We start from the raw sequence: 72,089 nt of genomic DNA on the forward strand, positions 1-72,089 counted from the left end.
ATTTGATGTGAAGGTTTTATACCGTCTTTACCAGCCCAATCCTTAGCTACTTTAGCCCCTATATATGCTATTTATGATTATTTTACTCACTTTTACATTTTGATAGTAATTGTGTTGTTTGGATGTGTTTCTACGCAATTTTGGTTTAATGTGTAGGTGTCGTGATCGATAATCGCATTCCGAGTTTAGGAAGTGACTTTGGACATCGTTACACTCAAGTCTTGGACCAAACACATGCCAATTAATGGACTGAGAAGAGTTAAATGCTTGTGGATTAAAGACAAGTCAAGGCTCAAAACATCAAAGTCAAAGCGCGGAGGCAAGTGAAGAAGAGGATGCGTCACGCGAGAAAGCCGCTAGGGGCGGCAAAGTGGCTGATCTCCTAGCCGCTAGGGCAAGCAAAAAGCGACTAGTGGCGGCTCAGCATTGGATTCCGACAACTCCTTAATTCTTCTTTATTTTGGCAATTATGCTCATACTTTATGAGACTTTATGGAGGTGCTCTTTGAGGACGTATATTAGGAGGTGTTGTTGATCAATTTGAGATGCTTTTACATACATCTCTACATCCAACAACTTTAAATTTATATATTACTTTAGTAATTAGATTTTGTATAGAAGGCTAACTTCCTCATCTTGGGTCAAGCAATTGAAGCAATGAATTAGTATTTTGTAAGACTCTTTACTCTATGTTTTTATCTCTTGAATATTGGTTTTATATTCTCGATTCATTATTATGATTATCGATAGTTGTTACTAGTTTGATCACCTAGTTTGTCTTATCTCTAATATATTGCTAGTTTAGGAATTTGAATCTTTTGTTCACTTGCTTAGACATTAGTAGCAACTATTGTTCATCAATTGTATGCTTTTCATCATTGTTGAATTGTAGGAGAATATTAATCATATGAATTAAAGTGTAGAACCGCTTGTGTATGCATTTGTTCATCTTTGTTGGCTTCTTTAGTTATAATCTACACAAAATCTCATTTGTGACGGCACGTATCTGTCACTTTGGAGTGACGGATACAATTTTTTTCTCACAAATGACCCAAATAGAGGAGAGAGGGAAGCACATGGAGGTGCCCCCACCTTGTCCCCCCTATTCGTTTTGTGAGTGGCATTACCCGTCACAACAAGGTATTCAAGAGTAACTAGAGTCTAAAAGAGTCAATGATTATATCTAACTCATTTGTGGAAATTGTAAGACCCGAGTCCTTTTTATTATTTGATTTACTCTAATATTTTATTATTGCACTTAATTATATTTAGACTCAAAACAAACACCCCCAAATTGGTTGTCCTAGAAATATTTACATAAGCACACGCTAAACATAGACATTTCTTGTGGGATCGATCCCTACTTACCCTTGCTATTGTTAGAATTAGTAGTGGATAAAAAATACTAATTTGGAGACTCACGACAAGTCTAGCCAATTGATGTACAATAGAGCAAAGGTTTCTTTCCTCTCCTATCCATATTAAGAGGGTCAAATTGATAAGATTCCTATTTTCCATTGGAATTAAGAACTAAACGATCCATTACACAATGGAGCTATCGAGTAACATCCTTGTTATTTGGGTCAAATCTGAAAGCACACTCGAAATCATCAAGACTTCTTGGAAGGTAAGTCATATGCATGAGCGCTAAACACCTTTTATAGAGAGCTTTTGTAACACTTTTATCTATCAAAGTACCTTACCAATGCCTGCTACCTTAGTAAACGAAAGTGCTACCATCTCGGTTACCTGAGGAAATGTATATCAAATTGACCGTAAAAGAACGTATATTTAAAGTAAAGTACTAAAGTAGTTTAATCAAAAATACATACCAAAATACTAAGTGTGCGTTTGGCCTGATTTTTAAAAGTGTTTTGGACTTAAAAATACTTTTTGGCCAAATACATCATTATTTAAAAGCTAAAAAAAATCTCAAAAGTTAAAAAACCATCTTTTTGCCCATAAAAATAGAAGCAGCAATTTGGTATTTCTGCTTTTGAACACTTTTAGAAAATTAAGCTTGAAAAACAAAAACTCATTTTTAACAAGTTAGGCCAAACATGCTCTAAATCCAAAAGGAAATACAACCATAAACCAAAAGACTGAAATGTGTAAGACTCAGCGAAAACTAAAGACTTGGCGGAAGCTAATAGATTATCGTCTCGCAAGCGTCCCATCCAAACCTTCATGTAAGCTCAACAACAAAACCTACTAGACTTCTGCTCGCCATCCTTCAATGGATCACCGTAGGTTTTGAAAACATAAAAGGGTCAGTCAACTGTATAACAAATCATGAGCTACAATACAACAATCAATACAAAAAAATCCTGCAATAAACAATCTCAACCTCCGATACAAATGTCTGAACCGCAGCCTAGACCTGGCAGGTTACCCATCGCAACAGGTACCCACGCCGCCAGTGGTAGACCGCAGCCTTGCCACCTAAGCCCCGCTCATCGCAACAAGCGAACCCAGATCATTAATGTGCACATCTCCCTTGTGACGGGAGCCACAAGGGGCGAACATAGGGCTGAAGACCATCTCCGACAATAGCTCCACAATCAATACCAACAATGTCACCAATATCCAAATATCATAATAATCCACATTAAAGATAATCGTACATTTCCAACCAACTTATAATCAATTATACAGATAACTGAGTAGGGGAACCTTACCTGATTAGCAAATCCGATCGACAAATCAACAAAGCGGGCTAGAACCGATCCTCTACGAAATCGTCGCCGAACAATGATAATCAAACAATACTAATCACAAAAATCCCCAAATCAACCCAAATTAGGTTTTGCTTAACTTATAATAACAAATCGATAAAGTATAAAGAATAATTACTACTACAATAGACACGAAATACGAGATGTTAGGACTCACAATCGATCACCATTTGGCTTGGAAATGATGTAGATGATTAGAGAAGCAGTAACGTAGTTTAGGTTTTAGTAAAAATGTTTAGAAAATGATTAGAAACTGATGAGCATGTTATACATACTCCTCTAACCATTTTATTCAAAACCGCGGAAAAACGACTCGTCAGACCGGGCACTCGTCGAGTACCAGACATACTCGATCATGTACTTCCTACTCGACCAAGTCTCTCACATATTTGGCCGAGTGCACCTAAGGCCGTAGCCTGCCTCAAAATACTCGATGACCCACTCGGTTGAGTACAACCTACTCGACCGAGTTCACTATGCTCAAAAATCTGTGGTATTATAGCTTTCATATACAAGGATCAAAAGATAAAACCAGAGTGGAGCAGCACTAAACTTGGTTATAATGAGAATTTCAATTCACAAGCTCCATAATTTAGTAGAAGAGGGTAAGAGAAGTGGTCACATGCTGCTCAAGAGTAGGTGGGGATGTCAATAAAGCATAAACATTTAAGTGTCAATTAGTACGGTCCGGATTCTCTTCATTACCTAAAAAGAAATGGACATCCATTACTTTTAAACGGTCCGGATTAAATCTTGGAACGATCTAATGGTTGTAATTATTTCATAAAAGTAATGTTTAAATGAGTGGAAAGAGAAAATATATTAGAATAAGAGTGTATTAAAGAGGTAATGGAGAGAAAGTAATGGAGAGGATCCAAATTTCAATTAGTAGATGGGATGTCAATCACATTACGTTCTTTAAAGAACGTATTTCCCTTCTCCTTAATGTGGTTGACACAAGAATAGATAGCTCCCATAATTCCGAAAAGATTTGAACAAGGAGTTTGTCATCCTGGGTATTATTATCCATAATAAATAGATCCCCAAGATTGACCAAAAGCAAATGGTAATCCATTTTATAAAAACAAGACTAAGAGAAGAAACTATGATTTAACGAAAATAACAAGGTAAATAACTACTATTAAACAAGCGATAGTGAATGAAGCTAACAAGAAAGAAGAAGAAAAACTATAACCACACATCAACCCGACCGCCTCAACTACCAACCCAAACGAACCCCGTCAGAAAACAACAGTGACCGTCAACGGTCAACCTCTGACCAAAACAACAGAAAATGATCTTGTGTACTAGATTTGAGTCTCAGTCGCAGAAGCGTAAGTTTACACCGGTCAAGGTGTTGCCTTGTGACTAAGAGGTCACGAGGTTCAAGTCCTTACAGCAGCCTCTTACCAAAATGACAATGGAAGGCTTACCTCTATTACACCTTTGTGGTGAGACCCTTCTCCGGACCCTCGCCTTGTGGGGACGCCATCGTGTACCCGACTCCACTTTAGTTGAAAGTGGTGCTAAAGGCCAAAGCAATTATGGTGACAAATTGACGAGGCGCCAATACTCATACATATAATTGGAGACTTAGAGCTGAAATAGGTTTGTTTCCATGAGGTAAATGGAATCATAAAAGCCTCAACGAAAACGAACTTCGACTACAAAGCAAACAAAAGACTATATCAACTTGAGCTTAATGGAAAAAGGACATTTTAGTGTCTACTTCAATTACTGAAACTCCCTATAATTGGCTAAACATGACCAGAAGTTTGTCGAAGACAACCAGTTAGAGTATGAATGAGCAGACGAGCTCGGCTGAATATGGAGCATCCTAAAAGAAATCTAAAGGATGAAACGTGACAGCAAACAATCCTCAATTGAAGCAAAGAGATGAGTATGACGGATCTAATTAGGATGAAAATTGCTTGCAACAAACTATGAAATTCTGATATTAACACCCAACAAAAATTGTCACCACAACCTTTGACCAACTTAAAACTTGCTACGACTCTGATAATAGAAACTAAAATAAAAACGTATCTCCCAGAAGTCCAAAACTTTGGCATTTTCAAGATATGGAAGACATCTTCGACAAACAAGAAAAATAGAACAAACAAAAGACAATTTAATTACATTGTATTATATCAGATGAACCAAAAAACGCAGCACTATCTAGGCTTCAAACTTTGTGAGAGATTTTGATGTAATTCAAAAACCTGTTAAGAGCCTGACCACTGTCAATGGCCTCTCTGGCTCTATCTAGGGCTGAAGATATATCTTCTGCACCATCACAACCTAATAAGTGATCTACCATACCCGCATTCAACACAATTCTATCATATGCGGGTCCTTTCTCTCCTTGAAGAGCTGATATCCCAAGCTTTATATTCTTCGCTACCTGCAATTGCCAGCAGTTCAATGTATCTAAAGATTAAGAGTAAAGAGACTAAACAAAAAGGATATTTTTCTGCACTTGGGCCAAAAGCTTCACCCACTAGCCCACTAAAAACTTCTCGTAAAGTCATAACTACCCATTATATGGGTCGGACTCCTGATCAACTCATGATAGGACCGTCTCATACGAGAATTAGCGGTTCTAGGGTTTGACATATAAGTATACTAGTTTGAATACCCGTGCGTTGCAACGGGGTAATTAACTTATTTATAATGCAAAAAAAAAAACGTTATAAGGGTTTAATATTTACATTCTATGTCTAATGATTTGTTTACATATTATTAAAATATCTCTTTCAAAAAAAAAAAGATTAATATATACGTGGGTTAACTCTTATTTATAATCATATAATCACCTCACCTTATACTAATCTTTCGATGTAGGACAATTCTAATATTTATAAGTAATATATTCACCAAACTTGGATTATTTTTCTGATGTGGGACAATTCTACTATTTATACGTAGTATATATTCATCAAACCTGCATTGTTTTTCAATGTGGGACAAATAACATACTCAGAATTACACCATCTTTTTTTGCACTTAGTTCGACATCCAACCAGACCCCGAATACCGAATATGGACAATTGTTACTCATTATATCTAATAGTTGTATTTAAATTTAATAATATGATCAAGTACTCTCCATTAATATTTGTACGTTGTTTTTCTTCAATTTTTTTTTTTTATCATAATTGAGATACGGAAATTTCCCATGATATCCCTTAATTTTGTCAGATTTTCCATGTTACCCCTACTTTTAAAAATTTGCCTATGGTACCCTTGAGGTTCCATTTTTTTGCCCATAGTACCCCCTAATGTAAAGGCTGTTAAATGGACGTTTTGTTTGATGGCGTGGCAATAAAATAATAATTAAAAAATAATACTCCATTTATTGTTTTATTGGTACGGATATCTCTTCTAAATGAAATTTTAATTAACTATATCATTATAATATTGGAAATTTCTCATGGTGACCTTGAACTTTGATAGATTACACACGGTACCCCTAATTTTAAGTTTTTACAAACAGTACCCCTGTGTTGACCTTTTTCTTTCGCAGAATATCATTTGACAACTTCCGTCATAACGCCATTACTCCCATGACTTGTGACTCCTTTTTCTTTTGTTATCTATTTTACAAACACTTCATCATCTAATTCCTAAATCCATATTTTATTTAATAAACTAACATTTAATACCTAAATAAGAAACCACAAATAGCATGGCATGCTCAATTACGCATCTAGTTACTCATAGGAGTAACGGCGTTATGAAAAAAGTAAACACAAGGGTATTATATGTAGAAACTTAAAATTAGGGGTATTAAGTGTAATCTACCAAAATTCAAGGGTACCATGAAAAATTTCCGTTATAACATTGACTATTTTATCGCTCTTTCTCCCACCTAAAAAAATGTTACAACTTTAAAAATTTAACATTTAATTCAAAATTATGTTTAAAGTCTCTTATATAATAAGTATACTTTGAGAGATTTAATATATTTTGGGTGATGCCTAAGTTTCAAGGATAAATCCTATTTAATTATGGGATCACCCCACCTTATGATAATCTTCTGATGTGGGACAATTCAACTATTTATACGTAGTATATATTTATCACACCTACATTATTTTTCAATGTGAGACGAATAACATATTTAAAGTACACCATATTTTTTGAACCTAATTCGACATCCAACCTGATTTAATAATAAGCAAATACTATGTTATCTATTAATATTCATACGTTTGTTTTCTATTTTTTTTATCATAATTAAAATATGTGCAAATAATATGAACCTATACTCTAATGATAGAATTTTTTTTTAACACAATTTTAATTATATTATGTAAACGTAGTATATTTATCATGCCTACATTATTTTTCAATGTAAAAAATATAACATACCAAGAAGTACACGTCTCTTCTTAAAAAACTACTATTGTATACATATTATTTTTCTTTGAAGGTAAAACCACTTAGTCTCGATCATTAGATAGGGATCTCTACATCGTACATATAACGACTCATAACGCTCTATTACTGCATTCAAAAGACAACCATTAGTAAATCTTTAGTTTTGTACTGTGTCAGGAGACTACCATTAGTAAAACCTTTAGTTTTGTATTTTTTGATTTTCTTGTTCATGTTCTTAACTCTTTCCCTGGTAGTTCCCAACGATTTCCACTTTATTTTTTATATCATATCGTAGATAATGATAGAAAATCTTAAGAGCTCTTTAAAACAATATTGATGAGACTCAAAAAATTTTGGGTGAATACATAAGTTCCAAGTATGCCTCCTATTTATAATCATAGGATCACATCACCTTATACTAATCTTTCGATGTTGGACAATTCTACTATTTATATGTAGCATATTCATCACCCCTACGTTATTTTCCAATGTGGGATAAAACATACTAAAAATTACACAATTTTGCATACTAAGAAGTTTTAATATGTGCAAATAATATGAAATTTATACTCTAATGATAGCATTTTTTACCACGAAGCTAATTATATTATTTTAATAATTTTTTTAACGATACTTTTTTGCCAAGTGAAATGTAAAAGTTTGATATAAAAATTGGAAATATCACTTGCATATAATTTAGGAAACATATATATTATAATAATTAAAAGATATTCCACTTTTTTTTCACATCAAAAATTATTATTTATGATACTTTCCTAAATTAATTTTTGATGATGTGGACGCTCGAAAAAACTCTCTTATATATATATATATATATATATATATATATATATATATATATATATATATATATATATATAGTAATAAGATCATCTAAGTCCACCTCTTACATTTGAGTCCATAAGTCCTCCTTATAGCCATTGGATGAGGAAGATGGAGGGTTGAGATTGGAAGCAAAAAAGGATGATTAATGCCTAATAAAACACTCCCCTCTCTACTTTACTAATCCATACTAATCAAATATTAATCCACTATATAACCTTTATTTTTCCACCAACTTCTCTCTCATTCACACAATTCACTTCTCTACTCTCTCTCTAAAACCCAAATTAATTCCAAACCCAAATAATTCTCTCATCCTAACAAACCCAAATAATTCAAAATCTAAAAAAAAAAAAATTCCCTCCATAACCCCACAACGCCTCCTACCCCGCCACCAGCCCACACCCCACCTTCCCATACCCACACGACCACCACCCACCCCCCCCCCCACACCATCACCACAACCCCACCACGCACGACACCCTCACACCGAAACCACCACACACCTCCCCCTGCCGACAACCACTACAACTCCCTCCATCGCAAAAACCGCCGACCACTACAACTCCCTTCATCGGCCGCTCTACCGCCGACCACAATGCCACCAGACCTCCCACAACCCGACACCACCACCATATCTCCCGCACGCCACCCCTACGATGCCGCCTCCACCAGCCCAGTAAATCTGCCCACACCACAACACCCTTCCCGCAACCACCCACACAACAACCACGCTCTTGGTTGGTCTGTAGTCTCGGATCTTTAAGATCCACTTTTTTCTTCTTTTTTTCAAATTTTGTTATATTATTTTCTTTTTCTTTATCTGACAAATTTTGTTATGAGTGCATCCCAGATTTGCGGGATTTTCGTTTATTATTGCTTTTTTTTTTTTTTTTTTTTTTTTTTTTTTTTTTTAGATTTCGAGTTCTAGATCTCCTTTTTCCAGATTTTGTTTTTATTTCTTTTTCATTTTTTTTAATAAGATCTTATTTGTATTTTCTTTGTCTTGTTACTTGAATTTTTTTTTAGTGTGTTACTATGACATTGAATTTTTTTTTTAAATTTTAGATCTATGTTTTGAAAACAAATTGTAATTTTTGTTTATTTTTTTGTCTTTTTACATGGATTTTTTTTATTTTGGGTGTTAGTATGACATTAGTTTTGATTTTGGGTGTCTTGTTACATATCATTTTAGCATTACACTTTTTTCTGTTAAAATTATACCTTTTTTTGCTAGAATAACACTTTTTTTCTGTTAAATTTACACTTTCTTCATTAAAATTACACTTTTTTCTGTTAAAATTATACTTTTTTTTGCTAGAATAACACTTTTTTCGGCTAAAATTACACTTTTTGTTGTTAGAATTACACTTTTTTCTGTTAAAATTACACTTTTCTTCATTAAAATTACACCTTTTTCTATTAAAATTATACTTTTTTTTGCTAGAATAACACTTTTTTCGGCTAAAATTAAACTTTTTGTTGTTAGAATTACACTTTTTGTTGTTAGAATTACACTTTTTTCTGTTAGAATTACACTTACCTCTATTGGACTAATGTTACACTCTCAATGGACTTGGTCATATTCTCATATTCTCATTGGACTAATGTTACACTCTCAATGGACTAAAATTACATTCTCTCGATGGATTTGAAATTATACTTTTTCGGATTAAAATTACACTTTTCGGACTAAAATTACATTCTCCTTGACTAAAAATAACAATCTCATTGATTTGAAATTACACTTACGGACTAAAATAACACTTTTTATCATTAAAATAACACTCGTAAAATGCTAAATTTCAATAACTTGTGATAAAATGACAAAAATTCAAAATATTATTCGTTAAAATCACTCGAAAAAAATTGAAGTTAAACTTGTAAAACGCTAAATTCTCGAAAATATTTCTTAAAATTACACTTTTTCTTTGTTGGAATTACACTTGTAAAATCCTAAAATGTCGAAAACTTGTCTCGAAAAAAAAAAAAAACGAAAAAAAAAAAAAACAATTCGAAAACTTGTCTCAAAAAAAAAAAAAACGAAAAAAAAAAAACCGAAACGGGAAAAATGTTGACAAAATTTTCATAAACTTTGAAGTATAAGACAAAATATGGTGTTAATTGTGTATGATAATGAATTAGTGAATGTATTATTAAAACTAGAGAGAGAAGTGAATTAATTAGTGTTAAGTGTGTTTTTTGCTTTCAATCTCAACCTTCCACCATGCATGATCCAAGGGTTGTGGGAGGGACTTATGGACTCAAAAAAAAAGGGACTTAGAAGAACTTATCACTATATATATATATATATATATATATATATATATATATATATATATATATATATATAGAGAGAGAGAGAGAGAGAGAGAGAGAGAGAGAGAGAGAGCAAAGTTCTCCTAAGTCCTTTATATCTTTTGAGTCCCTAAGTCTTCATATGGGCCTTAGGATGAAGGGAATGGAGGGAGGAGATTGCATCTCAATGAAGGGCTACAAATGCATCTAGCTAATCTTCCTCCCTAATCATTCATAATCTCCTCCTCATTCTAATCTTATTCTTATCATCCACTCACTCATCTCTCTTTCATTCATTCCAAAATCAAAACCACATCTCTCATCCTCTCTTCCTCTCATCAACAATCCTAAAAAAAAACCAAAAAAAACCAAAAAAAAAATCAAAACAAATCTGAGAAATAAAAAAAAAATTATAAAAAACCCTCATAATCCTCACGACAACCGCCCTCGACCGCCCCCGACAACCGCCCATACGCCACCGCCACAGCCAGCCCCACTCGACACCAATACCACCCCACGATCCACCAACACCCGCCCAACCGGCCCCGACAACCCGCCCTTCATCCCTGCATCCTCTTTCACCACCGCCCATTACCACCCACGCCCACATCACTTCCTCACCACCCAACAACCACCGAAACAACACCACTTCCTCACCACCGAAACAACACCAAGCCGCCACCACGTCCGGCCAGAAACTCAGGACCACGAGTAACCACCGCCGCACCACCTTTTCTTCTTCCTCCTCTCTCACTATTACTAGATCTTGGTTTTTTCATTTCATAATATTTCGTTTTTTTTTTCCAGAGGGTTTCGGTTTTTATTTTTTATTTTGTTTTCATTTTTTATTTTTTAGTTTGGTGAGATCTTGTTTTCATTTTTTTAGTTCAACAAATCTTGTTTTTTTAGTTCAACAAATCAAGTCGTTGGGTGGTAGTTTTATTTTTTAGTTTGGTGAGATCTTGTTTTCATTTTTTATTTCAACAAATCTTGTTTATTTCATTGTTATTATTAACATCTCATTGCATATTATTTCGGTTTTTTTCATTGTTATTATTAAAACCTCATCCACCATTGAAATCTTGTTTATTTCGGTTTTTTTCTTTTTGATTTTTTAATTTCGGTTTTTTTATTATTTTAGATCTAGTATGGTTGGTATTTATTTTGGTTTTTTATTTTTGTAATTACATATTATTTTGTGCTAAAATTATAGATCTTGTTAAAAAAAAATGCACAACCTTCAAACATTAAAGGTACACTTTTTTTTGTTAAAATAGCACTTATTTTTAAAAAAAATTACACTTTTTATGTTAAAATTACACTTTCTTCTGTTAAAATTACACTTTTTGTTGTTAAAATTACACTTTTTTTGGTTAAAATTACACTTTTTTTTTATTAAAATTACACTTTTTCCTGTTAAAATTACATTTTATCTGTTAAAATTACACTTATTTCTGTTAAAGTTACACTTTTTTTTGTTAAAATTACACTTGTCATTAAAGTTACATTTTTTTCTGTTACAATTACACTTTTTCCTATTAAAGTTAAAATTACACTTTTTTTGGTTAAAAATATACTTTTTCCTGTTAAAATTACACTTTTTTCTATTACAATTACACTTATTTCTGTTACAATTACACTTTTTTTTGTTACAATTACACTTTTTTTTGTTACAATTACACTTTTTTCTGTTAAAATTACACTTTTTCCTGTTAAAATTATACTTTTGTTGTTGTTCAAATTACACTTTTTTCTGTTAAAATTACACTTTTTTCTGTTAAAATTACACTTTTTCCTGTTAAAATTACACTTATCTCTATTAGTGACTAAAGTTACACTCTTGGACTAAAGTTAGACAGACTAATTTGGACTATTTGGACAATTTGGACTAACTAATTTGGAGAATATGGACCAAGTAATTTGGACTATTTGGACTATTTGGACTAACTAATGGACTTATTTACGACTAAATTGAATACAATATTTACAACTAAATTTGGACTAAAATTATACAATTTTGGACTGAAAATACAAAATTTGGACTAAAAATACACTTTTTACACTAAATTTGGACTAAAAATACAATTTTGGATTGAAAATACACTATTTACGAATAATTTTGAACTAATAATACACTATTTACGACTAAATTTAGAGTAAAATTACACAATTTGAACTAAAGTTACACAATTCATTTATTTTGAGTCGTTGAGATTATGTAATTTCAATCATTGTCCACTAAAGTGTAACTTAGTAAATTGATAGTGTGTGTATCTTTTATCATTTTATGAGTGTAATTTTAGTACACAAAAGTGTAATTTTAGTCCAAAAAAGTGTAATTTTAGTCTACAAATGTGTAACTTTAATCCACAAATGTATAACTTTAGTCTACAAAAGTGTAATTTTAGTCCACGGAAGTGTAATTTTAGTCCACAAAAGTATAATTTTAATCCAAATTGTATAAGTATAGTCCAAATTTGTGTATCTTTAGTCCAAATTGTGTAAGTTACAATTTACAAATAACTCCATTAGTTAGTCCAAATTGTGTAATTTTAATCCAAATTTGTGTAACTTCAGTACAAATTGTTCTAGCTTTAGTCCAAAAGCGTACTTTAGTCATTGAGAGGTTAACCTTAGTAGAGATAAGTGTAACTTTAATAATAGAGATAAATGTAACTTTAATGAAGACAAGTGTAATTTTAACAGAAAAAATTGTAATTTTAACGGGAAAAAGTGTAATTTTAACCGGAAAAAAGTGTAATTTTAACGAAAAAAAGTATAATTTTAACGGGAAAAAGTGTAATTTTAACCGGAAAAAAAGTGTAATTTTAAAGAAAAAAAGTGTAATTTTAACAGAAATAAGTGTAATTTTAACGTTAAAAAATGTAATTTTAACAGGAAAACAACTGTGATTTAAACCGAAAAAAGTGTAATTTTAACGGAAAAAAGTGTAATTTTAATGGACAAAAGTGTAATTTTAACCGAAAAAGTGTAATTTTAACCAAACAAGTAAGTTTAATAGATCCTAAATCACACAATACCAAGACAAAATTTTAAATACGAAATTTGGCAAATATATATAACAAGACGGATATTAATGATATCAACAAGAAAAAAGTAAAGAATGAGATTTCATAACTAATAGATTTAGTACTAAAATCAAACTATAATTTGTAAGAATGTCAATAACCGGAAAAAAAAAAAAAAAAAAAAAGACCAAAACATCAAAATTGAAAAAAAAAAAAAAAACAAAACCGAAATGAAAAAAAAAATGGGTCAATGAAAATTGATCTATTTTAGTAGATCTAAGATTAAAATAAAAAAAAAACTCAGAAATTTGAAACAATATTATATAGCAAGACGATATAAGGAGAAAAAAACAACAAAAAAAAAATAAAAAGAACACCCAAACATCAAGTTTAAAAAAAAAAAAAAAAAAAAAAAAAAAATTAAAATATGACGTCGGCGGTGTAGTGATTTGGCATGTGGTGGTGTTGGTTGGTGGTGGTAGTTGGATGGTGAATGAGGAAAAGATGAGTAAATGATTTATTTGGATTTTTCGGGTTTTTTATTTGTTTGGGTTTTTGGGTTTTTTTTTCTTGGTTTTTTTGGAGAGAATATGGAGAATTGAGATATAGAGAGAGAATAAGGAAATGTGATAATGAGTTGGTGAATGAAAGATGGGGAGGATTAATGTAGTTAATGAGAAAATTAGGGGGAGATGGCAAAATTAGAGCATTAACCTTAATTTTTTTTGTTCTCATCTTAGCCCTCCATTTCCAAGATCCAATGGCCCATAATGGGACTTATGGACTCAAATGTAAGACATGGACTTACTTGATCTTATTACTATATATATATATATATATATATATATATATATATATAGGATCCGGTGAGAACGAACTAATCAACCTTTATTTAATTAAAAACACAGTACAATTGTCTTAAGAAATTAAAAAAAACACGGCACAACCTCCCACCATCCCAAGTCCCAACATGTCATGTTGCCACCGCCAACAGACGGCGACCACCACGACAGCCACCACCACGACCAGCAACAGACGACGCCGAAGGCACAACCACCATCATCATACGCCGCCGAGCCTGTTACTGTCTCGTTCTCAATCAGTCATTGTCGCGACCAGATTTGCGGCGCCGGCGTGTTGCTTCCAATGGCGATAAAATTGATTCGTGTCAGACAAGTCGTCGGCGACAACTACTTCCACCATTCTGAAATTCGACAACAGCTGATTTCCATTTGTATGCATTCTCACTCTCTCACTAGTCAACATCTAATGACGACACAGTCCACCACCCATGACCCACCTTCGTTATTTTCCCATCTATATCAATGTATCTACACCAATCTTCGATGTGTCTACCTAGTATTTCGATGTATCTAACATATATACACAATATTATTTACTAGGCACATCAAAATTCCTATGAGATACATCAAAACTACTTTAAGTTACATCAATATCAAAATTGGTCCGACCTTTAATTTGATGATGAATCTGATGATGGTGAGGGACAAAACAAAGGTGATGGTGATGAAGAGATCTCTAGTGGCGCGACTTGGCCTGACGCTGCTGAGGTTGAAGACGGTGATGGTATTGTTGAAATGTAACTTCGTCCGACGAGGATATCGTCGGAGCTCCGGCCGCAGACAAGTATAGTAATTGATGGGATTAATGGATTTAATTGATGAAATTATTGTTGGAGCTCTGATTACATGGGCTCTTGTTAACTATAATGGTTAACAATGGTAAATTGAAAGGAAATTAGCAAAGGAAATGGGTGATCAGAGTTTAAGGAAATTAACAATGGTGAATTGAAAGGAAAGTTGAGGTAGTATTTTTTTTTTTTTTTTGGAAAAGAAAATTGGGTTAGTATAATAAGATGGGATGGCAGTAGGTAGTTTACAGATAGTGGACTTAGAGAGGGGAGTTGACTTGTACTAATAAGTTTGATGGGTTTGTTTTTATCAGCCGTAGGATTATATTTAATCTAATGGTTATAAGTCGTTCTCACCGTTCTCATCGAATGTTCGTTCTCAGGATCTTGACTATATATATATATATATATATATATATATATATATATATATATATATATATATATATATATATATATATATATATATATATAGATTTAGGATCCGGTGAGAACGATCATTCGGTGAGAACGGTCATTCGGTGAGAACGACCCTCCTCCCTTAGATAAAATAAGATGAACGGCTGATATAATATAAAATTCTCTATTAAACTCATTAATTAAATCCTATCAACCCCTTCTCTTCCTTCGTTCTCCAGCAATTACAAAACTCAACTTTTACAATTTTAATTCAATTGACAATTTCATTTTAATTCACCATTGTTAACCACTAATGCCAACTATACATTACAACCATCACCATCTCCTTCTTCACTTATCTTCAAGCAGCAGCCCACCGACCAATACGCCGTCGACATCGCCCCTTTCCTTGACACCTCTTGTCCTCTTCTTCAACCCCGCCGCCTGCATGCCGATGTATCACCGGGAATTGATTTGGATAGTCGACATCACCACGTCTTCTAAGGTTGTTAGAAAACTAGTCGGAATCGTCTGTTAAAGTGGTAGTGTCCTGCAAACGATGTGGCTCATTCTCGCCTGTGATGTCTAAGTGATTCAGGGAAGTAGTCGGCGTCGTCTGGTGACATCGAGAGTACATTCTGGCGGAGGTTGGTAGGATTTAATTAGTGGGTTTAATTGAGGTTGGACATCGTCTGAGTAATCTGCTACTTGTATTAGTCACCGGAAATCATCAGATTCATCACGTCGGAGCTAATCGAAATTAGTGTATCTGGTTTATATATTGATGTATGTCAAACAAATTTTGATGTACCTATCAATTAATTTTGTGTATCTATGTTGAGATGCATTAAAATAGTCGTTAGATACATGAAAAATTTGTGTAGATACATCAAAAATTAGTGATGGGTAAAGTTGTAGACATGGTGTAACAAGCTGGTGACAAACCTCAGTAATGGAAGTCAAAGGAAGGAGAGGAGAGAGAACACTAAAGGGGAAGCTATGACGAGGTATTTTCGACGAATCTCCGGTAGTTACATGTGAGGACAGTGAGGGACGACTGACGAGGGTTAATGGAACAGGTTTATGGGAAAGGGGATTTTGGTCGGAATTTACGGCACCCATGGCATCGTCGCCGCTGGTCAGCTCGACAGCTCTACGGTGGTTGGCTTCAGTAGAGCATAAAGAAAATATAAACATAAGAGGTACTGATTCCGGCTAATCGACGATATAATAGAGTTCAGTCCGGCGACTTTATGGCGGGGATGGCAAGATTCTCCGACGAGATTCTTCTCGGAGCTCCGGCAACTGGGCTCTAGGTGGAATGTGTCAGGTTGTAAAATATTAAATGACGAAGGAAGGGAGGTGTGCGTGTATCAAGTGTATGTGGGGTTTGTTTTAAATTTAAACCCAGACTTTTATATATTATTCTAATCTAATAGTATATACGTTCTCACCGTTCTCACCGAGTGTTCGTTCTCACCAGATCTTGCCTATATATATATATATATATATAGGATCCTATAAGTCCACCTTATTTAGGTGAGTCCTTGAGTCCTCATCTACGCCCTTAGATCTAAATAATGGATGGCTAGGATTAGAGCAAAATAAAGGACTGTGATATAAATACCCAAAACCCTAAACACTCATTTCATTCCCTCACAACACAAATATCTCATTCTCTCTCTTCTTCCCATCTCTCTCTAAATTCTCTAAATTCCACTGCCGCCACCACCCACCTCACCGCACACACCTTTCCCACTGCCGCCACCACCCGCCTTTTCCACCTCACCGCACACCTCTCATTCCACTGCCGCCACCACCATGCACGCGACGCTGCCCCTTTAATCCACCGCCGACAACAGCAACAACAACAACACACCGCCTGTGTTACTCAGACACGCCGACACGTGTCGGTGTCCGACACGTGTCGGACACGGCTATTTGGGGTGAATTTTCCTGTTTTGTGGTCTAAATTGAAGTGTCGAAGTGTCGTGTCGTGTCGGACACCGACACGTGTCTGACACGCGACACGGCACTTAAGTGAAGTGTCGGAGTAATAGAGTACACCGCCACAACCACGATGACGCCGCCATAAAAACCGCCGCACTTCCTTTTTTTTTCTTTTTTTTTTCTTTTTTTTTTTTCAGATCTCGTTTTGTTAGATCTTGTTTTTAGCGTTTTTAGAACTTCTTTTGGTCGGTGGTGCTAGGTTAGTCTTGTGGTAGTGTGTTGTTGTTTTTCGATTTTTTTCAGATCTATACTTTTTTTGTTCTTTTTTTTTTTCTTTTTTGTTCTGATTTTAATGGGTTGGTTCCCTTGGTGGTGTTTGCCACGGAAAGGAAAGAGAGGGGAGAAAGGATGAAGATGTGGCGGCAATATGGAGGATTTAATTTTTTTTTTTTTTTTTTTTGAGGTCTTTTGGATCTCGGTTTTTATGTTTGTTCGTTTTTTTTCAAATCTTTTTTTTTTTTGGTTGGCTGATGGTGGCGGCAAGGGTGGTGGCGGTGGTGGTCATGTTTTTTTTTTTCTAATTCGTTTTTTTTATTCTCTGTTTTTTTTATTTTTATTTTTATTTGTTGTGGTCGGTGGTCAGAAGGCGGCGAGGGTAATGGCGGTGGTGGTCGTGGTTGTGCACAAGGTGGTTAGACTAAAGTTACACTCTTTACGGACAAAAGTTAGACTCTTACCAGACTGAAGTTACACTCTTATCAGTTGTAATACTCCGTATTTATAAGTCTTGGGGTACTCTATCGAGTAGGCCTTACTCTGTCGAGTAAGGATAAGTTGCGTTTTAGAAAAGTTTCTGACCTGTTGGGTACTCGATCGAGTAGTTGGGGCACTCGATCGAGTAAGGTGGTACTCGATCGAGTAGCCGGTTTTACGGGGAGTTTTCTCGGGTTTTGTTAATTATGCGATTAAGGTATATAAGCTTTGTCGTCATTATTCTAAATCACTTTTGCAAAACCTAAATTACTGTTTAAGAGAGAAAGCAAGCAAGTTCTTCATCCTAATCGCATTATTAGCAATACCCGGAGTTTGGAAGGTCAGTTCTTAGCGTTGATTATACCGTTGAGTTCCTTGCGTCGAGGGTAAGATCTATGTACCCTTTTTATTGTCTTTCCTTTGATTTGGTTAAACCCTAATTTAGAGATTTGGGGGTTTTATGTGTAGTATGTGATTTGGTAGCCTTTATGTGTTGTATGATAGGAGGAGGGTTCATAGAGGAAGCTTTTTGATTCAAAGAGAGAGAGACCGTCGATTGTGTGCTTACCGGGTAGGATTTCTACTCGGTATTAGTCCCATAATGGGATATTGGTTGATGTATTGTGTTTGGTTGTTTGATATAGTGATTGTATTGTGATTGTGGTTGTGATCGTTGTTGATGGTTCGCGAAGCGTGGCCTCGGGCGAGTGGGGTCACTTGCGGGAGTGGCTTCACGCCCTAGTTTCGCCTTATGTGGAACCCGCCACGGAAGGGATGTGCACATTAATGGACGGGGTTATCGCTCACTATGTGGAGCGGGGATTTGGTGGGTACATTGCGGTCCCCCAGCTGGCGGTAAGTCAGTGGACGATCGGTGATTGAGATGATTGGATTTGGCGTGATTGTGTGTGTGTGTGGTTAAGGCATCATACACATTTTATCGTATTGTTAGTATATATTGAATTGTGTGATTAGTCTCGACCCGGTGTTGTTTTGTAAACTGCGGTGATCCATTCGGGGATGGTGAGCGGTATTGAGATGAAATCTTGCAGGATATTTGGGATGGCCACGACGTGATGATAGGAGTCTTTATTTGTAGCTTATTAGTTATTTACATTTGATTAGAAAGTCGGTTTGAGAACATGTATTGCATTTTGGTTTGGTTTTGAGAATTGTACTCTTCACTAAGTATTTATATTTAAACGTTGTTTCTTCATTGTTTATTTGATTATCATTGCCTCGGGTAACCGAGATGGTAATATCTTCATACCTGAGTGGTCCTGGTAAGGCACTTGGAGTATGGGGGTGTTACATCAGTCTCTTTTTTACACTCATATCGGACTAAAGTTACACTCTTAACAGATTGAAGTGACACTCATATCGGACTAAAGGTACACTCATATCGGACTAAAGTTAAAGTTACACTCATATCGGACTAAAGTTACACTTATTATGACTATAGTTACAATCGTAAATGAGTAAAGTTACATAAAATTGTGTTAAAATTATAAAATTTCAACATAAATTAAAAATTACATAAATTTTACATAAAAAATGACTTAAAAAATTAAAGTTACATCCTTAAAATACTAAAATTACACTTGTAAAACAGTAGAGTTACACTCATAACGGATTGGAGTTACATAAATCGTTAAAATTACATAAATGTAAATTTATATATTTAAAATAATATTATATAACATAAATTCAAATTTTTGTACAAAAAAATGACTTAAAATGAACAAATTCAAATTTTTTATATTATAAAATGATTTAAATGATTAAAGTTACATTCGTAAAGAATTAAAGTTACACTTATGGACTAAAGTTACACTCATAAAGTACTAAAGTTACACTCAAAAAATGAGTGGCTAAGATTAGGACTTATGGACTAAAGTTACACTTATAAAGTACTAAAGTTACACTCAAAAAATGAGTGGCTAAGATTAGGACTTATGGACTCAACCAAATTTGTGGACTTATAAGTCTCTCTCTCTCTCTCTCTCTCTCTCTCTCTCTCTCTCTCTCTCTCTCTATAGAGAGAGAGAGAGAGAGAGGTGGGATCAAGTGAGAACGATCACTCGGTGAGAACGACTCTCCTCCATTGGATTAAACAAATCAACGACACACATTAATTGGTGATAATATCCAATCCCATGGTCCCACACTCCCACCCTCTACCACAAATTAACATCCCACAAATCCAATTACCAAAACTCTCAATCATACAACGAGCCAACAACCCACTATCACAACATCTCAACTGCCATTGTCGAAGGTACGATATCACATCACCGGCACCGTCGTGCGACAAAATATCGACCAATACCCCATCTCCCTCAAACCCATTTCATCAACCCTCGTCCCACACTCTTTAATCTGCTCAGGTGTTGTTATCGTCGGCGAGTAACGATTTATAGTAACCTACCGCCGCCACTAGCGACAGTCAATAACGTCGGCGAATATCCCTTGGTACAAACCTGCATACGAGGAACAAGCTAGCACACCACCACCTTAGCAACCGCAAGCGACCTATTTTTCGACTACAGATAATCAACAGCGGCCGAACACTCTTCTCAGTTTAAGCAAAACGCAAATAGTGAATTTTGTTTCTATGTTGATGTATCTCAAACAATTTTTAATGTACATAATAACTAATTTTGTGTATCAATGGTAAGATACATACAAATAGTTATGCTGTCATCATCTTTGTTGTTTGCGTTGTCACCATCACCAGATTCATCATTGTCGAAGGTAACGAAATTAGTGTATCTGGGTTAAATATTGATGTATCTCAAATTAATTTCGATGTACCTAGTGACTAATTTTATGTATCTATTTTAAGATACATTAAAACAGGGGTTAGATACATCAGTAATTAATGTAGATACATCGAAGCATAGCCAACTCTGTCGCCGTTGAAAGCATCACGTCGGCGAGAGAATTTATAGCTCCGGCAAGATGATTAGTGCTGTTTGTAGCTAAATGTGGAATGTGTATGGTTGTGGTGGCTCTCGAAGATCCGGGGGTGGTGCTCTGCCGTCAATTGAGCGTGCTGCTAGTGTTTGCTTACCGGAGCTCCAACTCCGGTGATAGTATGTGAAAGAGAGGTTGTCATCATAGCTCATGGGATTAAATTTGGTTGTTACTGTCTTTTTAATTAATTTGACTGCCGATTGCAGTATGTTGAAGGTGGATGGTTGAGGTGGATGTCGGAGATTCGGCGGCGACGAGGTGGATTCGGTCCTCCGGTGGCCGTCTGACGACGTGTGAGAGTGGTGGCCTAGTGTCTGATATTAATAAATGGGAATTATATTATGGCAGGGAGTTTGGGAAAATTGATTCATCGGGAAAGAAATTGTGTCAATGTTGATTAAATTAGCTTGTTCTCACCGTTCTCACTGAGTATTCGTTCTCACCCGATCCTAAATCTATATATATATATATATATATATATATATATATATATATATATATATATATATATATATATATATATATATATATATATATATAAAACTTATGAGAAAATAGCACACTTGCAGAATGCCGCTACACTTTTTTCCTTCACTACAGTGACAAATCCCTACTTACTAGAGGTTATCCACATCCACCTAATATTCCCAGACTCCAGTTCCGACCTCCTTACAACTTCATACTTTTACAAGATTTAATATACTTACGTGGTAGAAAGCGCATTGTACAAGAGGATTGAAGGGTGGCGAGACATGATTGATTGAATGAGGGTGATTGAGACAGGAATAATCTAGCTGAGATTGAGTAATATATGTCATTGATATCGGAGGGTGAAAGGAAAATCTCTCCATCTTTTTCTTATATAGCGGTTGGAGCGAGCCGCTACCTAGGTGCACATTGGACCACTGGACCCCAAGGCATACATCATACATAAAGTTAGCCACACTTTTCATCAAAGTGACAAACTCTGACTCATGGTGGCATGATCATTTGCTGGAGCAAGGGTTTGAACTTGAAACTCAGGAGTTATTATTAGTTCATGTGTTAACGAACTATGTCAATTGTCAGAGAACTGCTGTCTATGTTGATGACATGGTTTGACTTCTTATTTTCTCATTTGCTTTTTGGTACTTCTCGGCCAGTGCTTACTTTTACAAATCTATTTTCATTTGCTTCATTTATTTGTTCTTTTTCTATAAATTTTCTTCCGTTTCCTTTTTTCCAACTTTTTGATCTCAGTACATCTCCTCTTAGAGGTTGCTTGAATAGAGGGTAATAGTGAAAAGGGTAATAGAGGAAAAAGCGAAGGAAAATAGAAAGTAGTAGGGGCATAGCATACTGGAAAGATATAAAGATAGGACAACACGTTCCATTATGAGGGTAACAGTCATCCACCTCCTCACACAATAATGCTATTAACCCTCATATGGGAGAAGTCCCTCCCACTCCCTTCACCCATTCTCCACCCCTTTATCTTCCCTTCACCATAATCATTTTCCTCATTTCTTCTTTGTTATAAGCTCCATTAACCCACAACAATTACCCCTACAACAAGCAAGCCCTTACTTCTTTTTCATGAGAGTTTCTCAAATTCTATAGTTTATCACCACTCTTCTGTTTCCATTTTTAACCTCCTGAATCATTCTTTTTCCTCTCTTTCACTTTCCTTTCTTTCACTTTCCTTTATATCTCTTTTCAACTCATTTTTAATTAAACTGATACTTTGATTCCCTGAAATTCATCCATGAGATAGTTTGCGTAGCTGATCCCAAATACTTTTATTACCAAGACTTTGTCAGCTGTCATGGCCGTCATTAGCAGAAAGTGCTAAATCCACGTTCTGTTCAGTTTAAGTAATTAAGAAAGACTTAAAGTCGGATTTCTTCATAGGAGGATTTTTTTCCTGAAAGCAAGGGTGGGCCTAGAGACTAGAAATTCATTTATAGGTGTAATGCCTTCTACTTTAATCCTGGCAGCTAATGAATAAAAAATGGAAATGCATTTTGTACTTAGAAAGTGAGCTATTCAGTACTCCGTAATAAATAAATGAGTGAAGTAAGTAAGAAATTGACGTTATAAATAAGATGAACATACAAATCAAGGAACATAGTCCATAGTCCTTACCGATCTATCAGTCCTTGGTGTATCAGTGGGATCAATACCATAGTCCTCAGCATTCACCTCAAAACTGAAACTCTCTCGCGATACACCTGGAGTAAACTTTTAGATTTTAGTTGGAAAAGGAATAATACAATAAATATAAATACAAAACACCTTTGAAATGTAAACACATGCTGCAAATTATGACAGACCATCAATTTCAAAAGCAGCTGGACTGACAGAAGAGCGAAAGCCAGAGCAATAGTTGACTGGAAGACCTTTAGATGAACTTGATGACCGTAACCTGGTTGTCATAGATAATGCCCCTTCTTCACCCTACACTAAGAAATCAGAATTATAAAGAGGATATCTGCTTCTACAATTACAAGCATGAACGAGTTATGTGACAGAAAGGTTAGGTAATAACCAACTAACACTTTTAAAAATGACTCATTACGATGGTTTTTTTCAATTATAAAAAAAACAAATGGAATTATCATTTTGATGTGCCTAGGATTGGATAATCATTTACAAACTCGTTTTGGTGTCAAGAAGTGAATCAACATTAAACAAAGTAGTAACTGAAGTTTCACAAAAAAATAGTAAGAATAAAACAAAAAGTTCGCTTATATGGTTGTGCTTTGAATAAATTATGCTTACATCACACCAAACATCCCCAAAAAGGAATCAAACCTTAGTTAGTAAAATGAAATTTGTGAAACCTCAAAGAACTATTAAGGTTAACCGATGACTGAGACACCAAAGGGGAATTTTTCAGGGTTAGAGCCAAAACGACTAAGCTTCTAACCTTGACAACTAAGCCAGCATGAATGCCTCTTCTTCTCATGAGCATTAAAAGAGGTTCTTCGTATCCTTCATGATAAAATCCTGCAACAATTGCTTCCTTTCCTCGAGCCTGTTCAAAACAATTTAATTCTCAATATTTTTCTTGATTTGCCCAAGGTATTTCAAATATTTAGAATATGTTAGCACTTACAAATGTACTCAATGACATGCAATGCAACAAAAAAAAGAGACAAGTTCCAGTCGTGCTTTGGTGTGGTTTGGAAAACTAGTCCATACACCTGTACATCACTAACCAGTTGAGGGTCTTGAGAGTTGAGACCACTTATCTTGACTATAGAAGACGCTAGACATAGAAAAGTATAACTATATAAACTACCCAAATAAAAATTCAGATAACAGTATCACCAACTTGACTAAAATTTTGAGGTTTTAAAGATAATCGAATTCAGATACCACAGAAATTTATAAACAAATCAAACAAAATGCATCTACATACACACTTACCCTGACGAACTGTTGAACCTTTTCAGATGTTGCCAATGGTGGGCGTTTCTTAATGTGTTCCCTTAATCCAATCAATGAGTATCTGCAGCAATAAGTTTTGACCTTGAGTTTTCAGTTTGACTGAACTGCCTTCTAGAGACATGACTTAACAATTTGCCGCACAACAAGTTATATGATCAAAAGCTGCCCAGGAGTTGTGCAAAATACGGTAGCTTGCCAATGGAGAGTAACACTTGCGAAGGACAACAAATACATTTAGACATTGATGGGTCTAGTCAATAAACTGTAAGCAATTCTAATAAACACATCTTCCTAGATTTTTCAGGATAGTTCAACTGTTAGACATTACAATAATAATTACTGGTATTTTCTGATAAATCTTTTTGAAGCAGGGTCAGTTAAATTGGACAATGGTAATATTAACAAATAATAAATACGTTATCATTTTGGCAACTACTAATAAGCTACTCCCTCCATCCCAATTTTATTGTCCCCTTTTTCTTTATTTTTCCATCTCAAATAATTGTCCCCTTTCTAAATATAGTAACTGGGACTTCACAGGTAATCTTTATTAGTCAAAGGGTGTTAGTGGTATTTGCCTATTTGGCCATCATTTCTTAAATCTAACCTTTGGTTAAAGGGGGACAATTAAACTGAGAAGCAGGGAATACTTCTTAAGCCAATTATGAATCATCAATCGGATTTTACTTTTTCAACATGAAATCTTTAGCTGCTTTAACAAACTATGAATTTGCAAAATCAGACTTTCACTTCATATTTTGCCAAGTCATGAAAATCATATTTTCGAATTGTGATCAATGGATACAACAACCGCTTTCCAGTCTGACATTTTCTGGCCACCTAATCTACAATAAATAGAGCAAGCATTTTTCTACGCAGACAAACTCTTCAATGGTATACACTTACAATGATGGGCGAGCTTCTCGTAAACTTAAATATGAAAAGCCCACATTGTCATCCTGAGAAAAGTAGTAAAGTGAATCTATGAAGTGATGAAGACTAAACATTCCCTTAAATGTTGGGGAAAAAACAAAGTAAATCCACTATTAGAAGTTCAAACCTCAATAAGCTGCTTTGCCTGTGACGTTGTCAAACGTGTATTCGCCCCCATATATTGCAGCATCTGTTCTTCTGTGACACCCCCCTAAAGAAGATTGACGATGTGAACACAACTTTAGAGAATAAAAAAGTAAAAGAGACACACATATAACATCACAAGGAAATCATCTTCAAATAACTCGGTTTATACTACCTAAATGCAAAGATAATAACAAAGTGAGATAGTGTCAATTGATTAGAGTTCAAGTGCATCTCAGAATACATATTCTGACTCTAAACAGTCAAAATCCCTGTGAATTACACCTATTAATCTCATATCCATAGGTTATAGCTGATAGGCAACTTTGTATTAAACTAAAATTAGTGAATGTGTACATGCTGAAGACAACTTTACAACAGGAGTCCCTGACTTAGAAACAGATGAAGCAAGAAGCCACACAAACCAACCTTTGGGGGCATCCAATCCACACCATGAAGCAAGCACGATTCACCGTAACATGATCTCACAGCAGCTACGAATAACGTGCTCCGAAAAAAGCGTGTGTTGCCATCATAAGGTTCACCATAGTGAGTTAAGGACTTTACATCAGCAACTGAAGGAGGGCCTATTGATCGAGAAGAAATACACAAGGACCAATAAATAATATTCAGATGGCAAAGTCAAGTAGTCAACTAATGTGTTTAGATCAAGCCCCTCTAAATTCCTCTTTTTTAGAAGAAAGAATCTGGTTAATAATATGCCAAAAGAGCACCAACCCCATATTTCATAGAATTAGGGGCATTACCAAATTCATCATCAAATGCAAGACAATACGCTTTTAGCTCCCGATTTGTTTCCCTGTTCATGCGTTGACCTATCAAAAATGCGGAAAGCAATGACTCGCTCACCCTTGTTGATTCATTATCTCTGGATCCAAGAAGAACATCTTTTAGCACACCATTAACCTCCTCGTATCCAAGATGACCTCCTGCTAGAACTTCTCGCAAGGCACCAACTAGTCTCATTTCCCTAGTATCTTGTCCTGTATAATGCGGTCCAACAGAACTGCTCGCCCCCATTATGGAGCCTTCTGGATCGGCTATGAATAAAACATCACGGGGAAGAACACGAACAAGCTCTGGCCAGAAAGTGTTCATGGCATGCCTTTCCCCTTCACTCCACTGTGTGGTTTCAGGAAAGGCATTCGCCCTGATAGTCATTCCCGCAAAGAAAGCACCAAGCTGAGCTTTGGAAACCTCACACTCTTCTTTAAGTTCCCCCTTGGCTGAAATTACACAATAACGGGTCAGTCATTTCATATTTAACTTCTGTAGAAAGCAGAGAACGGACAAGAGATAAAAGTGTCATATGTTTTGTCTAGTGTGTTCATGCACATATGGTTAGAACCTTAAATCTGGAGGAACCAAATAGATTAAGACGTGCACAAAACTTAGAGAAATAATTATAGATTTTTCAGGGTTGACCATATCTTTAGCAGGGGATTCATTCTATTTCATCAAAAAATGAGTTCCTGACTTTGCCCATTGCTGCACAGGCCAACTGATTTCCTGCAGTTCAAACAATCCATTTTACAGCCACCTCACATATGATTGTTGTACCAAAGTTGGTTGGCATGTGTGGTAAGGGCTCTCATTTCTTAAACAAGTGGTCCGGTGCGAATGAAAAAATCAAACTTGGGAGGGGTCTATCCATTAAGTTGCCTTCAATACCCCGAAGGGATTGCCCAGCTGTCAATCTAATCCCTCCAACTTTAGGAAATGGAGTTGCCTATAAACATTACATTTCGTACGACGGTAGTAAGAAAGGAGGTATAACATGTAACATGCATTTTCAAATTTACAAATGACTGATGACGTAACGAGTCGATAACATGTACCCCCTCCAGCCCTCAATTCTCTTCTTCAATCTTGCCATTTTCCATGAAAATTGTCTCGTTTACACTTTGTAATTTGAATTAAGACCACACTTATTCAACCCTTGCCATTCCTATTCCAAGGAGTATTTTAATGAAACGTAGTTGTTCGAGAGGGGGTATACTATAGTCATACAAAGGTGACAAACGCTAATACGGAAGTAGCGCAAAAATACTTTTGTGTAAGGCGGGAATTGCGAGAAATACCAGATTTCAAGATGGTGTGGAGAACATGAGCAGCTTGATCATAAGTCAAGGGCTTAGTTTGAGTGGGACCAGTACAAACCCTAGCTTGAGCATCCAGAACCGTCTGATTAGGTATCCGGAGCTCCGGATTACGGTAAGCCGTCGATATCCCCGGGTTTCTGGTAGTGTCCTCGGTCAACGCTAGCTCTTCCATTTTCACCGTCACGGCAATCATGGATAATCTGCATCTCCGGCGAATACGATGGCTGAATTTTAAGGAAGCTGGTATGGCGGTGGGTTGATTGAAGGATTCGACGGCAACGATTGAAGCCGGTGACGGTGATGTGAATGGGTGTAAGCGGTCAGCGTTGAGTGACAGTTTCATTTTCTAGAGGGCCAATATTTTGATGTTTTTTTTTTTAAGAGTCCATCTGAGTACTGTATTATAGACATTAAGGGGTCTTTGGTTCGCGCGTGTGTATGGGTTTGGAATGAGGAATTATATTTGGGTGGTATTGGTTTGGAACTTGATTCCTCGTAGTTTGTTTCAATTTCGGGTGGAATGGGATCAAATTTCATCAAAGTCAAAAAAATCTAAAATACAACATTGAAAATAATTATTTTTTATAAACTATGATCAACTTAGATGATCATAATCATATGATTAATATGATGATAATGATCATAGTTTATATGATTAATATGATGATTATATTTGATGACTGAATTTACAGTAAGAGAAGAGAGAAGAGAGATTAAGAAAGAATATTTGTTATACCAAAACTTATGATTTTCTTACAAAGGGGAAGAGTATATATACTAGATTGTTTCATTGTTTAAGTCGGTTAGAGTTAGTTTTTAGTCTAACAATATCCTAACTAACTCTATAACCAACAGTCTATATTTTTTATACTAAAAAATCATGAAAATGAAGAGTTAATCAATAAATGTAAAAACAATTTCATTTAAAATGTTTCGTTTAAGTTTTTTTCATGTTTTTTGATTTTATTACTTGATACCCATGGGTATCAATCTCATACCCACCTCCCCTCTTGGGTATGAGAAACCCATACCTCATGGGTTTGGGGTATGAGTATGAAACCCCTATTTTTGCCAAACAAACATTTGGTATGGGTTTGACTCATTTCAAACTCATACCTCATACCTTTTTGAGTTGAATCAAACGCTCCCTAAAGCTAGACCTCGCAAAAGTATACCGAATCCGAAAAATCGATCGAAAATACCCGAATCGACACCTGACCGTACACCCGAAAGGTATAACTGAACTTCTCCCCGAAACCTGAATCGGCCTGAATTGATTCGAAATCGAACCGAATTTGTAATATCCAAAATAGACCCAAGATCGAATGAACCTGAATTATTTTAACCTGAATTGTTTTAATCTGAACCGATATATACCTGAACCGATTTCAACCCATACATTAATGACAGAAACCCAACATTGAAACCCGAAATGACCCGAATGTACCTAGGCGTCACATTTAGGGTGTCTTTTTGTACATGAGTGTCACCCCTTTGACGTTAATGAATTAATATTATATCGTAGTTATGCAAAAAAAAAAATTATTTATTACTTTTTTTAAAAAAATATTATTCGTATTATATCCAATCTTTTGAATAAAGACTTAATCCCTTGACATCCGATCCGATTATGGCCTAACTCGAATCTCATCTGCTCTGATATTGACTCGAACCTTATTTGCACCGATATTGACCTAACTCGAACCTGAACCAACCCGAAATATCTACAACCGATTAAAAGTGAAAATTGAATCCAACCTGAATTGAACTGAATAGAAATCGAAAAAAAATATAAACCGAAAGAACCTGAACCGAAAGAACCCGAACCAAAACTGGTCTGATTGACCCGTTTGCCACCTCTAATTAAAGCCACTTAGAGCCGACAAAAGTTAACACGACAAGGACCCAAGACGAATTTAATGGATGTGGGTTAAGATTTAATGACCCATTTAAGTAAGTAGGTTGACACAGACACAATACGAATAACCCGTTTAATTAAACGGCTCATAATTAGGTCGGGTTGACACGAAAACCTGTTAAACCCGTGTATACCGTGTTTATCTACTCATATTGGGCCTAACAAAAATACCTTTAAATTAACCTATAACCTTCGTTTTCTCGATTTTTCTACTGCAATAAATGGTAAACGGCTAAAGAGTGAAAACAGAATCACAATAATATCTTTTGACCCTAGAATAATCTATTCATTTACCTATAAAAACTAGTTTAGATCTCCCGCAATGAATGCGCGGTATTTATAGAGTTACTAATATACCCCGTGCAATTCACTTATTTTTCAGGTTTCTCCTTAATGTATTTTGATTAAAAAAATAAATAAAAATTTAAATCGTAAGAAGTAATAAAATGAGTATTTTTTGTTTTTTTTTTTTTTACCGAGAAATTAATGATGTTAATTTACAAATATTTACTAATAACATATTTTTTTAGCTGCAAATTTTTATCATAAAAATTAATGAATTTTAAAAAATATTTACTAATACCATATTTTTCAGCCGCAACTTCTTATCATAAAAAGTTAATAAATTTTTATCAATAAGTTCTTTAAAAAAAGAATTTCCTTATCCTAAAAACATCGAAGATAAATTTGTGTAGAATGTGAAATATTAAATGTTATAAATATTTATATACAAAAGATTATATCCATTTATAACTTATCGTGTCTACACTTATACTCCTAGTATATACTAAAAATACCAAACACTATTTTAGGAAATTTGTTTTTTTTTTTTGGTAGAATGTAAGGAAGTATTATATCATCACCGAGCAATCTTTACATCATCTCTTACAATTTTTATCAGACAAGCTTACATACAAGCTTCATCCAAAAATGACAATCAATCTCACAATTTTAGCCAATGTAGAGACAAACTATCCCTACATTTACTTATACAACGAGTTCTAATCACAGTTTTAATCTGTTCTAACACATACTCGGGTCTAAATAATGTATTGTTCAGCCTGCAATGATTTCGCATCCACGAGATATGGTACACAGTAGCAACCAAGATGGCAGCCACGATGTCACACTCCTCCTGAGAGTGAAACTTCTTCTTGCTCCACCAATCCTCAATGTTTGATGTAGGTAGCTGAACCTCACACCAAGCAGAGATCAATTGGACGCACCTGGTACTATGGGGCACTGAAAGAACAGATGAATATGAGTCTCCTTATCAGTCCCACACAGATCACATCCTTCCACTGTACTACCCAACATCTTACACACCATGTCTTTGGTTAACAACCTTTGCCTCATTGCTAGCCAAGCTATAAAACAATGTTTGGGGAGGTTAACATGGTTCCATATCCACGAATGCCATGAAACCCTAGGTTGGTCACCTCTAAGCCACTTGTATCCCTTAGCCACAGTATAGACACCATCATCATCTTGCCACCATAACCCAGTATAGCCAGAAATAAACTGATCTTTGCACATGCAAATACTCCTCCAAGACAAGCTAGCACCAAAGTTTGGTTCATAAGTTTTCCAGTCAGTTTGTTTAATATAGATGTTATGCACCCATTTGACCCATAGACGATCCTTCTTCTGCATTATCCACCATACATATTTACTCATTGCAGCTCTATTCCATAAAGTAATGTCTGTAATCCCCAGACCACCTTGTTTCTTAGGATAACAGACACTGTCCCAGGAAACCAGAGCATGAGCTTTAGCATGAAAATCCCCTTGCCACAGGAAATTCATGCAGATACTCTCAATTTTCTTCAGTACACTTGATGGGAGTATAAAAATTCTGGCCTAATAGGTATGGAGAGTGCCTAGGACAGACTTAATAAGTACTAGTCTACCTGCATATGAAAGTTTCTAGCACCCAAAGCCCTAATCCTATCCACTACTTTTTCAACCATAATATTGCATTCCAACACAGAGAGTTTCCTGGGAGCAATTGGGATCCCCAGGTATTTGAAAGGTAGGGAACCAATCTTCAGACCTGACAAACCATCTATCTCTTGCAGCAAACCCTGTATCAAGCCATTACCATAAATATTTGATTTACTTGCATTCATTTTCAGTCCAGAGGCAGCTGAAAAAGTAACAAAAGCCCTTAGCAGCAGGATCATTGAACTCTTATCCCCTCTACAGAACAGTAACAAATCATCTGGAAAGCACAGATGAGAATGTTTGGTGTTCCTGCAAAGAGGATGATATTTAAACCCCTCATACTCCTGGACCACATTCAGCACTCTAGTAAGATACTCCATACACACAGTAAAGAGCAAGGGGGACAATGGATCCCCTTGTCTTAACCCCCTATGTCCCTTAAAAAATCTAAAAAATTCTCCATTAAGTGACAGAGAGTAGTGTGAAGTAGTAACACATTCCATAATCAGTCTGATAAAGTTGCTAGGGAAATTTAGTGCCTGCATCATCTCCTCAAGGAAGCTCCACTCCAGAGAATCATAAACTTTTTGAAGGCCCGGCTTCATAATAACTCTGGGGAGCAAAATGATCTATTATACAACTTAGTTAAATCCTGACATATTAGAATATTCTCCACTATGTTTCTACCTTTGATAAATGCACTCTGATTTTGGCTAATCACCTCAGGTAATACTCCCCCAAGTCTGGTGCATAGAATTTTTTATATGGCTTTGTAAATTACTTTGCAGCAGGATATGGGTCGAAATTGAGTCACTGAAGTAGGCGGATCAACTTTTGGGATTAAAGTAACCACAGTATTATTCACTTGTTTGAGCATTTTCCCACTTGTGAAGAAGTCAAAAACAACTGCAGTTATCTCCTCCCCAATATAAGGCCAAACATCTTTGTAAAACTGGCTATTATATCCATCAAGTCTAGGTGTTTTGGTGCCTGGGATAGAAAAGATAGCCCGCTTTACTTCTTCTCCAGTTACTGGTTTAGCCAGGATAGAATGATGCACCTCACTGAGTATTTTCCCCTTTCTGATAGTGCTCAGATGGACTGGTGTCACTTTGGATTGACCACCTAAGATGCTCTTAAAGTAGGCTTCAAAAGCTTCATTGATATGTTCCCTTGTGTTACAAATCTGTCCATCCTGACCAGCTATTTGAATGACTCTATTTAAACTCCTTTTTTTAATAGATGAGTGAAAATATGAAGTATTGTCATCACCCTCATTGACCCATTCTACCTTAGCCTTCTAAGCTAGGAAGTTATGCCTAGCTTTCTCCATCATGAGATAGTCCTTCTGAATATCAAGTTCGGCATCAATTAAATCAGAATCAAGGGGTTTATCCCTTAATTTCTTCTGGATATCATGGAGGGCAAGTAACAGTATACTGGAATTATTCTCTACATCATTAAAAAAACTCCTTATTCAACACTTTCAAATATCCTTTCAAACGTTTCAATTTAGTTGTCACTCTGAACATTGGGGTACCCATCACTGGTGAGCTCCAGCTCTTCTCAACAATCTCCTGAAAAGCTGGAGTCAAGGCCCACATGTTGTAGTATTTAAATGCAACATTCTTTCTTCTTGGTGGTCCATCTAGATATATCACACAAGGGCAATGGTCAAATGTTCCTTCAGTCATAAAATGAGCATATGCTTCAGGGAAAGCATCCAACCAATCATCATTGATCAAAGCCCTATTAATCCTGTTGTATACCCTAATGACCACTTCTTGCTTATTATTCCAGGTAAAAAAAGATCCAATAGCTTTCATATCAGTGATCTTACAATCATGAATGTAATCTAGGAAAAGTTTTACTTCAGCTAGAGTGATCTCAGAACCTACTCTCTCATTTGGAAACAAGACATTATTGAAATCTCCTCCAATAAGCCAAGTGTTGGACCATATAGGTATATGATTAAGTTTTGATAATGACAAGTGTGTGCTTTGTTTTATATATACTCTTGCTTATAATCATTTGTTTAGTCTTCATTAGATTGACTTAAAGTTTACAAGTTTAGCAAGTAATGTTATAGCAACCCTGGCTATAACATTCAAGATTTGTGAAGCATCATTCAAGTGATGTTATAGTAGCCTGAGCTATAACATTGAAGATTCTTAAAGCATCATAGTGACTGTAACAAGTTTCAAGTATGATGATCACTCAAACAAAAGACTCGATCAAGTTTATAACAAAGCTCAAGATGAAGAGCTTTTGATCACGACAAAGAGACGTATCTACTACTGAAAATCTCCAGGAAGATTAGTTAGTGTAGGACGTCTTCTAATAACGGTACTTTAAGAAGCAATATTGGGAAGGTAAAGTTATAGCTATTTCACCTATAACTTTACTTACCAAGCTTAAGGTTATAGTTGCTTTTACTATAACTTTGAGTAGCAATTTTATGGCACGATTTTAATAGTTTTAAAATCATCTTCAAAAGAACAAATTCTTCAAATGTGTTTCAAAGTCATGTGTGTATATAATAGAGATGAAATATGGGTTGTTATAATGAATAATTTACATTTCCTTATTGGTCAGTAAAACGGCTTATGAGTCGTCATGCTACCTAGGGCTTGCTAAATTATTTGACCTAACCCTAATCCAAGAAGTGGATTTTCAACCTAGTTGGACACGGCCTAGGGTTTCGGCCGCACGGTCTCGAGCTGTTTTGGTTCGTGAGTCCTCTAGTGCAAGTAACCTATCTAATTAAATCTAATAATATTTTTACAAGATATTCTCATATCTTAAATATATATTTGATTTAATTTGTTTACTTATCCAAAAATCATAGAGGTTAAATTAAGGTAAGATAAGATTTACTTTTATCTTATTTACCTAATTTAAATTATCTTATGGATTAAATTAAGGAAGAGATAAGATTTATTTGTTGCGAAATAATCAACCTTTCTCACGGCACTTATTAGGGTTTCGATCCAAACCCTAATCTTCTTCTCTACTATAAATAAACATGATGGTTTTTCATTTAAGATAAGCTTTTCAAGATATATAATTCCTTGCAAACAAATTGAATTTATTTCAAGTATTTTTATTGTTTTGCATTTGAAAATCTTTACAAAAAGTCGTGCTCTTTAAATTGCGTATTGTTCATAAGGTTACGTTATAAGATAATAGTACTTCATATTGTTTCTTACTCGTTCAGTTGTGTGAACACTTAGAAGAATAATCAGGTGCTTTCTTAGTAACTTAAGATAGTCAAAATCGAATATCTAGTGATATTCAAATTGAGTTATAACTAGAGTTAGTTATACGAGTTGGGTTGATGATTTTGTAATCCGGAGAAAGGTAATAAAATTATTAATCGAGAATAGTGGACGTAGGCTTCGACGTGCGAAGCTGAACCACTTCAAAACCGTGTGTCTTTGCAGTTTTCGTTTTTATTCATTTCATTACGTTCTTAATCACTTAATTGATTAGTTAAAGTTTAATCAATAAACTTTAAGTAATTAATTACTTTGATATAAAATAAAAAGTGGGCATAAGTGTGGACGTAGCCACCTGCACGCCCCAGCCGATCTATGGGACATACAGCGGTCTTTTGAAAGCCACGCTCGGCGGCGTAAAAAATGCTTTCGACCGGATCGTTTTAGATCGGTCGGTTTCGTCTCGGTAAGGGTCTCGAAACGATAAGAGGTATTCGGAGTCGCCACCAAGCATTTGTGGGATGCTTGGAACCCGTCCGAATCCACTTTATACCTCGGTCAAACGAAGCACAAAGTAGTGTTTGGCATAGGTACTAAAGATAAGGAATCGTCCCTTTTTAGCATCCTATTGTTGGAGCTTGTGTCCTCCACAAATTAGTGTGATAACATTATAAATCTCTTATATGTTCACAAGAGTTTACTTCGTATTTTATCAGTTGATTAATGATTACCTAATAACGGTTGGCTTGCTAGAAAGTTTGACGTTATTATCATACTGATGGCGGTGATCAACTGGTCCCTAAAAGTCACAGCTAAAAGATGTGTTTGAGAGATGTGATTGTATGAAAATATAATCACATTGATGCCTGACTAAAAGGTTAGTCCATGTATTTGACTAAACAGTTAGTCAATGTGGTGATGAGACGATTATTTAATCTAATTAAATAATATTAGCTGAGACGAATTAACTGTCAATTCGTAAATTGAATATAATATGTTATATTTAATTAATGTATATAATGTTAGCTTGAACGGATTAAGATGTTAATTCGAAATTAAATGTAATCGGTTATATTTAATTAGCTAATTATAAATATGCGATATTTATAGTTAAAGTATATATTATACGATATTGTCATAATATATTATTACAGACCGACATTAATAAATCGACTGCAAGCTGTTGTATGTAGACTTATTAATACGGAATAAATTAAATGACAATTTATAAATTATACACTTTATATACATTTTGTAAACTACCAAAAATAAGGAGATTTAATCACCTTATTTTGGTAGGTGGGCAAACCGAAAATAAGGAGATAATCCTCCTTATTATTTCGGTTGAGAGGCCGAAAATAAGGAGAAAAGATCTCCCCTTGACTCTCTCCTATTTCGGTTATAATAGGTGAGGTGGGAGATCATTTTTTTAACCTAATTTTTCCTATCATTTTTCTCTCATAAAAAATCACACACACAAACCCTAATATTTACAGAAAATTGGGGATCTCATTCTAGTAATTTGAGGGGCATTTCTCGGAGCATCTTGGGTGCAACTGATAGGCGAATATCATTGCGATATTGTTCTTAGGCCGATTTTGCTAGGACCGAAGGTTGATTTCATAATCTCTCTATTTTGTTAATGTAATTTTCATTTATGACTAGTTATCATCTTTATAATTTCGTTATAATCCTTACATTTTAAAGGGAAGTATACCGATAATTCCCACAAGTGGTATCAGAGCCAAGGCCACGAAATTATTTTTGATGATTTTCATAATTGAATTAAACAAAATTTCGAGAAAAAAAAAAACGGCCGTGTATAAAAAAAAAATTTGTCGTGTTAAATTTTTTTTTGTGCCGTTTGTTTTTGTTTTTTTGATGATTATTTCCATTTTGATTCATTCATTTTGTTGTTTTAATAAGTTAAAATGATTACATGATGAATTTGTAGATGTTTGATTTAATGAGGATTAAATTAAAATGTAAATGAAGATTGTTTCATTGATGATAAATTGTTTTTGCTATATAGTTTTTGGCATAAAGGGTTCTAAATCGTTGTTTAGAATCATGTTTCATAAATTTACATGTTTAAATTATAAGGTGATTATGCCAATCTTGTTCTAACAACAACTATAAACGATTTTGTTCATCTAATTGTTTTCGGATTTAGGGCTTAATGCCGAATCACAAATAAAAAAAATTTCCCGGTTTTTTTTTTTTTTTTTGTGTGGTTGTGCCGAGATTTTTTTTGTTTTTGGGCTGTTTTAGCCGAGAGTTAAAAAAATATACATTTTTTTTTCTGTTTTGTTTCGGTTTTTTGAAGAATTGCCGAAGGAAAAAAAAGGGGTTCCTGTTTTTTTTTTCAGCCGAGCTGAAAAATAAAAAAAAATTCTGTTTTTTTTTTCCACACTATTTTGCCGAGACCCAAAAGAAAAAAAAAGGTTTTTGTTTTGTTTGTTTTGGCCAATATTGATTATACATTAAATTTATAATGTATGATTATTTGTTGTGAAGAAGTTCACAATTTTAAGATACCTAATTATTTTAAAGAAGTTTAAAATAATGTTGGATTAAATCCATATTACAAGTTTAATGTGAATTAAGATTGAAATTAATGTGAGTAATTGAGGAATTGTCCCTTAATTTGATCATTTAAATAGGTGGTTTGGATAAATTAATCTACATAATTAAGGAATTATGTCTTGTATGTTTAATTTTTAGTTGATGCATTTTTTTAGTTGAATGAATCGTTGAATGGTTTTATTTACGTATTTTTACAATCGGTTGTAATTTGTAATACCTAGTGTGGCCTTAGTTAATTATGTTTTCGTAATGAAGGAAACATAATTTTTATGTAATTTGAGATCTCGAATCTCCTTTTATTTTCTTTAAGTATTATGGTTTTGAAATTAGAATGTAAATAGGTTTATTATGTAATTTAAATTGTAATTTTAAAGAAGACTAAAGGTGGAGATTGGAGCTGACTCCCGCTACATGGACCAAGATGGAACATCAAGACAAGCTTCTCGGGTCCAAGGATGGATTCCAAAATTGTATTTAATGTTCTTTTTGGTAGATAGGCCACACTAGGACTTTATTATTGTTTTTACGTTTTCATTCCTATTTCTTTTCATTCACATGATAGTTTATGCATCATATTCCGCCTAAACCAAACCACCTACTACTAAAATGCATGAAAATTGACTCATATAGATTGTATGTTAGTTTTCTTTGACATACAGATGTCACACAGTTTAAGCCATCACCTTAGTTTATTCATTCACGCATGCTAGATATTAGTTCACTTAAAATGAATTAAAATAAAGTTGATGGGATCTTCCTCTGAAACGGAAATTGAGACTAGTCTTTATAAGGGCAAACAACTATGAATCCCTTCTTCATCGGTAGGCATAATATGACCCCTTCTACGTTGGGTAAGTAGTTTGTGTTGACTTAGTTTATCTCAACATTATAGTCCGAAGAGTTTCTCGTGATTATGATGGACTAAAGATAGAATTTACAGAAATTTATCGACCAAGAATTCTAACAGTAGAATTAGCCTAAAGGTTGGCTTATCAATTTACAGATAATTGAGTCTTGGGATCATTTATATAATTCTTGAGGGAGGTCAATTGTATAAATGCTTGAGTCTTTGCTTATAACAATTTTGCATTAAGACTTAAAATCATAACGATGCATATGCTTATTATTTTTATTCTTCTTTTCGCAGTGTAGAATACGTTTATTTTGATAATCTTTGTTACAACAAATGGTGGAAATAACGAAATCCCAATGCCGAGTGCCACACTTGGACGCGAGTCCTGGCTTAAAGTTTTTATGGACAACATGAATCAGTTCACACGACTGAAGAATGATGGGTCCAACTTTGCGGACTGGGAGGCAGCACTACGGAATGTTGCCATTGCTGACGGTAAGCTCAAGTATTTAACTGAGCCAATACCGGTAAACCCAGGCCCCAATGCAGGAGTTAACGAGTCACTTGCTTATAGTGACTTCGTCATGGAAGCCGGTGCGATAAAGAACGTACTCATCTTTGCAATGGAAACCAATTTGCAGAGACGCTTCATTGCCCAAGGTGCAAACAAGATTTTCACCACGCTCACTAACGAGTTCTCAAAAGCACCGAGAATCGTTACTTATGAGCATACCTGTCGCTTCTTTGATGCGAAACTCCAGAAGGGCCAACCGGTTAGCCCACACATTCTTAACATGATTGAGAATGTCGAGAAATTGGAGGCACTTGATTGCAAAATCAGTGAGAGTATAATCATTGACCGAATGCTTCATTCCCTTCATGATGGTTTTGCCCTTTTTAGGGCAAATTACTACATGAATGACTTGAAGAAAAGTCCTCATGAGCTACACTCACTTCTCGTACAGACCGAGAAGGATATGAAATTGAGTGGGAGCATGAAGCAGGACGTTCTCATGATTTCCAACAAGAATAAGGGTAAGGGCAAAGCTCCCGGCGACCTAACTGTAGGTAAGCCAAAGTTCAAGAAGCCAGGAAACGGTAAGTGTGGGCCTGGTGAGACTAGTGGCTCACAAGGCAAGGCAAAGAGCAAGGGCGGTGACATTGAGTGCCACCATTGTCACAAGACTTGACATTGGAGGAGGAACTGTCCCGTGTACCGTGAAGACATAAAAGCAGGCCGCGTCGCTCCTGTTGGTATGTCATCTTATATTCATATGATTGAGATTAACCATGCAAGTTTTGGAACTTGGGTACTTGATACTGGTTGTGGTTCTCATCTGTGTAATCATTTGCAGGGCCTAAAAAACATCACACCTCTCGGAAAGGGTGATGTGGACCTGCGAGTCGGGAATGGAGCTAGAGTTGCTGCAGTCTTGAAGGGAACATACGTAATCCAACTCCCTAGTGGTTTTGAGTTATTTTTATATAACTGTTACTATGTACCCAGTTTGTCTAAGAACATTATTTCTGTTTCCGTACTTGATAAGGACGGTTTTTCATTTTTAATAAAGGATAATAGCTGTATTTTCTCTTTCAATGAAATGATTTATGGCAAAGCAGTTTCCATGAATGGAATTTACATCTTAGATCAAACCACGGAAATATTACACGTGAATAATAAGAAATTAAAGGTTGGTGACAAAGATCAAACCTATCTATGACATTGTCGAATGGGACACATAAATGAAAAACGTGTAAAGAAACTCGTCGATAATGGGACTATTCCCGCATTCGATTTTTCTACATTTGGCATGTGTGAATCATGTCTTATCGGCAAAATGACTCGAATTTCCTTCAAAGGTGTTGGAATGCGTGCTAGTGACCTATTAGGACTCATACATACGGATGTTTGTGGACCTATGTCAATTACCGCTAGAGATGGCTATAGATATTTTATCACTTTCACGGACGATTTGAGTAGATACGGATATGTCTACTTAATGAAGCATAAAAGTGAGTCCTTTAAGAAATTCAAGGAATACCAGAATAAGGTTGAAAACCAACTGGGTAGAAAGGTTAAAGCACTCCGTTCAGATCGGGGTGGCGAATATCTTTCAAATGAGTTTGATCAACACCTTAAAGGCTGTGGAATCGTTTTACAATTAACTCCACCTGGAACACCTCAATTAAATGGTGTGTCCGAATGGAGAAATCGAACATTACTTGATATGGTTCGATCCATGATGAGTCACACGGTAGTACCTGATTCATTATGGGGTTTTGCTCTTTTGTCATTTTGCTCTTATACTTAATCAAGTCCGACTAAAGTGCCGACAAGACTCCATATGAAATGTGGAGGGGAACGGTCCCCAACTTGTCCTTTATTCGGGTTTGGGGCTGTGAGGCTTATGTCAAGTGGAGACACGAGGATAAGCTCGGCCCGCGATCGGTCAAGACATACTTTATTGGTTATCCAAAAGGAATGTTTGGTCATTACTTCTATTCGCCTACCGAACATCGAGTTTTTGTTGCGGCTAGTGCGACGTTCTTAGAGAAAGAATTTCTCGAGAACAAGTCAAGTAATAGAACCTTCGAGTTGTCGGAGATTCAAGAACCAACAACCGAGGAACGGATGGAGGAAGTTGTTCCTTCAACTGATGATACAGTTAATATTCCTCAGGAACCTAGGAGGTCGGGTAGAGTCTCTAATCCTCCGGACAGATACATTGGTATGGTCGAGGAGAATGACGTTTTACTCCTAGAGATTAATGAACCCGCTACCTATAAAGGTGCTATGGCCTGTTCCGACTCAAAGCTATGGCTTGAAGCCATGCAATCTGAGATGGACTCCATGTATGAGAATGACGTATGGGATCTTGTTGATTTACCTAATAAGGTAAAACCTCTACAGTTCAAATGGCTTTACAAAATAAAGCATTCTGTAGACGCGCAACCAGATACCTATAAGGCACGACTAGTGGCAAAAGGTTTCACTCAAGTGCACGGATTGCATTATGATGAAATTTTTGCACCTGTAGTCATGCTACTTTCCATTCGGATAATCTTAGCGATTGCCGCTTTTCATGACTATGAAATTTGGCAAATGGATGTGAAAACCACCTTCTTAAACGGTTATTTGGAGGAAGATTTGTGCATGGTACAACCCGAAGGTTTCATAGATCCTGAAAATCCTAAGAAAGTGTGCAAGCTTAAGCGTTCCATTTATGGACTTAAGCAAGCTTCTCGGAGTTGGAATCATCGTTTCGACCAGGTGATAAAAGAGTATGGTTTCACTCGATCGGTCGAGGAACCATGCTTATATATCAAGTCGAGTGGGAGCAAGATTGTTTTCTTGATATTGTATGTCGATGACATACTCTTGATTGGGAATGACATTCCTCTCTTATCTTCGGTTAAAGGATGGTTGAAGAACCATTTCCAGATGAAAGATCTGGGTGAGGCACAACGCATTTTGGGTATCCGTATCTACCGAGATAGATCACGATGGATGTTATCACTGAGTCAGGAGTCTTATTTGGATAAGATTCTTGAGAGGTTCAGCATGACCAACTCCAAGAAGGGGAACCTTCCAATGACGTCTGGGATGCAGTTGCGCAAGTCTCAGTCACCCACGACGCCTGAAGGGGTTGAACGCATGAGTCGTGTTCCTTATGCATCTGCAATAGGATCGATCATGTATGCCATGATATGCACACGTCCAGACGTGGCATATGCATTGAGTATGACGAGTCGGTACCAAGGCAATCCAGGTGAAACACACTGGATAGCTGTTAAAAACATCCTTAGGCACCTACGGAGGACTAAGGATTGGGTATTGACTTATGGAGGAGATACTAAGCTATCGAATCGATTCTGCAGATGCTAGCTTCCAAACGGATCGAGATGACTCAAAATCTCAGTCGGGTTCGTCTTTACTCTTAATGGTCTTTGCGGTCAGTGGAAGAGTTCTAAAAGAGTGTTGTAGCAGATTCTACTATCGAATCCGAGTACTATGCCGCTTCGGAAGCAGCAAAGGAAGCTATATGGATGCGTCAATTCTTACAAGGACTTACGATAGTTCCTAGTTCGAATGACCCGATCACCATCTATTGTGACAATAAAGGTGCCATCTTCTAGGCTAAGGAGCCTAAGTCTAGCAACAAGTCTAGACATATACATCAGAAAGCTCACCTGATACGTGATTACGTGGAGCAAGAGGAGATAGTGATTGACAAGATAGCTTCGGATGATAACATCGCGGATCCTCTCACTAAACCGTTGAATTATGATAAGCATGAAGGGCACGTTATTTCCATGGGAATTAAACGTGTTCCTGAGTTGTAGTAGTTGATTATGGATTCGATACATTATCTTTTTCATATACTATTTATAACTTCATCGTTTTAATATAATATTTTGTTTTTCATGTGGATTGTACTGACAACATTGAACGCCACAAAGTGAACTGAATTATATTATATTTGTTTTGGTCCGTAATCGCCCATATGAGCTGATAACTCTGGCTATTATATTGTGCATTCGATTGATGGTGGGTTCAACGAGCCATAAGTCAAACTGTTGACTGGTCGATCACAAATACGGGTTATAACGATACCTCGTAGGACAATTTTTGTGACAACGTAATGGAGTCCTAAATGTTTAAAAACATTCGGTGCCAGGTCGTGGATTGGACGTCCATTGTGTTCCTAGAGTCGATTCTTTTGACTATCGACTGTCTCTTGAGATTAAGGCAGTTTTTGGGTGAATTTGGTTTCTTTCTCACGGTCGACCGTAACAGGAGGCTAAGTAGATTTTTTCTGGGTCATTTCATACTGTGCTTATATCTGCAAGATTCGAGTTGAAGAAAATATCCAACCTTTATCAGGTTTAGTTATTTCTCAGGGCCACTCGAGGAGTTGTAACTGAAATGCATGGCCATGCTCGAATGATGATTCGTTTATCAGTTAAGTTACTCTCTAGTCGGGGAAACCACTCTTGATACAGATCACTTGTAAAATACGACCTTTGTGAATACAGATTTTGCAAATTGTTTTACATTGAGTGGGAGAAATTTTAGGATATGAGAATCGGTCATCGCACATACACTTTTTAGGACAAGTGGGAGTTTGTTGGAGCTTGTGTCCTCCATAAATTAGCGTGATAACATTATAAATCTCTTATAGGTTCACAAGGGTATACTTCGTATTTTATCAGTTGGTTAACGATTACCTAATAACGGTTGGCTTGCTAGAAAGTTTGACGTTATTATCATACTGATGGCGGTGATCAACTGGTCCCTAAAAGTCACACCTAAAGGATGTATTTGAGAGATGTGATTATATGAAAATATAATCACATTGATGCCTGACTAAAAGGTTAGTCCATGTATTTGACTAAACAGTTAGTCAATGTGGTGATGAGACGATTATTTAATCTAATTAAATAATATTAGCTGAGACGAATTAACTGTCAATTCGTAAATTGAATATAATATGTTATATTTAATTAATGTATATAATGTTAGCTTGAACGAATTAAGATGTTAATTCGTAATTAAATGTAATCGGTTATATTTAATTAGCTAATTATAAATATGCGATATTTATAGTTAAAGTATATATTATACGATATTGTCATAATATATTATTACAGACCGACATTAATAAATCGACTGCAAGCTGTTGTATGTAGACTTATTAATACGGAATAAATTAAATGACAATTTATAAATTATACACTTTTTATACATTTTGTAAACTACCAAAAATAAGGAGATTTAATCACCTTATTTTGGTAGGTGGGCAAACCGAAAATAAGGAGATAATCCTCCTTATTATTTCGGTTGAGAGGCCGAAAATAAGTAGAAAAGATCTCCCCTTGACTCTTTCCTATTTCGGTTATAATAGGTGAGGTGGGAGATCATTTTTTAACCTAATTTTTCCTATCATTTTTCTCTCATCAAAAATCACACACACAAACCCTAATATTTACAGAAAATTGAGGATCTCATTCTAGCAATTTGAGGGGCATTTCTTGGAGCATCTTGGGTGCAAATGATAGGCGAATATCATTGCGATATTGTTCTTAGGCCAATTTTGCTAGGACCGAAGGTTGATTTCATAATCTCTCTATTTTGTTTATGTAATTTTCATTTATGACTAGTTATCATCTTTATAATTTCGTTATAATCCTTACATTTTAAAGGGAAGTATACCGATAATTCCCACACCTATCTCTAGAATGAGTCTCGTACGCCCTGGATAAGGTCGTCCACTATCCAAACTTTCTGAGTAAGAGGTGAAGGTACGTATTGGGAAGCCCTCTAATCAAACACCCAATCCCGCCCGCGGTAGCGGCCTCTACTGATCGATCTTGGTTGGTTGAATGCAAAAGTTGATAAAACGGTTGAAATGCATGAATGCGCATCCAATAATTTAAACCTAACATGTGAGAGCTTTCTAAGTCGGTTGATTTGATCCAAGTATCAAGTATAAGATGTCGAGTTGGATTTATGGTTGATTTGCATGCAAGACGGAAATTAAACATCCATTTACCAAATTAGGTTTATGGTGCATTAACGGGATCCATTTGTCTTAATAAGACGTTTTGCAAATACGGTTTTTGAATGAGCAAGTTAGTCATCTGATCCGTCCTATATCCGGGTTAGCCGGAGTCGGGATCGTCCTAGACTAATGCTGGAAAGGGAACAGACCCTGCACCAGGCAGCCAGATGAGGCGCGAGCCTATTGGCGATGTAAGGAGGTCTCCCCTGGTTTGAAAATAGGAAAAGAAATGGCCTGTTTAGGCGCGGGTCAGTCAACGGTATAAGACGCATTCTGACCATTGAAAAACGTATATAAAACGTATTGAAAATGGGTATTTGGACTCGTTTTGGTTTGAAAGGACCGTTTAGGTCGTATTTGTGTTGATTTGAGGAACGAGACTTGAATAATCATCATTGTTTTAATGATATTCGATGTCGGGTTCGACTTTATAAGCTTGACATGAATAGTTTTGATAATAATTATGAACTAATTGTTTTAAGTTCATTTGAATATAATTAGTCGATACTCATCATCGTACTCGGGTTAAAATCCGACATGGTATGTAGGACCAAGGATGACTTGTGTCGGTGACTAATACATTTATTTTGGAAATGTAAAGAAATGATGAAAGGCTTTAGAATATCTTCCAAAATGTAAAGAAATGAAATAAAAGGCTTTAAAATACCTTTTAAATGTAATTAACCAAATATTATCACCGAAACACGGATTAAACCGTCATGGTATTAAGAACGAAGGGTGAAAAATGCTTTATGGTTAAAACTTGTAAAACAAAATAAAATGGGTTTGAAAATACTTGAAATGGTAAAAACTGATTACAAATATGAAAATGAAAATAGAGGAAAAGAAGAGACCAAACACGGATTAGACTTAAGGCTGGGCAGGCTGCTTTAGGCGCGAGCATGTGTGCTACGTAAGTAGCCTCTGCCTCAACCAAAAAGTTCGGTTTTGGCTCATTCTTCCCATGTTTTGGACCATGTTATGCATGATTTAGCATGTTATAGTCATGAAACAAGTAAAGACATGATAAAAGAAGGATTTTGACACCCTCATACTTACATGCTTGGTTTATGGCGAGAAACCGACGTAAGTGTATCAACTCGTTTGGTCGGAAAAGACTCGGTTTAAAACCATTTTAGTAAGTAAAAAGAGTGTTTTATTAAGTTTAGTGATGGTGTAGTGGTCGAAATGGCTGGTCAAGTGATTTAATGCACGATGACGGTACCAAACAATGTGTAAGGCTTGTATTTACGATCGGTAGGTCGTAAATAAGCGTCTGATTGTGACATAGGAAGTCGAGTCAAGAATTTTAATGGAGAAAGAGGGGTTGGACACTTGCATAAGTTCTCAAATGGGGGCATTTGAGGGGTATTTATAGGAAAATGAGTGGTTGTGTGAGTTTTGAGCGACGTGGCTGATACTGTCGTTTCGTACCAAAAATAAATAGCTAAGTACTACTAACAGAAGTCAGCGGTAAGTAGGGTCGATCTCCACAGGGAGGCGGTGTACTATCTATTTGTCTATTTATCTGTCTAATGTCACAATGGGGGTTGAATTGATTGTGTTAACTAAACTAGAGACTAAAGCAAGGGAAATAAATTAAGAGAAATTAACAGCAAGAGAGAAGGGAGTATGCTAGGAGTCGGTCCACCGTGGCAGCTATCAGATCTTATACTATCGGGAATACTAAAGCGATTAGACTATTGATAAGAAGAGCTATGGTCGTCACCTTTCGGTCCTTAAACCGCCCTAGAGCGTAAACAGCTTAACTTTCGCCCTCACTGCTATACCCTATTGTAATTAAGCAAGCCTTCCCTTCCAATCTTTCGATCTAGGTCGGGGTTAACTAAATTTATTGGTCTCCTGCATGCATTCATTCGACCGGATAACAATTAAATTGCCTAATACAATTCCTATCGCAAGGCTAATCTATTTAATACAATTAAAGCATCGCTACCACGGCTTCCCTAATCCTAACATACCAGGGGGATTTAGCTAGACATGGAATAAATAAGTACAATAAATAAATAGGGAGAGGGAATAATAAACATTAAATAAAAAGAGAGAAAAGAGGGAAGAAATTACTGAAATTAAGGATCCGGAAATAAGAACAGAGTAACAGTAATCAACAATGTAGCAAGAGTGTGAGAGAGAGGGAGAGTATATGATCCTTGGATTATTGGATGATTGCAAATGACATCCCTAACTCCTATTTATAAGAAAATAGGAGTAGGATTAAACCTAATTAACGAATTAAAGCTTAAAAGCCCAACCCGTCAGTGAAGCCACTCGATCGAGTAAAGAAATTACTCGATCGAGTAAACTCAACCAGAAAACAGCTCGATCGACCAAGGAAAGTGATCGATCGAGTAAGGGCATATAAGGAACTGGTCGATCGACTTAGAATAGTGCTCGATCGACTGATTATTGACTCCTAAACCACTCGATCGAGTAATAAATCACTCGATCAAGTGAAACTTGACTTCAATGACTCATCATTCTTGTCAATTTGACTTTGACTTGTCCTTTTAGCTCCCGAAACACCTTCACGCATCCCAAGACAGCAATATTTCCCGCTCCAAATCATCTCTTCCTCCAAATGCATGCTAGACGGACGGTAAAAGGCTTGATTTCGCTACTTTATGGCTCATTCCTGCATATAAGACAAGAACTTCCAAAGTATGCAATTCGGGGCATTTCGTAGCATGAAACCACGATAAAAGCATAGAAATACGTGCATAAAATAGGCTAAAAAGACTATATAAAATGCACGTATCAAATCTCCCAAACCAAACCTTTACTCGTCCCCGAGTAAACTAAAATGCAACTAAATGGAACGGAAAAAGATAACTCGGAGCTAGCTACAAATGCCCACTTAAACCAATTTAATGCAAGCAAACTAACACCTATAGCTAAACGATCAAATGCAAACGAGTTATAAGATGTTTATAATAAAGTGAACAAATCGACCTTGCAAGACCTTTAACAATGGACTCTCACGGGTCACTCTTCTCTCATGAAGCAAAGGCAAGCATATATATGTAAGAGAGGAAGAAAAATAGTCGCTCACCTAAACTACGACCCACATAAACATGCATGCAACTAATATGATAGACAATTCTAGCTACGTACATACATTCCAACCAAACAAGGTCCGTGTCACCGAGGGCTTACAAAGATATGGTAAAGTGAGGCAATGGGTAGGAAAAGGCAAAACATTTATGGGAATGTGGAGGTATAGGTGATCAAGCTAGTACCTAAACAGAACCATATGACAACATCCAATTCTCAACTCAATTATGGAATAAGCACATGCCCTTCACTTGGCATAAAACTCACCAAACCGAACCAAACATACTCCTCATATGAAATAAGATAGAACATAGGAGTAGAAACCGTCAACCAAACAACATCTTTTTTTTCCTTCTTTTCTTTTCTTTCTATTTCTTTCGGTTTCTTCTTTTCTGATTTTTTTTCATTTTTCAATTCCCCCCTTTTTTCTATTTCCTTTTCACGTCTTTTTTTTTTCCAACCTCCTTTTCTTCATAAATTACCAACTCCAAATCAATAGATTATGCGCCAATATTTGATACAATAGAAAATATACCGCAAAACAATCTAAACTAGCTTGACGAGGCAGGCTAAATTTGGATGTAGCTAAGGGTCAACTGGCAAATTTGGCTAATGTGGAGTTAAATGGGTAAAAATGAAAGAAAGGGAATTTGTAAGCACCTCCCTGCATGTGACACCAACCACTAACCCGAATGTATGAAGGCAAAAAGCAATTGAATTTCATATATGTGCAAATTAATGAACATGTTATGCAAGGAGTAACTACTCACAATCCTACATGAAACTGGTCATAAATGACACCAGTTTATAAGGCTCTAAATCTTAGAAATTATAAGTAGGTTGCCAAAATTTAAGGTCAAGTCTATTCGTTCAGCTAAATTTATAAACATTAACTCGTAGATATGCAATAAGACAAGCTAATAAGATAAAAGTTCAAAGCAAGGCTTAAGCAGAAAGACAAATATAGTGCAATTTCATCATGGAAATCTACCATTCCGACTCAACCTATATGCGAAAATAAACATGAAATTTTTTGAATTTTAACAATTTTTCAATTTTTATTGAATTTTTGAATTTTTAGCAAAAATAAACAACAATGCAAACATAAATTAAACGTGATAACTGAAATGCAATAAAACAAGATGCAGACACAGATATGGATGCATAACCTCCCCAAACCAAACCGTACAATGCCCTCATTGTACCAAAACATGGGAAGGAAATGCAAACTAAAGGAGGAAAAGAGTAAAAGCGGAAAAACTCACAAAATGCGCGAATAAAGGGGACCTCCCCAAACCGACCATGAACATGGGAGGTTGCTAAGGCCCGGAAAACCGTCTCAGGAAGCTAATCCAAGTCAAATACACTCGATATCCGTCCAACAGTGGTCGATCGAGTAAATGGGCGTCCAAAAACTGCTCGATCGACTGGAATAGTGGTCGATCGAGTGGGTTTCTTCCTGCAGGTGGTCGATCGAGTAGATGAAATGCTCGATCGAATGGATTTGGCAGCAAAAGTGCTCGATCGAGTAGAAAACTACTCGATCGAGTGATCCTCATCGTATTCCTGCAAAAACGCAATAAGAACAGCCCGCAACTAACAAAGACAAGCTTAACCGAGATAGTCTATGGTATAAAACCATTTATTACAACTTAAAGTGAATAAAAACGCAGAAATAAATCGCCGGGTTGCCTCCGGGTAGCTTAGCTAACTTGATCAGTCCCACTCGACCTTCTTTTTCTTCGAGCCTCTATAATTAATCACAATCAAAACAGCTCAAAGCGCAAAAGAACTTTGTCAAATAGCTGCGCATGTGCTACACAACAGCATAAGTAGCACCAAAGTGGAATCAAGAAATAGGAAATGAAATTAAACAACCGTTTGAGTCTAACAAATTTCCTATGTGAGCTCCTAAATTTATCCACATAATAAAGGAGCGCGGGAGCAACTGTCAATATATAAGGGTCCCGATTCAGATTAGCAAATTTGAGATGACGTGTACGGTGGGAATTTGCTAATTTAATCGTCCACTTGAGAGGAGGTATAACTTTAAAAGAAATTGCGCAAGTCAAACGAGGTAAAATACTATTAGAACAAACAATAATAAAATTATCGTTTACTACCTCAGATCGGTCGCTCTTAATGACGGAATCATAAGTAAAAGAGTTTATTACCTCTTCCGTGCTAGGAGCAATTACCGTCTCAACTGCTTCTTCATCAACCTCCTCAGTGGAATCCACCCCGTAAATCGCAGCTTCAAGTGTATCCGACTCGGCTGTGAATAGGGGAGGTTCACCGTAACCTTCATCATCGTCAGACTCGTCATCCAAATCAAACCAAAATGACGAACCAAAGCTCCCAATGGCCATTTCAGTCGATCGAGCAGAATATTCACTCGATCGACCACTTTCCTCCCGCATGTCACTCGATCGAGTAACAAAACCATTCGATCGAGAATCATCCTCCTGCATTCCACTCGATCGAGTAAGAATACTACTCGATCGAGGACTTCCTTCTGAAATTTCACTCGATCGACTAGTTTTAGTCACTCGATCGAGTGATTCTTCCTGCATAGGGCTGAAATCTTCGTGTGGGGCAGTGAAGTATGATAGGAACTCGTCGTCTGAGTCATAGAAGTCATCCTCATCATTGGGCAACACGGTTTCCTCAGGAGAAAAACCGCTCTCAGTGAGATAAACCTCTTCTTCTTGCATCTCAGCTGCTAACTGAGCTACTTGTGACTCGAGCTCAAGGATTTGAGCATCCGCACGTCTATCACTCTCTTGCCTCACTCGATCATAATTCTGCACTTGAGATGCAAGTATCTCCATTAAAGACCTCAGTTCTGCGACCTCTTCTTCTTGTATCTCAGCTGCTAACTGAGCAATGTCAGTTTCGAGCTTTTCAAGTCGCGAAGAAGTGCGTCTATCATGATCTTGCCTCTCTCGGTCACGATCTTGCAATTGAGATGCAAGTGTCTGCAAAAAGGATTTCAGCTCCGCAATCTCTTCTTCTTGTATATCAGGAGGATCTTGTTGCGGTGGCTATTGATAGGGTGGATGTGGCGGCACAACTACAGCTGCATTGTGCTCGCGCAGACCACATCTCATGAGAGAAGATCAGGATGTTCCATATAACGGGACATCGGTGATGGGTCAAAGGTACTCAAGCCTTCCCTTTGACTGTCTTTCACCTAGAACTGTCTAGGTAGTACCTGTAAGGCCTATCAAAACAGCACTAAACAAAAGATTAAAACGGCCTCAAGGGAGAAATCCCCTGAGGCTAAAAACAGATAAAATTAAACAAATAAATAAGTAGATTGCCTCCCCGGCAACGGCGCCAAAATTTGATACTGTCGTTTCGTACCAAAAATAAATACCTAAGTACTACTAACAGAAGTCAGCGGTAAGTAGGGTCGATCTCCACAGGGAGGCGGTGTACTATCTATTTGTCTATTTATCTGTCTAATGTCACAATGGGGGTTGAATTGATTGTGTTAACTAAACTAGAGACTAAAGCAAGGGAAATAAATTAAGAGAAATTAACAGCAAGAGAGAAGGGAGTATGCTAGGAGTCGGTCCACCGTGGCAGCTATCAGATCTTATACTATCGGGAATACTAAAGCGATTAGACTATTGATAAGAAGAGCTATGGTCGTCACCTTTCGGTCCTTAAACCGCCCTAGAGCGTAAACAGCTTAACTTTCGCCCTCACTGCTATACCCTATTGTAATTAAGCAAGCCTTCCCTTCCAATCATTCGATCTAGGTCGGGGTTAACTAAATTTATTGGTCTCCTGCATGCATTCATTCGACCGGATAACAATTAAATTGCCTAATACAATTCCTATCGCAAGGCTAATCTATTTAATACAATTAAAGCATCGCTACCACGGCTTCCCTAATCCTAACATACCAGGGGGATTTAGCTAGACATGGAATAAATAAGTACAATAAATAAATAGGGAGAGGGAATAATAAACATTAAATAAAAAGAGAGAAAAGAGGGAAGAAATTACTGAAATTAAGGATCAGGAAATAAGAACAGTAGTAACAAGAATCAACAATGTAGCAAGAGTGTGAGAGAGAGGGAGAGTATATGATCCTTGGATTATTGGATGATTGCAAATGACATCCCTAACTCCTATTTATAAGAAAATAGGAGTAGGATTAAACCTAATTAACGAATTAAAGCTTAAAAGCCCAACCCGTCAGTGAAGCCACTCGATCGAGTAAAGAAATTACTCGATCGAGTAAACTCAACTGAAAAGCATTTCGATCGACCAAGGAAAGTGATCGATCGAGTAAGGGCATATAAGGAACTGGTCGATCGACTTAGAATAGTGCTCGATCGATTGATTATTGACTCCTAAACCACTCGATCGAGTAATAAATCACTCGATCAAGTGAAACTTGACTTAAATGACTCATCATTCTTGTCAATTTGACTTTGACTTGTCCTTTTAGCTCCCGAAACACCTTCACGCATCCCAAGACAGCAATATTTCCCGCTCCAAATCATCTCTTCCTCCAAATGCATGCTAGACGGACGGTAAAAGGCTTGATTTCGCTACTTTATGGCTCATTCCTGCAAATAAGACAAGAACTTCCAAAGTATGCAATTCGGGGCATTTCGTAGCATGAAACCACGATAAAAGCATAGAAATACGTGCATAAAATAGGCTAAAAAGACTATATAAAATGCACGTATCAGTGGCCACCTGGGCTGCTCAAAGAGGCGCGAGCAATGTAGCATGTCTTCGAGGTGTCTTGTCGCTTTCACACAAATGCAATCATGATTTGTTCTATCCTAGGATTTTTATGCACATGTTTGGTACTTGACCATATATGAATCCGGGAAATCTTAACATGGAAGCATTTGAATGGTTTGTTTTTTGTGTTTGACTCGGTTTGACTCGTTGTTGGAGTCGGGATTTGAATTTTTGAGTCGGTTTTTGGTCCGGTGTCGGTTTTGACTCTAGTTAGTGTCATTGCGACCCCGTCGTCATACATTAAACACTCCAGGTACTTTTGAAAAGTTTTGAAATGTTTTATTTTCGAAATCGTTTTAAGTTTTCTGACGTAAAGTTGTACACGAACTGTCGATTAAACGCCGTGATTCCAAAGCATGTTGTAGTCCGATAATCATCGGATGTTTTTCGGAGTCTCAGCAGATACTGGGTATCTACAATAAGTTTTTTAAATACTCAATTCACCCCCCCTCTTGAGTATTTCGACTGTGATAGACTCTTCAATTGGTATTAGAGCCTCGTGCTCTTGATTGCCTAACCGCAAAGAGGCTAATCCGTATATCTTTTTATCTTTTTATTTTATTTTATCTCCGCTGCCTTACACGTGTGAAATGGATTTCAAGTATCTTAAGTGTCCTATCTTTGATGGGAAAAATTATGGACTTTGGAAAAATATGATGACACACTATATAAAAGGACATGATTGGGAGTGATGGACGATTGTTAAGAATGGACCACACAAAATTTTGGTCGCATCTTTGGAAGGCACTACCTATGAGAAAAAGGAAGAAGGCTATATTGAGGCTGATTACAAGAAGGCTGAGAAAAACTCGAAAGCGATAAGCCTGTTACAAAACAGCATGACATCAAACGAATTCGATCGTTTTTCTTCTTGCACTTCGGCCAAGGAAATATGGGATGGTCTTGAGTTGACCTATGAAGGAACGTCGGCTGTTAGGAAATATCGCATTGACTTGCTGATTCAAAAATATGAACTTTTTAAAATGGAAAATAATGAATCACTCGATAGCATGTCAGCACGATTCTCTACTATAGTCAATGAGCTTAAAAATCTTGACAAAACTTTTAACTCCGAGGATATTGCTAGGAAAGTACTTAGGAGTTTAACCAAGAAATGGCGTCCCAAGGTCACGGTTATGGAAGAAGTCAGAGATCTCACTTCTCTACCTTATGCAGAACTTATTGGTGATCTCATGGCTCATGAACTCGTCTTGGAAGATGATGAGGCTGAGGCCAGTAACAGTAAGAGCATGGCTTTACAAGCTTCTGCTAAGGAAGAGGAAGATGTTAAAATAGAGGACGAAACGGTTTTGTTTGCTAAACGATTTAATAAACGCATTTTCAGAAATAAGCAAGCAAAATCGTTCAACAACAACAACAAGTCCTATAATAAGAAAACTTCTTAGTCTAAGAATACGTTTGCTAACAGAGGATGCTTCAAGTGCGGAGAATCCAGTCATATGATTAAGGATTGTCCCACATAGGAGAAAATTAAAGACAAAGCAAAATGTGAGAAGACCAAGAAGGAATTCAAGCAAGTGATGATGGCATCATGCTGGGGAGATCTCGACACTGAGGACGACAAAGCATCAGAAGAAGAATAAGTTGCTAACCTATGTCTAAGCAACGTCAGTCTTGACCTATTTTCAGACAGTGATAAAGATAGCGTGGACTCCTATTGCTGCTTTCTAGGAGCTAGATTCCGATTCAGAAGAAGAAGAAGAAGAGGTAAGCTATCTTGAACTTAAGAAAAGTGTTAAGAAATTGCCTAAGAATGCTTTAATTGAATACTTTGAGCAATCTCTTGATAAGTGTCACGAACAAGAGATGGAATTAAAAGACTTGAAAGAACAAATTCTCGATATTGCTGAAGAGAATCATCTCTTTAAAGCAAAGGCCAAAAAACTTAAATCTAAAGTTACAGCAAATACGGCTACAACTTCAGATGTGACAAATGCTGAGAAGAAGGCTCTTAAGTCTAAAGTTATAACTAATGAAGCTATAACCTCAGACCTGAAACTCAACATTAAGCATCTTTAAGCCAAAGTTACAGCTTGTGAAGCTATAACCTTGGAATTGAGGAAAGTCAAAGAGCTTCTTGAGTCAAAGGCTACGGCTATAGAAGTCGTGATCTCAGATCAAAAGAAGGAAATTGAATCTCTAACTCAGCAATTAAAGGAATCTAAAATCGTTCTATCAATACTAAAAGAACGCATACCGAGATGGTACGAGTTCTTAATGACAGATTCCAAAACTTTCGTGACAATTATGAAGAGACTCACCCTCCCAAGGTCGTAGAGTCAGACCATTCCAAATGCAACAAAGAGATACAGTCCTTAAAAGAATTACGCTTGCATGCTAGAAAGGTTCACGAAAAATGGGAAGGTAGCACACGTGTTCTAAATTTCCTAACTGAGCAATCAGATAATAACATGAAAATTGGATTAGGGCACGAGTGCTATGGTCGTAGAGATCACTCTAAATGCAAATCAACCCCTTCCGAACGAGATTTAAGAAGGAGAAAATATTCAAATCTACCAGAATATTTGATTTGTAATTACTGTGGCCATACTGGACATGTCCAAGAAAATTGTGTGAAATATGCTCAGGATTTAAGAAAAGGAATCAACTTTGTTAAAGCTTCTGACACTATTTTCGAGGATAATGAACTTACCCCATCAGAACCAAGTACAAGTGAAGAACGAAACAATGATCACCGTTGGTTCTATGATATGAGCTTTGACTTTAAGAAGGCTACAAAACCAAAACAGACATCTAAACCTAAAGAGCCCTTCAAAGCCCAAGCTCCCCCAAAACAACCTGAAAGACCACATCATGAGAAACCCAGAACTCAACCAAAGATGGTTTCCAGACAAACCCATTCGCCTCCAAAACGTAAGGTTTTAAAAAGGGTTTGGGTTAGAAAAGATTTAGTTTTTAGAGTGACTAACGTCAAAGGACCCAACTTAGCTTGGGTACCTAAAAACTGTATCTAATTATTTTGCAGGTTATGGCGAAAGAAAATAACCTATAGTACCTTGATAGTGGATGCTCAAGGCACATGATTGGAGATGTAAATTTATTTCTTTCACTTGAACCCTTCGACGGAGGTAAGGTCACATTTGGTGATAACAAGAAGGGCAAGGTTATCGGTGTTGGTAAAGTCGGAATATCCTCTTCTCATGCTATTAGTGAGTATCTCTCAATTATGCGACAAAGGAAATAAAGTTGTCTTTCATTCAGATTCTTGTCGAATAATAATTGAAGGAACAAGCAGTGTTGTGCGTGAAGGACGTTGTAGAAGGAATGTTTATATGATTGATCTAAATGATATTCCTACTAATTTATTCACTTGCATGAAAGTAACAATAGATGACCCGTGTCTTTGTCACAAAAGGTTTGCTTACATAAATTCAACAACTTTGAATAAGCTAAAGAGATGGAATTTGGTTGAAGGACTTCCCTCAATCAAATTCGATCAAGAAACCTTATGTGACTCGTGTGCTCGATTCAAACATGTGAGATCATTATTCAAACCCAAGAGAATGGTAAGTACCAATGAACCACTAGAACTCGTGCATATAGATCTATGTGGCCCAATGAAGGTAAGAAGTAGAGGTGGATCCAGGATGAGGAAGAAGACTTGAACGAACCTGATTTCCAACTACCAGGGATGATCTTCCAGAATTGGATGTAGAAGATAAAGAAATTGAGGGCACAAATGATGAACAAGGAAGCCCTTCGAATGATAAAGAAAAGAGAACTAAGAATATAGTTGATGATACTATAACCTCTTCTCAATCCAAGCAATTGAAAACTGAAGTTATAGCTGATGATGCTATAACATTAAATCCAAATCAAAGAACAAGATCCAGAGTTATACCTGATTCAGTTATAACCCCAGGATTAGATTCAAGGGGAACAAGGGTTGAGCCCCAATCATTTGAAGAAGGCGAGACTAGTTCAGATAATGAGGTGCCTCCTGTCTCTAAGAAATGGAAATATAAGGATTCTCATCTAATGGAAACCATCCTAGGAAGTCTAAATGAAGAGGTTCGAACTCGTAGAAAGCTTAACAACTTCTCTTCCTTTTACTCGTTCCTATCAACTATTGAGCCAACAAATATTAAGGAAGCACTTGCAGAACCCGATTGGATTGCTGTTATGCAAGAAGAGCTCCAATAGTTCGAACGAAACAAAGTTTGGCATTTGGTTCCTAGACCTAAAGACCGAACTGTTAAGGGTACAAGATGGGTTTTTAGAAAAAAGCTGGACGATATAGGAGTTACTGTACGAAATAAGGCTAGATTGGTTGTACAAGGGTACAATCAACAAGAAGGAATTGACTATGATGAAACCTTCGCTCCTGTAGCCAGACTTGAGGCTATTAGACTACTGATAGCTTTTGCTGCTCATAAAGGAATTAAACTGTATCAAATGGACGTTAAGACAGCATTTCTTAATAGTTATTTGAATGAGGAGGTTTTTGTTGAGCAACCTCCAGGATTCCTCGATAGGAAGTTTCAAACCATGTTTTCAAATTATATAAAGCTTTGTATGGTTTGAAACATCCAGAGTTATACCTGATTCAGTTATAACCCCAGGATTAGATTCAGGGGGAACAAGGGTTGAACCCCAATCATTTGAAGAAGGCGAGACTAGTTCAGATAATGAGGTGCCTCCTGTCTCTAAGAAATGGAAATATAAGGATTCTCATCTAATGGAAACCATCCTAGGAAGTCTAAATGAAGAGGTTCGAACTCGTAGAAAGCTTAACAACTTCTCTTCCTTTTACTCGTTCCTATCAACTATTGAGCCAACAAATATTAAGGAGGCACTTGCAGAACCTGATTGGATTGTTGTTATGCAAGAAGAGCTCCAACAGTTCGAACGAAACAAAGTTTGGCATTTGGTTCCTAGACCTAAAGACCGAACTGTTATTGGTACAAGATGGGTTTTTAGAAAAAAGCTGGACGATACAGGAGTTACTGTACGAAATAAGGCTAGATTGGTTGTACAAGGGTACAATAAACAAGAAGGAATTGACTATGATGAAACATTCGCTCCTGTAGCCAGAGTTGAGGCTATTAGACTACTGATAGCTTTTGCTGCTCATAAAGGAATTAAACTGTATCAAATGGACGTTAAGACAGCATTTCTTAACGGTTATTTGAATGAGGAGGTTTTTGTTGAGCAACCTCCAGGATTCCTCGATAGGAAGTTTCAAACCATGTTTTCAAATTATATAAAGCTTTGTATGGTTTGAAACAAGCTCCCAGGTCGTGGTACGACAGATTGTCAAAATATCTTCTTGAAAGTGGTTTTAAAAGAGGATCTGTCGACAAAACCCTATTCTTGAAAACTGAAAATTCCGATCTATTAGTTGTACAAATTTATGTTGAAGATATTATCTTTGGTTCAACTAATAATCGTCTATGTAAGTATTTTTCAGAATTGATGACCTCATAATTCGAGATGAGCATGATGGGAGAACTCAAGTTCTTCCTTGGACTCCAAATTCAACAAACTACTGAAGGAATTATGATACACCAACAAAAATACATCAAGGAGCTAATCAAGAAATTCGGTATGGAAAATTCTTATTCTAAGCCAACTCCCATGGGTACAGATAAGAAGTTGACTTTGGATGAAAACGGTAAGTCTGTAGATGAGACGACTTATCGAGGTATGATTGGCTCACTTCTTTATTTAACTACAAGTCATCCCGATATAATGTTTAGTGTATGCGTTTGTGCTCAATTTCAATCATGCCCTAAAGAATCGCATATGATTGCAGTTAAGAGAATCTTGAAGTATTTAATTGGTACATCTAAATTATATATATGGTATCCTCTTGAGTGTAACTTCGATCTCATAGGATATTGGATGCAGATTATGCGGGATGTTCACTTGACAGAAAAAGTACCTCCAAAGATAGCTACGTTTGTTGGACCTCGTATTATTACATGGGGTCAAAGAAGCAAAATTCCGTTGCATTATCTACAAATTTTGAAGCCGAATACATTACCGCTGGGCTGGTATGTTCTCAACTTTTATGGCTTAAGCAACAGTTATGTGATTACGGTGTTAATGTTGGTTGTATACCTATTTTATGTGATAACACGAGTGCTATAATCATATCTAAGAACCCTGCACAGCACTCACGAACTAAGCATATAGACATTAGACACCATTTTCTACGTGATCATGTAGATAAGGGCAACATAAGACTTAAATTTTGTAGTACAGAAAAACAATGGGCTGATATTTTTACCAAAACATTGGCTAGAGAACGTTTTGAGATTTTACAGTTGGAAATTGGTTTAATTGGTGGCAACTAAACTTGTCACAAATATTTTATTTTCCGTATGACTGACTAGATATGACGAGATTGTATGACTGTTTCCGTATTTTTTGTTGCAAGTTTATTTGTGTTAAATGTTATATTATATTACGAGAATATTCCGTCTGCTAGTCATGTATATCTTATGTTTTATTACGAACCATAAAATCGGTAACAAATTATATCTTTTATATCCCTTTACCGAAATCTCCTACTATAATTCTATCTTTTGCCAAATTTTATCTTACCATATCTCACAAAAGTTTTACCCTAACAATATTTTCTAAGCCTTTTTGTATAATTTGGTAAGTAAACAAAAAAAAAAAATCTTTCAAAATCTTTGCCTACTGCTACACGCCACCCTACTCCACTTTCCTAATCCTATACCAACTTAAACTTACCATATTGCAATTTGCTAAACCCATAAATACCCCACCTTCTATACGTCCCAATCACCACACAACTCCCTAAAATTTACCTCTCTCAAAACTTTTCCACACTCAACCTCACAAATCAATCATCATCATGACACCACCTTCAAATCGCCTCCACTCTCCCTCAACTCGGTCCACAACTCGGACCAGGTCATCCAAACCAACATGCAACAAACCCTTTAATACCACCAACACTCCCTCACCTCAAGCAAATCCTAAGCCTACCAATCCCGATCATAATCGGGTTGATCCTAATCTAGAGGGCAAACGACGGAAGCTTAATAAGGGTAAGAAGAAGGTCGTCGGTTTCGAGGGTTCGGTTGAAGAAACCGAGGTAGTGGTCAATTAAGATGGTTCTCAAAGAGTTATGTTTCGCGAATATATGCCGAATGCAACTATGACGGGTCTTGATAAAGTTCGACTAACCGCGAATGAAAGGACTCGGGTAAACCGTGTTATGAGATAAGGTATTCATGGAGGACGGACCTATTCCGAAAAGTGGTATACAAAAATTGAAGCTTTACAATTTTTCAAAGATTTATTAACTTATCAAGGGTGGAAAAAGATTAGCTCTTTCATCGGTCCCGTATATCCGATTGAGGTAATCCAATTTTATTCTTCGGTTTCTATGAGGAAGAATGTGTTGCATGCAATGGTAAATGAGTCCGAAGTCACCATCTCCCTTGACGATTTTCGTACTCTGTTTTCCGTCCCTGATGATGGGATAGAAATCAACCCGAGTACGGAATGGGGGGATGTGACGGAGGAAGACAAGCTTCAGATTAAACGGTCTTTTGATGATGGTGCTACGGGGTCTAGTAATATGTTAGCGGGACCGTTTACTCCTAAGTTGAAGTTCTTTTTAAATTTTCTTTGGAATACGGTTGTCCCGAGGAGAGGTGGTCGTGATAAGTTGTCGAGCTATGAGATGGTTTTGGCCTCAAAGTGGCTCTAAGGAACTAAGGTTAGTCTTCCCCGACTTCTTTTTCATCGGATTATCCAAACAAGTATTTCCGTCACCGAGGAAAAATTTTATACTACCTTGGATTTACCTTTTTGAATGTGGATTTCTCGACTCTTGGAATATAAAGGGGTTGTCGGTCCTATTAGCTATGGGGTCATGGTCAAGGATGAGATGTGTGACACTCATCTAAAATTCATGAAAATTGGTGCGATTGGACCTGACTTGGTCTTCTTGGCTAAGGGTAATGTGGTAGAGAAGTCTTCGGATGTGATGTTGGTTGTGGAACAAAAATTGGACTCGTTTATAACGAGTATTTGTGAAAAATTAGATGTTCAAAACAAGTTAATTGCGGATTTGGTCTCGGGTTTGAGAAAGGAAAAGGATGGGGCTTCGGCTTCGAATTGTTCGAGTAATGCCGAGGTCCTAGCTTATTTGCATGGGTTGGAAAATCATGTTGAAGCAATGGCTCGTGATGCGGTTAGAGCGGCTAAGGAGTGTGTTCATCATTCTGGGTCATTAGCTAATTTGGCTAGTCAAGGACGGGCTCTTTGGCATGAAGGGAAGGCTATGCATGAGGATATGGGGCTTATTTTTGAAGCTACTAAGGCCCTGTCTTTAAAAGTGCTCAATTTTGAGTCGTGCCTCACAGCACAAGCTAACCATGTACGGTCTTGCTTTGATCGTCTTGACTCTCTTGAGTTTAGGACTCGTCCCGGTTATGTGAACCCGAATGTCGTGAAACGCGACTATCCCTAAACTCGCCCAACTCCTTCCCTTGCTCCTTTTATTTTTAGACTTTATATTTTGGATATGTGTCTAATTCGGCCCATTTTGGCTAACTTTTCTATCGGCCCATTAGGCATTAAACTTATTAATCATTCGGCCTATTGGCATTAGACTACTCGGTTTTTAGTAGACATATCTTATATTTTGCATGCTTATCGTGGATTACTTTCTCGTTTTATAATCTCTCTTTGCATGATTAATACATGTCTCGATCTATATTAGTCTAGTTGTTTCATGTCTTTTCTCGTCTTTTCGATGATGTTAAGAGGGGGAAGAAAATGATCGTGACTTAAATATTTGCCTAAGCTTGCTCCTTGTCAGAACCTTTAATCTCTTAAGGTCCTTAGATGCTATACTTTGTATATAAGTGGCTTGTTCTTGCGTTCAAATGACTATGACTTTATAGTATTATGCTGAGGGGGAACTTACACTTAATCACAAATCGTAAGAGACTTGTCATCATAAAAAAAGGGGGAATTTGTTGGACCATATAGGTATATGATTAAGTTTTGATAATGACAAGTGTGTGCTTTGTTTTATATATACTCTTGCTCGTAATCGTTTGTTTAGTCTTTATTAGATTGACTTAAAGTTTACAAGTTTAGCAAGTAATGTTATAGCAACCTTGGCTATAACATTGAAGATTTGTAAAGCATCATTCAAGTGATGTTATAGTAGCATGAGCTATAACATTGAAGATTCTTAAAGCATCATAGTGACTGTAACAAGTTTCAAGTATGATGATCACTCAAGCAAAAGACTCGATCAAGTCTATAACAAAGCTCAAGATGAAGAGCTTTTGATCACGACAAAGAGACGTATCTACTACTGAAAATCTCCAGGAAGATTAGTTAGTGTAGGACGTCTTCTAATAACGGTACTTTAAGAAGCAATATTGGGAAGGTAAAGTTATAGCTATTTCACCTATAACTTTACTTACCAAGCTTAAGGTTATAGTTGCTTTTACTATAACTTTGAGTAGCAATTTTATGGCACGATTTTAATAGTTTTAAAATCATCTTCAAAAGATCACATTCTTCAAATGTGTTTCAAAGTCATGTGTGTATATAATAGAGATGAAATATGGGTTGTTATAATGAATAATTTACATTTCCTTATTGGTTAGTAAAACGGCTTATGAGTCGTCATGCTACCTATGGCTTGCTAAATTATTTGACCTAACCCTAATCCAAGAAGTGGATTTTCAACCTAGTTGGACACGGCCTAGGGTATCGGCCGCACGGTCTCGAGCTGTTTTGGGTTCGTGAGTCCTCTAGTGCAAGTAACCTATCTAATTAAATCTAATAATATTTTTATAATATATTCTCATATCTTAAATATATATTTGATTTAATTTGTTTACTTATCCTAAAATCAAAAGTTAAATTAAGGTAAGATAGGATTTACTTTTATTTTATTTACCTAATTTAAATTATCTTATGGATTAAATTAAGGAAGAGATAAGATTTATTTCTTGCGAAATAATCTACCTTTATCACGGCACTTATTAGGGTTTCGATCCAAACCCTAATCTTCTTCTCTACTATAAATACACATGATGATTTTTCATTTAAGATAAGCTTTTCAAGATATATAATTCCTTGTAAACAAATTGAGTTTATTTCAACTATTTTTATTGTTTTGCATTTGAAAATCTTTACCAAAAGTCGTGTTCTTTAAATTGCGTATTGTTCTTAAGGTTACGTTATAAGATAATAGTACTTCATATTGTTTCTTACTCGTTCAATTGTGTGAACACTTAGAAGAACAATCAGGTGCTTTCTTAGTAACTTAAGATAGTCAAAATCGAATATCTAGTGATATTCAAATTGAGTTATAACTAGAGTTAGTTATACGAGTTGGGTTGATAATTTTGTAATCCCGAGAAAGGTACTAAAATTATTAATCGAGAATAGTGGACGTAGGCTTCGACGTGTGAAGCTGAACCACTTCAAAACCGCGTGTCTTTGTTTTTCGTTTTTATTCATTTCATTACGTTCTTAATCACTTAATTGATTAGTTAAAGTTTAATCAATAAACTTTAAGTAATTAATTACTTTGATATAAAATAAAAAGTGGGCATAAGTTTTTTAAATACTCAATTCACCTCCCCCCCTCTCGAGTATTTCGACTGTGATAAACTCTTCACCAAGCATCATCTACTTCTTAGCTATATGTTCTCAAAGAACTCCACAAATTCATTCTATCAGCTAACTTATTGAATCCATAAACAAAAGTAACCCAGAATTGTTTCAGGTTCCCTCTACTAGTGACTTTCAGATGGATAGTTTGCTGACTCATATCCTTAATATCCAATTGGTACACAAATGGATTCCATACGATCCAAATCCTACCCCCATCATGGTAAGAGTTGTTAGTACAGATTGCCCAGTTATTCAATATATTCCTCCTTACATTCCCCCGGTTTTTATTCTTTATTCTAGTCTCTAAGATCCCAAAAGGCTAATATTATTCAACTGAATAAATCTTCTAACTTCTAACTGTTTATTCAACTTATTCATACCCCTTACGTTCCAGAACCCAATGCTATCCATTATCACACTGAGCACTAGTCCCACTGCCTTGCACCAATTTATCCTGACCATCATCCCGAATAGGTTGACTTAGAGATATGTTAGTCATCTCAGCTGGTGTTACTGGACTCAGCTCAGTGACCTTCTCCTTGCCCTTATCCCTTTGTTCCACTAGTTGTTTCTCTGCTCCTCCAACAGTGCTCTCACATTGAACAGCTATAGTTTCCATTTGTGCCCTCTGTGTCTCTTGTGTACTAATTCTGCTCATAACCTTTGCAGGAGACAGTGGAATTGTAACCACTCGTGGCCCCATTGTCACAGGAGTGCTAAGAACCACAGGCACATCTTTTTTCCTCCAAACTTGTGGTGCAGACTTGGCTTTGTTCCTATAATCCACTGCCCTATGCCCAATCCCCTTGCAGCTAGAACATGATACAGGTAACCAGTCATACAACACCTTAACTTTCTTCTCCTTGCCTGTCTCATCCAGGAAACGAATGTTCTCAGGAAATTTCTGATTCATTTGTACCTCAACCAACAGACGAGCATACCCCCAAAAAATTCCTTTTCTCAGTAGCCTCATCTGTCTTGAGTACCTTACCAATTAAACCACCAATTTTCCTTATACACTCAGTCTCCCAAAATTTCAAGTCAAGGTCATACAATTGTACCCATATTGGAAGAGACGTAAGCTCCTGTTTGACAAGTTATGCAGTAGGAGTCCACTCATGAATAATAACAGGTTTTCTATCAAACATCAAGTGCCCCTCTTTCAGAACCTGCTGTTGATCCTTAACCGACTTAAACCTAGTAATGAAAATTTCAATGGGCATAAAAGAAAGTTTATATAGGTTAACACCCGTCCAAACGCTTCGTAAATACCATGAAATAACATTCCAAGGAGGATTTGCTCATACAACATAGCCGTACACCGATGGAGTCCAATAATTAATTTCGTCCTTAACATCATCAGGAGTGATTTTCAGGAGATTTACCTCGAAATTCCCCACCGTCTGCCACTCAGCTGTATCTGAAGTCTCATTAACCAATTCTTCCTCTTCATCTATGGTTTCTAAGTCGTCGTCAAAATCAAGCGGACGTAAGGCATCCTTGCCAAAGTTCAACACCCTAGCTCGAGTACCAGATGACGATGCTTTGTTATTTTTATTTTTGTGATTTTTTGAAGGATTATTATTAAATGATTTTTTTGATCTTGCAATTTTCCTTGCTGGTCACGAAATTTAGAGCTTTCTATCTCTAGATTTTCTCTCTCCTTCGCTCAATCCTTGTTCTGGAATTCTTAGTTAGGAAATTTGTTTTAGGCGGGAAAAATTGGAGTTTTGCCTATTCATTTAGTAAATAGAGGATTGGCAGTATAGTATTAACTTTTAACCTACCCAACTCTCCTAATTTTATCGCCTTTCTAGTCTCCTCTACTATATCAATATCTCCTTACTCTGTAAGTTACTCCATTACAATTTACTCCGTCCAAGTAATTTAGTTTCTCAATCTTGTGTAATTGTCCATACTTTTGTAGATACCTCATTTCTGCACCTCATGCCAAACTCCCAGTAATGATTGGGCCGCATGTTTAGCATATGTCACGATTTTATGACTTTTTGTAAATCGGTTAATAAAAGGTAACTCATACACTTGTGTCTACCCCTTAGTTGTCATCTAGGTGTCATTACGATCGTTTTGTGAGAATTAGAGTACATTTGGAGTCCGTGTCAAAAACCGTTTTCATTTTCTAAAACCGTCAATCCCGAGTCAAAAACCAATGTGCTTGTTTACCTAAGGTTAGGATGTCATAAATTGTTAGGAGTATATCTCATTTTGAGTCCCATGTCACTTCTTTAGGCTAAACTTAAAGTTTACATTACAAAATGTGCATTTCATTTAGCTAAAATAACAACCTGACCTTTAGGCCCATTTTCCGAGCTAACTTTCTCTTAGCTTTGCAACGCCACTGAAATCACCTCAATCCGAGTCTTGTAGAGAAAGTTATGCCTAAAATACGACAGGCTGTCAAACGCGCTTTCTTACAGTAAGAAAACTACCCGAGAGAAAACGCATCAGTAGGTGCGCCTATTCTAATGGTCGCAACACATGCTGTGCCTTTTCTTAGTGCTATATTTTCATCCAAGTTTCCATGTTTCAACCTAAGTCGGTTATTCCTTTCCCTATTTCCTTCCATATTCCTTTCCTAAACCTTACCTCCTGATTAGTATAAATAGAGGCCTCCGCCTCGCATATTTTTTATGCGAGTGTCCGCCCTTCTCTTCTCCCTTTGCATTCTAAGATCGCGCTCTAGCTTTTCGACACCTACGTGCTTGCTCTATGCGACCACGTAAGCCCAGATCATTCTGGGTACTAGTCACGTTGCATAGACCGACCAATTTAACAACTACACAATCAATAAATCAATATTTTAAAATCATTTTTCAAGGGCACCTTCATATTTGCATTAAAGTTCGAGTCGATTTACCACTAAAAACCTCTTTAGTTAAATCTTGCGACGCTAACATGTCAGTTTGTTGGTGTAAAATCCCACTTTAATCTTGTTTTATTTTCAGTATTATAATTTTTTTAATAATTTATGTTATAAGCACGCTCAAAACCTTCTTCAAAAGCCCCTTTTTGAAACCTTTTAACGAAACAACAGAGAAACACCGTCAAGAAGGAACGCGACAGCTGTTGCGCCTCCTAGAACAGTCACAACACTTGCTGCACCTATTCCAGAGGCTGCTTATCCGTTGTTGCTCTTCTTCTTCTTCCTCGTGTTTCTTCGTTACTTCGTTCGAAGGTCTTTTCTTATTTTATTTCTTGTTTTCTTTAAACCCTTATCTTTTGGTGGAATGTGAAATATATTAATAAAAATAAGGGCACACCCAACATACAATCCCAATGTTTTTATTGACAACTATGAGCACCTTACTCACAACATTAAACTATTACAACCATTTAAATTTTAAAGATCTTAGATTTGCTGAAATTTAGAGGGCCATTTTCTGAATTGATACCGCTGCTTGATGATCTGTTGGACCTCTTTTATCACAACTTCAGGACTTCTCACCCACTGCTCTAGCCTGCACATGTTCCTACTATGACATATCAAGTATAAAATAACAACCACAACAGTAAAGACAGTGTGTTTCTTCAATAAAGATTTGCATCTCCATTTAACACACCATCCAATAATACCTGCCCAAGAAGCTGAATACCAAGCCACTGTTGTAACAGACTCCAACACCTAGTCTTTGAAGGGACACTGGTAGAAAAGATGTAAATGATTCTTAACACAACTCTTGAAAATCTCACACACCCCATCATTTAGGACCCCAAAAGCCAGCAACCTCTCCTTTGTTAATAGCCTCTGTTTAACACACATCCATGCCATAAATGAATGTTTTTGAATATTAAAGCTATTCCAGATCAAAGGGTACCACTCAACCTTAGTCCGAGGCCCATGCACCAATTGATAACCTGATCTAACAGTGTATTCTCCATTGCCCCACACCATTGATTATTGTTATACCTATTTTTGAACTGGGTTTTCCCTTACATATCATTCTCCAAGTCCAATTTGGTATTGAGTAGGTTCATAATCATGCCAATCTGTGCCTTTCATATACATATGATCAACCCACTGTATCCACAAGTGATCACTCTTACTTGCTAACCACCAAGTAAACTTACCAATCATTGCCAAGTTCCATTGTCTGCTGTTTACTAGGCCCAGTCCCCATATCTTTTTCAAAGTGCAAACAGACTCCCAAGATATCTTTGTAGGAGCTCTTCCATACTGTTCAGAGGCAGACCATAAGTAATTTCTGCAAATAGTGGAAATCCTGTTAATAACAGTGACATGGATGACAAAAATCCTAGACCAGTACACATATAACTGTGACAGGACAACTTGGACCATGACTAGTCTCCCTGTGTAGCTAAGTTTCATAGCACTCCATCCTCTGAGTCTTGCAACCACCTTTTCAATAAGCCTTGTTCAATCCCCAATAGCCATTCTTTTATAAGAAATAGGGATCCCAATGTACTTAAAAAGAAAATGTCCTTCCTTAAAACCAGAAAATCTCAACACATACTCCACCTCATTTTGGCCAATCCCATTGAAATATATATTTGACTTATCACAATTCATCTCTAGTCCAGAGGCATTAGAGAAGGTGGCAAAAGCTTTTAAGATAATCTTGATGGACCCTCTATCCCCCCTACAGAACATGAGTAAGTCATCTGCAAAGCACATGTGGCTTAACTTCATAGGTCTGCAGAGAGGATGAAAATTAAAGTCCATCTTCTCAGTCACAATACTAAGGACTCTACTCAAATATTCCATGCATATGGTGAATAGTAAGGGAGACATGGGGTCCCCTTGTCTTATTCCTCTTTTCCCTTGGAAATAGCCAAAACTAGACCCATTAAGTGATAAAGTGAACCAGGGGGAGGAGACACACACCATAATCCACTTAATCATCTGGGTAGGAAACTTTAAAGCAGTCAGCATTTGCTCAATAAATTACAATTCAATAGAGTCATACGCTTTTTTGAGATCCACTTTCATAATACATCTAGGTGAGCAAGACTTCCGTTATACAGTCTTACTAAATCCTGGCAAATTAAAATATTGTCCACAATCTCCCTACCTTTGATAAAAGCACTTTGATTTTCACTAATAATCTCAGGTAGTACACTTGTCATCCTATTGCATATCACCTTAGATATCGTCTTGTAAATCACATTACAGCATACTATTGGCGTGAAGTCAGCTGCACTTATGGGTCTATCCTTCTTGGGTATAAGAGTCAAGGTTGTAGAATTAACCTGCTTCAGAAGTTTCCCTGAGTCAAAAAATTCTTTGACAGCCTTGAGAATGTCCTTGCCCACAACACTATAAGCATCTTTGAAGAATTGAGATGAGTACCCATCTGGACCAGGGGCTTTGTTAGCTGGTATAGAAAAGAGAGCATCACGAATCTCTTCATCAGTAACTGCTCTGGTCATAGCACTTTCCTGATCCTCACTAACAACCTTCCCCTGTCTCACACTGGGGAAGTGCACATCCCCTACTATTTTCCTAGTTCCCAATAGTTGTTTGTAATAATCCTCAAAAGCCTCCTCTATATTATTGACAGTGGTATGAGTGACACCATGCCTATCCTGAATACACAATATTCTGTTCTGAATTCTTCTAGCTTTCATTACAATATAGAAGTAACTAGAGTTCTCATCCCCATCACTCATCCATTGAGCCTTAGCTTTTTGACTAAGGAAACTTCTCTTTGCACTATCTAAGTCTCTAAAAGCTATAGGAGCCATTTTCTCATTAGCCTGTAGAACTTCATTGGTGGGGTTAGCATGTAACAATTTCTGGACTTCATGCTAATGAATGAGGGCCAGTTTTGCAGAAGTTTCAATATTATCAAAACTAGTTCCATTCAATGCTTTTAATGGTAATTTAAGAGCTTTTAACTCTTTAAAAATCTGAAACATTGTATATTCCTCAATCTGTTCATCCCATATACATTTAACAGTGGGCAAAAAAGAAGAGTCTTGTCCCCACATGTTAAAGAACTTAAAGCTCCCTTTACTCCTTTCAGTTACAGGCCATAAAGAAATAGTACAAGGGCAATGATCATATAACTCTTCAGGGTGAAAAATAGTGCTAGCTTCTGGGAACTTAAGAAGCCTTGACCATTAATAATCAAAGCCCTATCTATCATGCTGAGTACCATGTCCCCCACTTCTTGTTTATTGTTCCAGGTGAAAAAAGCTCCTTGGCTTTGGAATATCCATTAACCCATAAGTAGTTGCACACGATCCTGAAAGCCCATGAGTTCAACATTAGTAATTTTTGATCCAATTCTCTCATTCATGACCTAGACATTATTGAAGTCTCCCATGAGCACCCAAGGTCCATTCACCATAGAGTGCATATGATTAAGAGATTCCCATAGAGGAATTCTCTCAACAATCCTGTTGAATCCATAAACTATAGAAACCCACCACTGTATTCCATTTGGCAAAAAAAGTGACCTTAGTATTAATCACCTGAGCTTCACAACTAAGGACCTCAACCTTGTAATTCATAGCATCCCAAACCAACCAAATCCTTCCTCCCTCATGAGCATTAATATTAATAACTAAAGACCAGTTATTCCCTAAACCATTATGAACTTTATTAATGGAATTCTGCCTTACTCTAGTTTCTAAAATGCCAAAAAACCCTACATTATTTAGGTGTAGAAATCTTCTAACATTAGACTGCTTATTTCCACTATTAAACCCCCTAACATTCCAAAAGCCAATGCTACTCATTTTCAATTAAAAAGAGATCATACTCCTTGTCAGCTTCATACACCTCCCTAATCTGAATTGAATGCTCAACCACCTCTCGAAAGGTCCTCCTAGTACTCCCAACTCCTATCCCCCCTTGTCTAGTCATCTGAGTAATAATCCTGGCAGGGGTGAAGGCAAGTTGATAAGTTTAAGGCATTGGTGTGACAAGAGCCCCTATCCCATCACCCAAACCTACAGCCTTATACACTACCATAGACTGTCCTGGAATAGGAACATTCAGATGAGGTATATTAGAGCTCACTGGTTGAGTAACAGGTTGTACATGCCTCTTGGGCATCCAGACTTTCCTACCCTGTATTGGAACCTTCCGTGCTTTGTCTTTCTTCTTGCAATCACGAGCTAAATGACCCATAACCTTACATTTAGTACATATAGTAGGCTTCCACTCATAGTGGACAATTTGTCTATGATGATTATCCAGTTCATCCTAAAATTATGAAAACAAATCTTATCACACTCCCTATTCACAAGTTATTAGGATTGCCACATTATAAATCATTCATCCTGCAACATCATTATTCGTCACATATTATCATATATGAACTACTTTATTTTTCTACCACATCATTCATCATTCTCACATACTTTTCCAACGATTCCAACCAACATGTAAACCAATTATCATGCAACATGCTTTCAATCAACAACATACGAAACCACATCATCACCATCTTTTCTACACATTCCCCATTCTCCACATACATACATCCACTGATTCATGCCACACATCACTATATAGATACACAATTCACAAGATAAACACATAGCGATCCCGACTCATATCCCATGGTGACCGGTTCAAAATTGTAGGGTGAGTTCGCGACTTTAGGACGTCTCCCAAGTCTTTGCATTAGCTCCTACAACTTCTACCCCGGGTTCATTTTATTTTGACTCCCTATGTTCATTAGGTTCATTGGTTATAGGTTTCAGGATCGTCTCTCTGATACCATTTTGTAACACCCCCATACTCCAAGTGCCTTACCAGGACCACTTAAGGCATAGAAGTGCTACCATCTCGGTTACCCGAGGCAATGATAATCATAAGACAATAAAGAAACGTACTTTAAAAGTAAATATAGTTTAAATGATTACATGATCAAAACCAAAGCGACAAACGGAAATGCAACATCCTCGGACGGTCTACTACTAAAACTATCAAAGCTTTAAAACATCGTCGACACGGCGGAAGACTTCTAAGCGCCACGTGATGACTCATCCCGGCTATCCCATGCGCGTCATATAATACCTTTCGATAATGCTCACCACCCCGAATGGATCACCACGTTTTTAAAACATTTAAACGGGTCAAGACTAATCACACAATTTATATAATCCAACAACACAACAAACAACACGGCTCAAACGGTCACACACACAATCACACCCACTCCAATCAATCTCCGTCACCGATCATCCTTTGGACCACGAGTGGGGCACCGCACCGTACCCACCAAATCCCTCGCTCATCATACCGAGCGATGACCCCGTCCCATTAATGTGCACATGCCCTCCCGTGGCGGGTTCCACGGAGGGCGAAACTAGGGCGTGAAGCCACTCCCGCAAGTGACTCCACTCAGTCGAGAACGCATCTCGAGAACCAGAGACAAACAATCACAACCATTATACCACAATCAATCAACAACCGTCTCAATACGAATATGATAACAATCAACAATCATACAACACCAACAATGCATTATGGGACTAATACTGAGTAGGGAAACCCTACCTGGAATGCAACACAAACATCAGACGATCTAGCAGCTGTCTCAAAACCTTTCCTCTACGAACCCTTCTCCTATACACATAATCATACAATTACTACCACATCAACATAAACATAGAAAACCCTCAATCCAACCCCCAATCCCAAAATTAGGGTTTAACAAAACTTAATGAAATACTATAAAATTGGTATGTAGATCTTACCCTTGACGCAAGGAACACTATGATGCAAAGAACGAGATGATCCGACACTCCTAGCCTTGGGGATTTGCCAACAACGCAACGAGAGAGAACTACGTAACTCCTTTTTCTTTTGAAAGGTTTAGAAAGGATAAAAGTGATTAAAGAAACTGAC

General features: G+C 36.6%; 2 protein-coding genes across 2 annotated transcripts; both read right to left on the bottom strand.

Annotated features, from left to right (window-relative positions):
- Positions 1-4,668: 4,668 nt before the first annotated feature.
- LOC141633478 (uncharacterized) lies at positions 4,669-28,076 on the bottom strand. The gene is made up of 10 exons (XM_074445938.1): positions 27,629-28,076; positions 26,294-26,773; positions 25,956-26,113; positions 25,510-25,593; positions 25,356-25,408; positions 24,429-24,510; positions 23,926-24,033; positions 23,330-23,453; positions 23,142-23,227; positions 4,669-5,139 (listed from the first exon to the last, which is right to left on the bottom strand). The coding sequence occupies exons 1-10, from the start codon at positions 27,990-27,992 to the stop codon at positions 4,921-4,923; spliced, it is 1,758 nt and encodes a 585-aa protein (XP_074302039.1). The 5' UTR covers positions 27,993-28,076; the 3' UTR covers positions 4,669-4,920.
- Positions 28,077-67,202: 39,126 nt separating this feature from the next.
- Positions 67,203-68,968, bottom strand: LOC141632926 (uncharacterized). Its single transcript, XM_074445424.1, has 3 exons — positions 68,395-68,968; positions 67,738-67,885; positions 67,203-67,635 (listed from the first exon to the last, which is right to left on the bottom strand). The coding sequence occupies exons 1-3, from the start codon at positions 68,966-68,968 to the stop codon at positions 67,203-67,205; spliced, it is 1,155 nt and encodes a 384-aa protein (XP_074301525.1).
- Between the last annotated feature and the right edge of the window lie 3,121 nt (positions 68,969-72,089).

Source organism: Silene latifolia, chromosome Y (genome assembly GCF_048544455.1).
Source record: "Silene latifolia isolate original U9 population chromosome Y, ASM4854445v1, whole genome shotgun sequence".
NCBI lineage: Eukaryota > Viridiplantae > Streptophyta > Magnoliopsida > Caryophyllales > Caryophyllaceae > Silene > Silene latifolia.

Coding starts and splice junctions, on each gene's coding strand:
- LOC141633478 (XM_074445938.1), bottom strand. CDS start 27,992: ATGAAACTGTCACTCAACGCTGACCGCTTACACCCATTCACATCACCG. Junction 23,454..23,925: donor ATGCTGGCTTAGTTGTCAAG/GTTAGAAGCTTA, acceptor TTCTTAGTGTAG/GGTGAAGAAGGGGCATTATC. Junction 5,140..23,141: donor CACCAAGGACTGATAGATCG/GTAAGGACTATG, acceptor TGGCAATTGCAG/GTAGCGAAGAATATAAAGCT.
- LOC141632926 (XM_074445424.1), bottom strand. CDS start 68,968: ATGGCTCCTATAGCTTTTAGAGACTTAGATAGTGCAAAGAGAAGTTTC. Junction 67,886..68,394: donor CTTCACGCCAATAGTATGCT/GTAATGTGATTT, acceptor TGTGCTTTGCAG/ATGACTTACTCATGTTCTGT. Junction 67,636..67,737: donor ATTGGCCAAAATGAGGTGGA/GTATGTGTTGAG, acceptor GGATTGAACAAG/GCTTATTGAAAAGGTGGTTG.